This window comes from Coptis chinensis, chromosome 6, assembly GCF_015680905.1.
Source record: "Coptis chinensis isolate HL-2020 chromosome 6, ASM1568090v1, whole genome shotgun sequence".
Classification (NCBI taxonomy): Eukaryota; Viridiplantae; Streptophyta; class Magnoliopsida; order Ranunculales; family Ranunculaceae; genus Coptis; species Coptis chinensis.
This window is the reverse complement of record NC_141461.1, coordinates 73,095,752-73,167,840: the sequence shown is the minus strand read 5'-3', so window position 1 is coordinate 73,167,840 and position 72,089 is coordinate 73,095,752. Positions and strand designations below refer to the sequence as shown.

General features: G+C 36.4%; 3 protein-coding genes and 1 long non-coding RNA gene across 5 annotated transcripts; 1 reads left to right on the top strand and 3 right to left on the bottom strand.

Annotated features, from left to right (window-relative positions):
• The first annotated feature begins 32,914 nt into the window (after positions 1-32,914).
• LOC147494379 (chloroplast envelope quinone oxidoreductase homolog) lies at positions 32,915-48,325 on the top strand. Of its 2 annotated transcripts, none has more exons than XM_086566008.1 (4): positions 32,915-32,990; positions 35,159-35,300; positions 39,288-39,379; positions 47,519-48,325. In XM_086566008.1, exons 1-4 carry the CDS (start codon positions 32,925-32,927, stop codon positions 48,206-48,208), a joined length of 990 nt encoding a protein of 329 aa, XP_086422134.1. In that variant the 5' UTR covers positions 32,915-32,924; the 3' UTR covers positions 48,209-48,325. The 2 variants fall into 2 exon arrangements, with proteins under 2 accessions (XP_086422134.1, XP_086422135.1); XM_086566009.1 differs by lacking the exon at positions 32,915-32,990 and adding an exon at positions 35,010-35,084.
• A 3,064-nt stretch (positions 48,326-51,389) lies between these two features.
• LOC147494376 (uncharacterized) lies at positions 51,390-64,611 on the bottom strand. Its single transcript, XR_015200186.1, has 3 exons — positions 64,399-64,611; positions 64,238-64,300; positions 51,390-51,751 (listed from the first exon to the last, which is right to left on the bottom strand). It is a non-coding gene; the product is annotated as an uncharacterized LOC147494376 (long non-coding RNA).
• LOC147494378 (uncharacterized) lies at positions 53,834-56,529 on the bottom strand. The gene is made up of 5 exons (XM_086565292.1): positions 56,391-56,529; positions 56,119-56,297; positions 54,465-54,569; positions 54,314-54,388; positions 53,834-54,223 (listed from the first exon to the last, which is right to left on the bottom strand). Exons 1-5 carry the CDS (start codon positions 56,527-56,529, stop codon positions 54,068-54,070), a joined length of 654 nt encoding a protein of 217 aa, XP_086421418.1. The 3' UTR covers positions 53,834-54,067.
• On the bottom strand, positions 57,713-59,629 carry LOC147494377 (uncharacterized). Its single transcript, XM_086565291.1, has 3 exons — positions 58,550-59,629; positions 58,237-58,464; positions 57,713-57,748 (listed from the first exon to the last, which is right to left on the bottom strand). Exons 1-3 carry the CDS (start codon positions 59,627-59,629, stop codon positions 57,713-57,715), a joined length of 1,344 nt encoding a protein of 447 aa, XP_086421417.1.
• Positions 64,612-72,089: the final 7,478 nt, after the last annotated feature.

Below are 72,089 nucleotides of genomic sequence, written 5' to 3'. Positions count from 1 at the left end.
ATTCTATACTGCTTAGTGTTGAGTTTGATAGATAGTTAATATTGTTGATTTCATTACCGCTTAGACTATTTATTATGCTCAGACATAGTTCTTGTTGATAGAATTCTTTATCAAGGCACTACCATAATACTTGGTCAGTTTTGTGTACTTTTGTTAGAAGAGAGATTTAACCCCTAGTAAACTGGAAGTAGAATTTTTAGACTTAGCCCGTGAGACTTGAGCTTTATACCCATTCTTTGGAGAGTTCTTATGAAAAATCCGAGTCTTAGTGACTCAACATCTTTCAGTTCTTTATGTCGTTGTAATATAGTCTCATTATTTGTTGATTTGGTTAAATCACGAAGTGACATCAACTGGGGAGATAGCCATTAGGTCTTGTAGTCTATTCAAAATAGAGTATCATACTAATAAGTCAAGTAATGAACATATTCAGTCTTTATCCCACCTAGTAGGACCATCATGTTAAACCCTTTTGAGCCTCACAATAAGCCATTTTCTTTCATAAAACCTTTTACCCTTTACCCAACTCCAGACAAGGAGTATAGCCAAAATCTTTATCAGCCATACCCATATGTTTCTGAGAATACGAGGGGCACAAAGAGGAAGAAATAGTACAAAAGGAAGATTACAAGGAAATACCAGAGAGATACAATGAAGACCATCATTCTGTTCTAAGTGAAAGAAGCTAGTGGAAAACAAGCATATCTAGTACTAATCAAGGATATACCACTAAGCTAAAAAAAAAAAAAAAAAAAAAGGTTAAACAGAATGGATGGAAAAGCTAAGACAAAGGAAGAATTTTTTCTGCAATACAGAATTTGAAGAAATCTTCCAAAGAATGAAGCAAAACCCTTAGTATTTTCAGAAACAACCTTAGAATCCTTTTTACCTTTCCTTCATAAACTAATACCCAAGCCGAGTTACAATCCATGACTTTTCACTATAGTATGATACGAAGTCTAGAATAGGTGAGAGGATGCTAAAGTGAAGGACCCGACACTTAATATGTGATTGACATTCTTTCCATGAGACTAATTTCATCCAGAAGTCCATTTTTCAAGGTCGTATGTTGGATGTTCCTATTCATTATTCTTTTCTCCACATACATGAGGTAAAATAGTAGACCATCTTCTGAGAGATTCTTTTCTGAGAGTATAACCGGTGGGGATTGAAAGTCGAGATTATCTACCTATGGTAAACTAGGGATTCCGTTTCTTGGATAGGAGAGTATAGGAGATTGACTAAGTACACACATAAGCCTTGATTGAGAATTTTGTCAATTTTTACTATCTCCCATCATAACCTATGAGTCTTTGCAGCAATGTAGTTAGCAATGGAGACCGTCTGTTGGAGTAAGCACTGAGTGGGTAAGGAATTTCTCTATCTGAAAAATACTATTATTCTTGAACATGCTATTGATTAATTTTGTGGGTATATCACCTGAAAACCCTCACGAGACTATAACTTGTCCTTTTTGGGGAACTTAAAGGTTTAAAGCCTTATTGCATATCGTAAATGCAATCGCGATGCCTACAAAAATGAGTTGGGATTTTATTTTTGTTATTAGGATGTGATTTTGATCACTTATCTATTTTTTATCTTATTTGCTAAGAGACTAGCAAAAGGCTAGTTGGGAGTTGTGATAAGTGCTCAAAAAGTGCAATTTAACCTTCGATTATGCCTCTTGTTTATCCATCTTAGTGGACTAATAGTATTTGTAAGTTATGTTTTATGATTCTATATGTGAAAGATGGAGTTTTGTAGAATATTAGAGAAAAAGGGGTAAAATGGAGCAATTCGGAGCATTAAGGATCACATGGGAAGCCTGTGGACAATCATGGAGAAGGCTAAGGAATTGAAACTATTAAAGGTGCAACTTGTATCTGATTTAAAGCCTATTTGGAAGCCCAAGGCCAAAGGATTCGTTACTTGGACCAAAGCCCGCAAAAGAGGATAGAAAGATAAAGCAGAAGAGACAAAATAGACTCCCGCGTCTGGGACACATGGATCGCGCATCCAGACGTATTACTCACGTCTGAGATGAAAGGATCGTGCGTCCAGACGCATGAAACAACACTATAGCCAATTCCTTCTCAATTTTGGAGATGAAGTTGGACTCTAAAAGAAGTCTATTTGTATTAGGAAACAAATGGCGGTTTGGAATGCTTCTAGAACTCATTGTAACCCCTATAGATAGAGGACCTAAGTGCCTCATGTAATTGGCCAATTCACTTATACTCTTGTCTCTAGAACTTGAGGTAGAGAGAGATTAATAATAAAAGATTCGGTTTTAACTAGCTGAGTCTTAATAAATTAGTCTTTCTAGTCTTATGTTCTTCTACTCTTCTTCTTCTCATTCTTCGTGTTCTTCCTTCTTCATGGAAGGCTAATCTTCTCCTTCAAGGGAGAAGATGAAGTCGGTGCTTAGGGTTTGTTGATTCTTTTGGTTCATGGTGTTCTTCAATCAGGTTAGTTCTTTATGTTTTTAGTTGTTAGTTCCATTACCTAGACCAGGGGATGGAAGTATAGATTAAGGTTTTTATTTATTGCAATCGAATATCATGCTAGTTTAGGGTTTTATTTATTGCAATTGAATATTTGCTAGTAACATGTTTTTATTTATTGCAATTGAATATAATGCTAGAATAGGGTTTTATTTATTGTAATTGAATATTATACTATTATTCTCTACTTTTCTTCTAGTTGTGTAATGTTTTAGAGTAAGGGAAGTATTCCTTGTGTTTGCCTTAGATGGTGATTCATTGAATAGCTACCCAAACTCACATAAAAGGAAAGAAGATACTAGTAACATAAGCTTAGGAACAACCTTAAGTAGAGTAATTCGTTAACGATGTTTCGTCCAAGAGGGCATCAGCACTCGCTCGATTGCCTAATTGTAGTCTACTTGTAAGAACAACCATGAAGCAGAAGGTCATAGATCAAAAGTATTGGTGGATTCTAATCTCTTGAATTCCCTCTCTTAGATTCTCAATAGTTTAGTTAGTTTTGTTTAACATTAGAATCTACAATATCTATAATAATAGTTTTTAATCCCTCAAACCCCCTTTCCAGTCCTGTCCTTCATATAAACATACACTTAAAACTGGAACGATACCCTACTCATCCTTTACTTATTGAGGGAAAATTAGGTTTTGATACGCTTCTATTTTGTTCAACAACCATCATCTATCTACATCATCCATATCTCATACACACAAAAAGGAGCGAAGTCAGTGAACTGGGTACAGAATTCAGGTAAACAAGCACACATGATGCGGCAAACCAAAACAGGCATAAGAAGATACTTATACCTCATGCTATGGGCTCTCTTAAGACTAGACACTAATACTTGGGGAATGTCATAGCGGCGACGTCCCTCAGCTAAAATAAGGAAAACGTCACCAGCGATACTATTTGCAGAAGTAAACTACCACTCCCCTAAAATATTCATCATAATGAATAACATGGTGGTGCCTACATTCAGGGATAGGCTACCAAGGGCTATGTTATAACGCCCTTGGTCCATTATACGAAACACCCCTCCCCCATAATACTCATGGAAATATATATTTTTTGATTGGACTCATGGAAATATGTATAGTCATAAAGGTATGCATTATCTGTCATATATCCCCATGTGTGAATAGGATCAGGTATTGGTATTCCCGAAACTAATGCTACCAAATACTTATTGAATTCTAGTAACGTGTCATCAACCATGACGGAGAATTCTTGTTCTCCATCCTAGTTACAATAGAAACTAAGATTATTGTAAAAATATTCAGTAAGCTTAGGTGAATACGAGTCGTCTTCACTTACCAGTAGATGCCTCCATCCTAACTACAAGATCCTGTCGCGGAACCAATGTCCATAAGTCTCGCTTCCCAACAAGGGTTCAAAAGACTGCTCTGGTATGACTATAGGTGATGTCATCACAAAACTACTCTCTAGAACAGCTGGAACGATCTTGAAGCAACCCACAAAAAAACGAAAATTTGGACTAATCTAAACTAATCCACCTGACTAAGGCTTGTATGGGCGCGGGTCGCGCTGCGGAGAATTTGGACTCACAGTGTTTTGGGTGCGGGTCACGCTCAGGTTTGGTCTTGTGAGGGTGCGGTCGTGCTGAAGTGAAAACTGGACTTACAGAGTTTTGGGCGCGGGTGGCGCTCCACTGAGGCACAGGCGCGCTACGAGTTGCTGAAGTGCTAAAGTGAAGAAGAAAAAAGGGAAACTTGGGAGTGAAAGGTGAGAGATGAAAGTGGGATGTAGTGTGGGTTGTGTGTGGAGAATGAATGAAGTTTATATAGGTTTTGAGTTTCCAAAACGAATCGGAAAGTTGTCAAAAAGTTTTAAGGCAATTTCCGGAAACAAAAAATTTCCAAAATCGAAAACGGAAACAACCCATATTCTTGATTCTAAAACAAACCTAATATCTTTTAGACTGAATTTAGAATAGTAAGTTCTAAACTCGTTTAGATTTCATCCTACCACCATATTTACTCATAGCCTGCCGATATCGGCAATATTCCCAACAATCACTCCAAAACAACTTCTAAAATTGAGGTTCATATAAAAATCATGCCAGAATAAATAATACCACCCCCAAACAATTCGAGAAGGTGGGATTAACAATAAAAACAACACACAATTTGAAAAGAACCACATTATATTAAAATTGAAATTCAAACAACATTTAACTACCCAATTTAAATTTAACTACGGAATTCAAAATTTAACATAAGAACTAAATAAAAACAACTACAAAACAACATCAACTCATAATATCCCTAAACAACGCGTTGCTAGTAGTGGATGACACATGAGAAGGAGATGACTCCTGGGCTCGCGATGGGCCAGAGCCATCCGTCTTTCGGCGACGACGCTCATGCCTCACAGAGGCCTCCTCAGAAAAAGAACCCCCCTGGGGTGGGAAGCGTTCACGCATATCTTCACGGAACTTTTGCTGACCTTCCATCTCGGCCTTCATCTCCTCCCAACGCTCATCCTCGCGCTGGGCACGAGTCTCATAGTTACGATATATGACAGCTTGTCGAGTCCGGAGATCTCCACAAATAGTGTTGAGAGAACGTATTCCACGATGAAGCACCGACATGCGTTCTGCATCAGACTTACACCTCTCCAAGGCATCGGCATCAAAACATGCCGTGTCCTCCTCATCCTCCTCCTCATTCTCTTCTACTACCCTCTCTTCAGGCAACCTCCACGTCTTTTGGATACACTCCATATAAATAGTAGGATTTTTGTGGTCTTTCAACCAAATCCGATCAGACTTTGGAGTCGCTTTCAACCTCATCATGATCTTTGTTATCAGAACAGGGAGAGGTGTAATACTCTTCCCGACTCCTCTAATCATAGTAATCAAATACTCAAGGATGCAGAATCCATATTCCCTCGTCTGGAGTATCCAAAGCACGTGGAGACAATTCAGGATGATGTCACTGACTTTCTCCTTTCTAATGACATTCCTCCCAATCCACTGAGCTACATCCAGCTGGTTGGTTCGCAGAGATGACTGGCTAACACAATGCGAGCTCGCATTGTAGTTACCCTCCAAAATCGTCTCGTTCATCAAAGGCTCGATCCCAGTATATTGGGATTCCTACATTGTGGCTACTAGAGTGCGTACTTCCTCCATGCCGAAGATACACGCCAACAAATTTCTATCCACTTCTCGCCTTACTTTATTCACCTTAACAAAATTTTTATTCCCAACCAACTCCCTCGTCCTGTAAAATTCTTGGACCAAATCCTCGTGATAAAAATCGTTCATCGTATACCACAAATGCTTCCAATCTCTACGAATCATCTCCTCACTGTCAAATAGCTCAAAGTCGTCAGCACGAAAAGCTTGTTCCAGCAAAATTCGTCGTCTTAGAGCCATTTAATGTTTGAATGGATTTGTGGGTTTGAATAAGGTGGGGAAAAGTTTTAAAAAGAAACTCACTAAAAATAACAATGATGGTGGCGTGGTGGCAGTTCAAATTCTTGGATTTTTTTTTTAATTTTTTCGGTGGTGGAAAAGGTATGAAAATGGTGTGGGAGAGGTTTGGAGAAGATTTGGGTTTGATTTGAACTTTGGGCGTGGGTGTATTTTTTTTTTTTTTTAAGTTAGGGTTTAAAGCTTTGTTAATGGCGGAATGAAGAAATCGCGATTCTGTTTTTGGGTTGAAGATGGAGACGCACGTGTGTGCGAGATTGGGCCCAAGCCCAATTCGATTTTTGAAATTTGTCGATTTTGCGCGCAACTTCAAACTAAAATTGCCGCTTCGTTACCGGCCCGATTTATGCAAATGAGATATAGAAACGATCAGGAGAGAATTTCCAATCCCATGATATATAAAACACTCTATTCCAATCTTGGGTGACATATAAGAAAATGGAAAATGCCTCGAAATACGTGTATGACGTATGTTATGCGAACGAATGAAATCTAAATTAATAAATAATGTCAACTTGAATCGAAATACGATTAAACGGCCTAAGGAACACAAATGGAAAGTTGAATAATCAAGGACGGAAAACGAACACCCCACCCCCAAACAAATTTTTGGCAACGAAGTTTAGAAAACTTATTTTAAAAGCGGGTCTTTTAAAGTCAGATTCCCGAGACTTCCTAAATTACTATTTTTAAGATTTTAGAATTTATTTTTATTTTTTATGAAAAAGATTTAATAGAGAAAAATAATAAAACAATAAATGCATAATTCACACCATATAGGAACATGACTAAAAAATCGAGAAAACATACAAGAGTGGAAAACGTGAATTATGTTAAACGTGGACTTATGATCTGGTACTTATGGCCACACACTCCATAGGGAGGGCCCAGTTACTTGAATGGTGCACTTGCCAATCTATGGAAGTGAAAGGAAGTACACCAAACAACAAAATGAGTCTTTTATAGTCAGATACTCAAGACTATATTTAAAACATATGTATATACTTGACATGCAGTTTACCATATATCAACAACCTAAATAGTTGTGGATCGTTCCATAAATAATTACCATGGAATGCACCCCCAAATAGAATCAAGCACCAAGATTTTCTACGACGCAACTTAGTGAAATTAAAGCGAGGTCTGATAGATCTAGAATGTAACCGAGCATGCACCGTCTTCTTCATCTTTGAACGAGAGGGTGTCCAAGTGAATGATCTTGAGAAAATGGATGTTTGTGGAAGATATGGTGGATATGGATGAATTTTAGACGTAATGAATGGGAGAAATGAGAATGTGGGTTTAGCACAAAACTCATTCATGGTGTAGGTAGGAACTGTCTCAATTCGGAAAATAAAGGTGTCAAGTGCCTTTCCCTTGGGAATTATTTCCGTATTAGGAGTATTTAGAAATTCATTCAGCACAGAAGAAGTATGAGGGTCAAGTGCAAACTCCAAGTTCCTTTGAAAAGGTGGAAGGTGGGGAAAATTGGTGATGGAAGATGAATGAGTGTCAGCTAGAGCTCTTAGGTCTAGATCAGTAGAAGCCTTGAGATATGCCAGACATTCCTCAATAGGTGGGTCAAAAGAATCACTGGGATAGAGGGTGAAAAATTCATCTTCCGTCATAGCGTCAAGAGATAAATGGATGTTGGCAGGGTGGGACTTATGAGGTGGCAATGAAGAGTTGCAAAAGAGTTGAAGAAAATCTTCCTCAATTTCATCTACGTCCAAGGAGTCCTTGTCGAAGTTGGAACTTCCAAAGGAAATGAATTGGTGCAAATGATTTTCAGGAAACGTGTTGTTAAAATACTCTTTAGCTAAGCTTTCTATCATGCTAACCTCTCCATCGATAGTCGTATCAGGTAATTGTTTTATCATTTTAATAACATTGACCTCAACAGAAAGATGGCCAAAGGACAAGGACATCGAACCATCACGGTAGTTTATAAGCGCGTTAGCAGTTGCCAAGAAAGGGCAACCTAAAATGATCGGAATAGAGTCGTTAGCGACTTCTGTATCGAGAATAACAAAATCAGCAGGATAGTAGAAATCCTGAACCTTAACAAACACATTTTCCACTACACCCTTAGGATACTTGATAGACCTATCAGCTAATTGCAACGTCATTGTTGTAGGTTGCATTTCCTGTAGACCTATTTGTTTATATAAATGATAAGGGAGTAAGTTAACACTCTCCCCCAGGTCTAATAAAGCAGTGGTCATGTGAGTATCCCCTAAAGTGCATTGTACAGTAGGACGACCAGGGTCCTTGTACTTAACGATTCCATTATATTTCGTTAAAGTTGGAAACTGTTAAGTTAAAAATGCGTCTTTAGGAATCTTTGTCTTATGCCTAGTAGTGCACAACTCTTTGAGAAACTTAGCGTGGTGAGGTAATTTTTTAATTGCTTCGAGAAATGATAGGTTTATCGTTAGATTTTTGAAAACTTCCCTAATCTCGTCATAGTTTGCATCATTGTTTACCATAGCTAATCTCTGGGGAAATTGTGGTTTCTCTCTATATTTAGCATATGGATCAACAGGATATTTAACCTTGGTGTTCTGTTTCTTAGGTTGTGGTTTAACTGCTGCCTCTATAGGGGTAGGATCTTCAGTTTCTATTTCGGTATCTAGTTCAATATCTAGTGTAGGGACTATTGGTGGGGTAACTATAGGCATATTTACTTTGTTATCAACCACTCTGCCTGAACGGAGAGTGGTGATGGAATTTAGCTCACCTACATTTTCATTGTCCTTACTAGTACTACCGTTTACCTCAAAGGCTGTGTTTGTTGTTTTAGGATTAGGTATCGCTTGTCCTGGAAACACACCTTTTGTTTGTACCTTCTCTTGTGCTATCTGCTGTAAGGAAAGTTGGATACCTTGTAAAATCTATTGTTGGGTTTGCATAAAGGCATCAAAACGATTTGGTTGTGGAGGAGTGTTAGTTATAGGTTGTGTGACAGGAACCATGTCACGTTGATTATTAATGGGTAGATTTTGATTGTTATTATTTACCGAAACGATATCTCTATTAGCATTATAATTAATAATTATTATTATAATTATTATAATTACCCTGACCTTGTGCTTGACCTTGTCCTTGTCGTGGTTGAGCTTGGTTATTATAATTATAATTACCCTGACCTTGTCCTTGCCTCGGTGGAGCTTGGTTGTAATTGTTTGTTTGCCTAATATTTGGGTTAAACAACCTTGGAGGTTGTTGATTATTTTGCCAACCGAAGTTGGGGTTTTGTCGCCAAGCTGCATTAGGTTCGTTATTAATGGAACAAACATTATCTTGTTGTGATTGTTGTTGTTTATAGGCTAGAGGACAATAGGAGTCGGGATGCTCAGGACTCAAGCAGAAATTATATGGATTAGAATTGACATTCATGATGGGGATATGCTTTTGTTGAACAAAAATAGCCTCTACCTTTTTAGTGAGAGATTCAATTAAAGTTTTTAGCTCAGGATCGGGTTTCATCTCAAACATACTGGAGGCCTTAACTGTTGTCGAAGAACTAGCAGAATGGGAGATATCGTCATTACCCCCCCCCCCCAGTTATTGTTATGCTTGGTTTAATATTCTAAAAATTTATAAGCCTCTGAGGCTCCCTTACTGGGGAAACTACCCCCATTCATTATGACAAACACCTCTTTGTGGTGGTGCAACAGTCCCTTGAAAAAGGCACGAACTAACGTGTCTTTCGCAAGGTTATGGTGTGGACACTCTATAAGAAGATCGGTGAAATGATTCCAAGCCTCTAAAAATAATTTGTGAGGATTCTGTCGAAAGAAATGAATCTTGGAAAGCATTTTATCGGTCTTCAATGGTGGGTAAAAATGTTCCATAAATAGTTGAACAAGTTTGGCCCACGAGTCCACAGAATTAGGAGCTTGGGCAGTTAACCAAGACGCCGCCTTGTCGGCTAGGGTGAAAGGAAATACCCTCAGTTTAATTTGTTCAGCACCAACCGTAGGATGGTGGAATGTTGTAAGGACTTGTTCAATCCTACGCATGTGCTGATAAGGTTTTTCATGGTCTAACCCATGAAAAATGGGTAACAAATTAAATATATTTGGGGGGATTTGGAAATCCCCCACTGGGTCTGCTAGAACGATGCAAGATTTTGGGCTATCGTTCAAGGCTTTGTAAAAGTCAAAGAGAGGAGACTCTCTTTCTTCAGCCATTATTTCAGGTGTTGTGTGAGGTATATTAGCTAGAGGTGTAGTGAGTGGTATACTAGAAAGGCATGTTTATTGACGTTGCCGGTTGATTACGTTAGGCATTTTTCTTCGGCCTGACCTTAATCTTATGCAAGGCTAAGACCAATCTTAACTAAACACGACAACACTCCAAACAATCCTGATATGCTAGTATGAACCTCTAACAGGAGATGCGAGGTGTGGAAGGAAGAAGTACCTAAAAGCATCCTTGCTTCGCTTATGAATAACATCTTGTTTATGCGAGCTCAGTGTATATAACAAGTTAGAAACACTAAATAACTTGAAGAAATGGAAGTTTGAACTAACCTGCATAAATCGGGCATTTTCAGCAGAGGGCGCAGGTCGCGCTCAAAATTGTCCTAGGTAGGCGCGGGTCGCGCGCTCACTTGAAACTCGAGTTACAGTGATTTGGGCGCGGGTGGCGCTCCACTGAGGCGCATGTACGCTCTGATAAAGGGAACTGATGTCCAGTGATTTAGGCATGGGTGGCGCTCCACTGAGGCGCAGGTGCGCTTTGGTAAAGGGACTGATGTCCAGTGATTTGGGCGCGGGTGGCGCTCAAATTTAGCCTATCAAGGGCGCGGGCGCTCCGTGTAATCCTGCGAGAAAAATTTCAGTTCTAAAATGGACAACCACAGTTAGAATCAAACAATGGTAGGTGGGTTTAATGGGACTTTGGAAAGACTAATTATACTAACGAAACAATTCTAAAGGGAACTAAGACGGCAGCAGCGCCATTTGATACGTGATAAAATGTAGTTTTACTCACAAATAAGCGATGAGACTCAAACGCAAGTAAAACTAAAACTAAATTTGAGTGTGTTATTTATCAAAGATTTCTACTCTCGAATCTATCGAAATAGAGTTGGAATAGAAGATTCGGTCCACTCCTAGTTCTTTAGAATTCGCGTTTTCTAAGATTATCAATCCTACCAAATGAGAGATTTACGAATTTATACTACGATGCAAATTATACTCAAATACATAACTATGATAATTCAACTACGGCAATACTAAATTGATACTATGATAAGGAATTAGGGGGGATTGATTCCACCTTAACTCGACTTAATTTACTAACGAAAAATCATCGTAATCCGAATTGAACTGCTTTCACATAACAATTGGTTCTTCCTAATCCCTAGTTGTTCATGGTAATCTCTACCAACTAACATCTAGCATGTGAAACAATCAAACCCATTCTCATGGTAAACTAATTGTTTTCTAGAATGGAATGGAAATTACGACTACTCTACGCTAATCAAAATCAAGCTTCATCAAGGCTTCTTCAACCCCTTCTAATGGAGGTTTAGCCTAGAATCATTATGCTATCATTTCCCAATGAAATTAAACAAGACATGTTATAAAGATTCTAACTTTGCTTATTTGAATTCAAATGTAAGTCTAAAATTGTTAGATTTAATTGAAACTAACAATGATAAATACTAAATCTAGGAATTGAAACCACAATGATTAATAAAATGAAACTATATTATGAAGAACTAAATTACTTTATTAATCTAATGAATAAATAACAATTGATTAAAATACTAAATTAAAGAAAGATAATAAAAACTAATTAATAAACTAATTAATTGATTCTCAAAACTAGATCTAGATCTCAAAACTCTCCTCTAATGGCTACCTTCTACCCTAATCTTTTTTTTTTTTTTTCTAAGAGTTAAGTCTTGTGTCTTCAAATGGAGGAGACCAGATCAACATTTTCGTGAATGGGCTGAGGAGCCATGTTTTGGGCCGGAAAATCGAGCCCAAAACCCAATTTCTTCAGTCCACATAGGCCTTTTCAGCTGGATTTGACTTCCATAGATTTTTTGTCCACTTCTGCTCATTTGATTGGGTCAAGGCTTAGACCATTGGAAAGATGATTCCAAGCCAGTCATTTTGACATAAGGTAGGTCCAATTCCGAGGTCTGAGCCCAAAGATACGGTATTCGGAAATTCTGCTGACTTTTTGTGTGCTGTTTCAGCCCGCGTTGACTTTGACTTTTCAGCTTTGATCGGGCTTTACAGAGGCTTTTTCTTCTTGAATCTTGGCCTTTAATCACAGACTTCTTAGCAACCAACCCTTGCTCCTTTATCTCGCCAAAGTGACACATTTCTGCACATAATTGACTTCAATGCCTGAAATACATAAAAGCACGTAATCAGCATTAACTCTTATTTATTACTCGCATAATTTGTCTAAAAGTATTATTGTTAAGGGGTTAAAACTACGGTTTTGGGCTCTTATCAATATATATCTTTATTCCTATCCAGATCTTGCTTTCAAACATTTTCTCCCCAAGCCTCTGGAATGTGGATCCAACATTCTTCAATCTAAATCTGAACGTCATTCTCGTGTAGCAATATATGTCTTCCTTTACTACGAATATTGTCTTCTCCTAGTCTGGCATGTACATCACATTCTGATTGTATCCCATGGAGGCGTCCATCAATGAGAACACCTTGAATCTAGCTGTCCTACCCTCTAGTTCATCCACCCTAGCTTGGCATCAGGTACCTATCCTTTAGGCATTCCTTATTCACATCCATGAAGTCCACGCACATCCGAACTTTACTATTTTTCTTTGGTATCACTACCACATTAACCATCCACTCTATGAACTTAGCCACATGGATTATCTCCATTGCCAACAACTTTTTTACCTTCTCTCTAATTCCTTCTGCATACTGCGGCCTCATGCCTATCATCTTTTGTCTAATTGGCTTGGCTTCGATGTTTATATGTAGGTGATGATGCAAATTCCTGATCTATGCCGAGGTTATCTTCCACTATCTAGGCAAACACATCTCGGTTATCTATTAAGAATTATATGCAAGCCTTTGTTTCCACTCATCGGGCAATCCAGACCCTATCGATGTAAGTTTCACCTCACTCCCTTCATATATATTGATCATCTCCACCTCATCGATCGTCTTGTGCTCTGCCTGTCGTATATCTTCCCCCACCGCAGGTCCGTTCTATAATTACTGCAGACTAGTTTTTGACGGTCACTTACTTGATGACTATTCTGCGCTGACCTAATCACCCCTGATTTCATAGAGGCCATCTGGGGGTCCGAAATGGATTACTTGGTAATATGTTGACGACACGGCCTTCATTTCATGAATCCAGCTCCTTCCAAGGATGGCATTGTACTAAGAATTGGAACCCACAACCATAAATCTAGTGAACACTATCAATTGGCAAGCCATCACTAGCATTATATTACTAGTTCCCCCACTGACTGTGTCATGCTTCCATTAAACCCAAACAAGTTAGTTCTCAGAGGCAACATCATTTGTTGCCTACCTTCATCTTTTCCATGGCCCACTTTAGTAACAAATCCACAGAGCTCCCACAGTCTACTAACACTCGTTTTACCATGTAGTTCCTCATCGCTACAATGATTACTAGTGCGTTGTCATGTGGGGACACTACTGCCTCCAAATCCTCTGCGGGGAACCTTATCTGATTCTGCCCTCCAGCGGCTTGTGCAATTGGTCTGGCCACAGAAGATTATTTCTTACTTACTTCATTCACCTGCTTTAAATTGCCTGTCATCCTTAATTTTTCTCTGTGTGCATTGCGGTATAATGTTTCTCCGCTGAATATGACATTCAACATTCACGTACTGTTCTGAGGATTTGCATTGGGACATCTTCTTGGTCTGCTTGGCAGATGACTAGTGATCAACTCCTAAATGTGCGTTTTATTACCTTTACATTACTGCATTCCAGCCCTTCTTACGCATAATAAACATACAACTCATAGCTTTTACTGTCGTTTACAGGTTACAGGCCAATTCAGAGCACTTATCGTAAAAGCTGCATTTTAGCGTCCGAAGGAGTCTTATTAACGTTTATTATGAAGACTCAAGCTGCTATAAAAAAGTCAAAGTCAAAGTCAAAGTCAAAGGTCGAAGACTCAAAACCAAAAGACTGAAAGTCATATCCTTAACTCAGAAGACTGGAGATGGATGACCTTGCTACAAAAGCAGACTTGCTCAAAACCTAGCTTACTCAAGAAGATAGAGAAAAAGCAAAAACAAAAGCATAAAACAAAAAGAAAAAACAACATAGTGAGGTGTCTTCATCTTAGAGGGAAATGGCAAATCAGTCATTAGAAAAATGTGTAATATAAAAGCCAAAAGGAAGGATGAGAGATGACACCTAGACTTAATCTATGGTCATATAGGAGTAGAGTAGATTTTAATTTCAAGTCTTTTACATTTTCAAGTTTTTATTGCTTTATTTACTTTTGTTATTCAATACAACTTTTCAATTCAAGTTTGTTCTCCAAGTTTCAATCCAAGTTGTTCTTCAATTCAAGTTTTTAGTCAAGTTTCAATACAAGTTTTCATTCTTTCAAAAACAAGTCATGAACTTTAAAAACCACTACCTTCTCACCTTCATAAACTCCCATAAATCCATCTCTAAAAATTTATAGTGAACCTTAACACAAACTCCCACTATACTACTACTTCAATTCGCTGGATTTAGTTTAGATGTGTAATGAGAATGGGAATGATGGAATGAGGATATGGATGATAATGGATGTTGTAATTGGTCTAAACTAAACAAGAATCAAAACCTAAGTATCCCTTAACGAGTAAAGGATGAATAGGATATCGTTCCACTTCTAAGTTGTAGTAGGTCGTGAAGGACGAGATTGGAAAAGGGGTTTGAGGGATTAAAAATGATGGTTGTAGCGATTGTGAATTTAACTAATATTGCTAATCTAAACTATTAAGAATATGAGAGGGAATTCAAGAGAATCAAATCCACCAATACTTTTTAATTCGTGACCTTTTGCTTCATAATTGTTCTCACAAGTAGACTACAATTAGGCAATCAAGCAAGTGTTGATGCCTTCTTGGATGAAATATTGTTAACAATTATTTCTACTTAAGGTTATTTCTATATTTATGCTACTAATATATTCTTTTCTTTTATGTGAGCCCGAGTAGCCATTCAATATATTATCGCGCGAGAGCAACATCAAGGAGTACTTTCCAATTAGATAGTCATTCAATGAATCACCATTTAAGGCAAACACAAAGAACACTTCCCCTATGTAGCCACTCCCTGAGCTACCCCTTCTAGGGCAACACAAAGAATATTTCCCTAACTATAAAGAACTATACTACTAGAAGAAAAGTAAAGAACACTAGCATGATATTAAATTGCAAAACATAAACCATATTCTATACTTCCATCCCCTGGTGTTGGCAATGAGAGTAATAACTAAAAACATAAAGAACTAACCTAATTAGAGAACACCATGAACCAAAAGAATCACCGACCCCGGCAGCCATTCAATAAATCACCATTTAAAGCAAACATAAAGAATACTTCCCCTGGGTAGCCACTCCCTGAGCTACCCCTTCTAGAGTAACACAAAGAATATTTTCGTAACTATAAAGAACTATATTACTAGAACAAAAGTAAAAAACACTAACATGATATTAAATTGCAAAACATAAACCCTATTCTATACTTCCATCCTCTGGTGTGGGTAATGAGACTAATAACTAAAAACATAAAGAACTAATCTGATTAGAGAACACCATGAACCAATAGAATCACCGAACCCTAAACACCGGCTTCATCTCCTCCCTTGAAGGAGAAGATTAGCATTCCATGAAGAAGGAAGAAGAACAAGAAGAACATAAGACTAGGGAGATTAATTTATTAAAACTTACTTAGTGAAAATTGAATCTTTTATTATCAACCTCTGTTTGTCTCAAGTTCTGGAGACAAGAATAATGAATGTGAATTGGAAATTACAACTTGCACTGAGGTGTTCCTTATATAGGGGTTACAATGAGCTCTAGAAACATCTTAAACATGGGCTTTTGGACCTAATTTCCTATTACATATTGACATCCTTCCAATTCCAAGTTCCGTTTCTAAAAACATTAAAGAGGTGAGGCTGTAGGTTGGTTCCATATGTCTGGACACACGGGATAGTGTATTTCCATGCGTCCCAGACGCATGGGTCAGTTTTCCCTTTTTGCTTCATCTTTTGCTCTTTCTTTTGCGGGCTTTGGTCCAAGTAACGGTTCTTTTTTTCCTTAGGCTTCCAAATAAGCTTTAAAACAGGTCCAAGTCATATATTTTCATAGCTTTAAAAGCTTGGGTCTTCTCCATAATTATCCATGAGCTCCAATATGATCCTTAATGCTCCAAATTGTTTTTTTTACTCTAATATTTTGTAAAACTCTCTTTTTCACCTATAAAGTCATAAAACATAACTTACAAGCATGATTAGTCCACTAAGGGGGCTAAACAAAAGGTATAATTGAGGGTTAAAATACACTTTTTGAGCACTTATCAGCAGACTACAACTACAAATTCCCACAACATGCCTTTCATTACCATTATATGTACCAACCACTTTAGTTCATAGCATTATTCATTTGTCCCATGATTTCTAGTTTGATGACAAGCACAGAACAGTTTAGCTGGCAACTCCACATGCTTCACGGACCCTTATAATAAGGTGCACAAGTTCTTTATCAGCGGTAGAATATTTTCCAAGGGCCCATTTAGCGGAGTCTGCTCCACCTGACAGTATGGTTTCTTCTCCCAGTTAGTCTTTTTGGTTTGATCCTTGCTCCTCTCAGTCTGCGTGGCCTTGCCTCGGTAGTGCCCCTTCTCCTTTTCTATGGTATTCCTATTCTCACCAACCTCTTCTTTCTCCATGGCATGTACAGTCCTCCTCAGCTTCTTATGCTCTTTCTCCATCATATCCTCATACTTTATATATTTCTCTACACTCGGGTACAAGTCGTGTAGGTAAGCCATCTAGCTTGACTTAATATGGTAGTTTTTTTTTTTTTTTTTTTTTTAAGTTAATGTGAAAAAAGTGGGTACCATTTTTGCCATTGTGGTCAACGTTTATTGTCCTGGACGGCTAGACCCTAATTACCCTTACTTGTCCCGTTCCCAATGGGTTGCGGTATTGACACCCCACTTTACGGAAATGGCACCCTTTTGACCAATTCAAAGGTACTGGTACCCCTCCATTAATTACATAAAAAAACACTCATGACAAGAAGTTGCCGCGAGATCGCACAATCCACAGTATCAGGTTGCTGCGAGATCCTATATCCCATAGAAGGTGGTTGCCGTGGGTCCTTTTTTCTTTTAAATTTTTTTAATAGCCACCGTAAAAAAGTTAGTTGCCGCAAGATGGTTGTGTTCACTAAAATAGAGTCTTTGCTTGTGTTAATTATCAAAAATCTTCTTCATTAATTTTATCACAAGTTTTTCTTATAACATATGAAAATATTTGCCGCGAGATAGCAACATTATGCCTCGATTGAACATTTTTTTTTGTCATGGTTTTGGTGTTGTTCTTAGAGTGTATAAAGAAGTTTTAAATAAGAAAATGAGGTATCCATATGTTGTGTGTGTTCAATACATAAAATTTGAAGTGAAAAAAACAAAAAACAAAAAAAAAAAAAAAAATGTTCCGCGGCAACTCCCTGCCGTGGGATATGGGATATCGTGGCAACCTGATGCCGTGGATTGTGCAATCTCGTGACAACTGCCTGCCATGGGATATGAGATCTCGCGGTAAACTGATGTCATAGAACTATCGGGCATGTGGGGTGTAAAAGGACATATAAGAAAAAACCACGATTGTTTTATTTTTTGCCAAAGGGGTGCCAACCCCATAAAGTAGGGTGCTAATACCACGCCCCGTTCCCAATTATCTTCTATGATCCTATTCTCTTGATATATATATCATTCTTGTCCAATCTATTTTACCATGTCTTGCACATCACTATCTAGCTAGTGATTGCACATCACTAGTTACTGTTATAAAAACCTTACTTAGTTGTATATAAGTATGAAAACAAGTTTTGGGCTTTTTTCTTACTATACAGTAGAAATAGTCAAACACTCAAACCATGTTTTCTTCTCCATGATCTCCTCTTTCACTCTATGTGAGAAATGGATCTAGAGTTTTTATCGGATAATCTTCTTTTATAAGATCAGTCGAACAACACAAGAAACTTTATCTTTTTGAACTCCGTCCTTGTACTTCTGTCTGTTTTACATAAACTATGGTTTTGCTTACAATAGAGTGCATCTGAGAGTTCTTAGAATCTGCTTGAGTGCTGTCTTGTGGATCCTTAGTCGTTGTATCCTAGGAGGTGTGTGCCAGAGGCCACCAGCTTTCATACCGGCGGCAATTTCACCTTGAGAGCATTGTGTTGTCACAAGCCTCGACTGCATTGCAACTGCTTTATTATATTGGTTCTTATTGATTATTGCTACTGGACTGCAGGTAACACAGTATTAGTTTTCCAACAATCTGAAGGTGAAATTCATTTGTTGTACTCTTTTACTTCGTTACTAATAAATGGAAAAGCATGGTAAGTTGTTTGTCAAGCCTAAAACTTTCGATGGAAATTTTTTTAAGCGTTGGCAGATGAAAATGAAGTTTTATCTGATGACCTTGAAACTTGTTGAATGGACTACTGAAAGTAGACCAATTCTTGTTGAAAATGAACATGAGCCTGCACGCTCTGATAGACTTGAAAAATGGGATAAGAAAGACTACTTAAGTCGTAATTATATGCTTGATTGTTTAACTCCGGAGTTGTATGATGTTTATGCTGTATGTGTTTCTGCTAAATTATTGTGGGATGATTTAGATAAGAAATATGCAACTGAGGATGCTAGCTCTAAGAAATTTTTAGTAGCTAAGTTCTTGGAGTTTAAGATGGAATATAACAAACCTGTGGTTTCCCAAGTCGAGGAATTGCAGATTATCATTCATGAAATTATGCAAGAGGGTTACAATATCTGTAAGGGGTTTCAGGTTGCAGCTATTATTGAAAAACTCCCTTCTTCATGGAAGGAATATAAGAACAGTCTGAAACACAAGAAAAAAGAGATGACCATGGAAGACCTCATTGTGAATCTTCGCATTGAGGAAGATAACCGTATTTATGAAACAAAAGAAGAGACTTCTAAATTGAAGTCTAAGGCTAACCTTGTTACTGGAAAGCCTGGTAGTGCTAGTTCTTCTAAGAACAAAGCCCCGTATACCCAGATCAATAAGGAGAAACCCTTTTGGAACAAGAACAAGCAGCCCCAGCCTCAATTCAAGAAAAAGCCATATAATCCTAATATTTACTGTTATGCGTGTGGTACTCGTGGTCATATTGCGGGTGACTGTAAGCACAAGAAACTTCCAAATGATGGAAATAAAAATAAGGATAAGGCACATGCCAATGTAGTTCAGGATGGCAACTTCTATGTTGTTGTTACTGAGGTGAACCTGGTTAGCAATATGATAGACTGGTGGGTAGACACTGGAGCTACCAAACATAGTTGTGCCACTAAAAGTGCTTTTTCCACCTATACTGTTAGTGGAGACGATGAGAGTCTGTTCATGGGGAATTCCTCTGCTTCCAGAGTTGCTACGAAAGGGACTTTTGTTCTGAAGTTCACTTTTGGGAATATTCTTACACTGAAATATGTGTTGCATGCTCCTAATATCAGGAAAAACTTAGTGTATGGTTCCATGTTGAGTAGGAAGGGTTTTAAACTTGTATTTGAGTCGGACAAGTTTGTCCTGACAAAGGGGGGATCATTTGTGGGAAAGGGTTATCTTGATGATGGTATGTTTAAGCTGAATGTAATTGATTCTGAGTTTAATAAAGCTTCTATTTTTGCTTATATCGTTGACTCTTTTGATTTGTGGCATGATAGACTTGGGCATGTTAATAATGCATCTATTAAAAAGTTAATGCATATTGGTAGTATACCTAAGTCTATTGCTTTAGATAACAAGAAATGTGAAGTATGTGTAGAATCTAAATATGCTAGAAAATCTTTTAAAAAGGTAGAAATAACTTCTAAAGTGTTAGCATTGATTCATAATGATTTGCGTGACCTTTATGGCAATGTTACACGTGGTGGCAATAAATATTTTGTTACTTTTATTGATGATGCTTCATGTTTTTGCTATGTTTATCTTGTGAAAAGTAAGGATGAAAGTCTATCTAAATTTATATCTTTCAAAACTGAGGTTGAGAACCAGTTAGAAAAGAAAATTAAGATACTAAGATCTGATAGGGGAGGTGAATATTCTTGACCTTTTACTAAATTTTGTGAAGATAATGGTATTATATATGAGACTATTGCCCCTTATGCTCCCCAGTTTAATGGGATAGCATAAAGGAAAAATAGGACTCTCAAAGAAATGGTCAATTCAATGATCAATGTCTCAGGAGGACCTAAGAACCTGTGGGGGGAGGCATTACTCTCAGCATCTTATATCCTTAATAAGATACCTTTTAAAAACACAGACAAAACTCCATATGAGATGTGGAAAAAGAAGACACCTTCTTATAAACACTTGAAAGTGTGGGGGTGCTTGTCTAAGGTGTCTATTCCAGCACCCAAAAGGACCAAACTTGGCCCTAAAACAGTTGACTGTGTTTTTATTGGTTATGCTCAGCCCAGCAATGCTTACAGGTTTTTAGTTTTTAAATCTAAAAATCAGTTTATTGATGATAATACCATTATTGAATCTAGGGATGCAGTCTTTTTCGAAGACAAATTCCCTTTTCTTGAGAGGTCTAAAAGAGCTTCATGCTCTACTAGACCTGTTCCTAAAGTTAGAGAGGATTCTTCGTCAGGAGATGAATTTGAACTCATAAGGAGTAAAAGACCTAGAACTGGAACCTCCTTTGGACCTTATTTCCTTACTTATTTAGTAGATGATGACCCTCAGACTGTTTCTGAGGCTAGGTCCTCACCTGATGCTATTTTTTGGAGAAAGGCCATTCATAGTGAGTATGATTCCATTATGACTAATCACACTTGGGAGTTAGTGACCTTACCTCCTGGTTGTAAAACTATTGGTAATAAATGGTTGTTCAAAAAGAAACTAAAGGTTGATGGATCCATAGATAATTTTAAAGCAAGACTTGTAGCTAAAGGCTATTATTTCAACCAAATATGATCAAAACACTAAGTGGTGATGAAGAGATGAATAACGTAGAAAAGTAGTGAAAAAGCGATGGTGATCGAGTGAATGATGAGAATGTACCTTTCGGTTGCCTACGTACCGAAATTATCGATGGGATCAAGTCTCAAGAACGTAGTTCTTTATGAAAAAATAGTTTGGTATTTATATGTGTAAAACAGAGATTTATTGTAGCTCAAGTAATTGTAATTGATCATGACTCTTAATTGATGATTATCTCTTTGATACGAAACGAATCTAGACATAAATTAATTTACGTAAGCGGCAAGTCATGTGGCTAGGGTTCAGCTCTAGACATATGAGTTAATGGGTTTGTACATCAATCCATGGTATTACAAATTAGGCCTTAGCCTTGTCGATTAAATGAATAAAGTGGAGACCCCTACTAATAGACATTTGCCACGTAGGTGGGGGTCGCAACACCGCCCCCTCTTTGGTATGCAAACAAAGTTCATATGGCAAAGAAGAGAAGAAAAATCAAGGAAAAAATGGAATAAGAAAAGAGTAGGCGGAATGTATAACAAAGTGTCGTGTGAATGTAAATTATAGGAAAATGGACCATCGGGAAAAAGTCGTAAATTATTGTGAACAAAATAATATCAAACTAACTTATATGGGATGCAATGGAGTTAAATGAAAGATGGCGGAAGTGAAAATTGAAATGGGTGGCACAGAAAAAATTGCAAAAGAAAATGATGGCAAAAACTGTACCGAAATAATTACGTAATAATAATAAAATTGATTTTGACTACTCATGTCAGTGGAATATTTATATTATGATTAGATAGTTAAAATTAAATGTAGGGGAAGTTTAGTAATAATAGGAAGAAAAGGAAGTTAACTACGAATTGGATTTGAAAGTGAAGACTTTAGGGACTAAAACTGGATATGCCAACTTTGGATTAGACAAGAATTCGAATTAGATAAGAACTCTGATTAGATAAGAATCCAACTAGCAATGTAAAACTAGATCTAAGAAATATTATATAAGTGTTGGCGGGTAAGAAATATAATACAGAGGAAGCTTCCGCATCCATGTACAAAAAGAACTCCCTTCCTTGAAAATATTACCTTCCAAGATAGTTTACAAGGGTTTTGATGAAGTTAATGAAATTGAAGTTGTTTGGAGTCAAGTTAAGATCAATGAAGTTTTGTGTTCGCCAAAAGATTTAGAGAGGCTTCATAATGAGGTACGTCTCTTGAAGTCATTGAAACACAATAATATAATAAAGTTTTACAATTCTTGGGTAGATGACAAGAACAAGACTAAAAATATATATCATCACGGAGTTGTTTACATCTCGTAGTTTGAGACAAGTATGGAAAGAAACACAAAAGGGTTAATCTGAAAGGCGTGAAGTCATGGGCAATACAGATTTTTATTGGGGTTGAACTATATTCATAGTCATAGCCCACCAATTATACAGAGGGATATCAAGTGTGATAATATCTTTATTAATGGTAATCATGGAGAAATAAAAAATCAGCGATCTAGGATTGGCGGTTGTTATGGAACATGCCAATGATTATAAAAATACTTTTGTCGGAACTCCTGCATATATCGCGCCCGAAGTGTAAGAAGGTTATAACAGGAGTTATGCCTAAGTCACTCGGAAAGGTGGAGGATCCGGAAGTGAAATCTTTTATAGAGAAGTCTTTACCCCCTACAAATCAGATATTGCAAGCAAAGTAGCTGCTAAAGGAAAAGTTTTTCGCTGACAACGGCGGTGTGAAGAGCAAAAGATATGGACGAAAAGTTTGCGAAAAAAATTCCAAATGGAAAGATCTCCCTTATAAAAAAAATTGACGTAATGTGAATTTTCTCCGCGTACGGAGAAACGGCGGTACTACGGACAAAATATATTTACAAAGAGTCGATGGAGAAAAGTTTCGCGCAGAAAGGTGTCAATTAATGTCATAGAAGAATTAAAGAAGCTTATAGAAATTTCGTTGAGAAAGATTGGCTCAATGCCTTAGAAAAAATAATGAAACTGTCGAAATTTTTTGTTCGGAAAATTTCTCGTAGAAAGATAGGCACAGTGCCTTAGAAAAACTAATAAAGCTGTCAAAAAAATTCGCCTAGAAAATTTCTCGTAGAAAGATCGGCACAATGCCTTAGAAAAAAATAATGAAGTTATCAGAAAATATTTAACCGAAAGCGCTAAGCTAAGCGAAGGGAATGCAGATTTCGAAGAAGAAAATGAAGATTTAATCGAGCGGCCATAAGACAATTGACAGAGAAAATTAATTAGGTAATTGTGGGAATGTAATACCATAGAGCTAAAAATTCTGTTGATAAAAAATAAAAATAAAGTATAGGTTTGCTATTGAATATTGTTGTTGTGTCAAATAACATAGCTGCGGAAAACTGACAATGTTGTTGATTTATGTAGTTGAAATGAAATAGAACGAGACGCCCTCCATATAGAGAAAAATGCCCCCAATGCTCTTAACTTTGCAAAATTAGACTAAGCGAGCATAAAAACGTTCAAACTTAGACTGACGAAGCTAAACGTGGTAACTTCGCCGATTTTTGTAAAAGCGATAGTAACGCATTGCTAAAGCATAAAAGCGTTCAAACTTAGACCGACGGCTAAACGCGTGGTAACTTCGCCGATTTTGTAAATAACGATAGTAACGAACTAAGCGGCGAAAACGCGTTCAAACTTAGACCGACGGCTAAACGTGGTAACTTCGTCAGATTTTGTTGTAACGATAGTAACGAATTAAGCGAGCGTAAAAACGTTCAAACTTAGACTGACGAAGCTAAACGTGGTAACTTCATCAGATTTTGCTGTAGCGATAGTAACAAACTAAGTGAGCGTAAAAACGTTCAAACTTAGACTGACGAAGCTGAACGTAGTAACTTCGTCAAATTTTGTCGTAGCAATAGTAACGAACTAAGCGAGCGTAAAAGCGTTCAAACTTAAACTGACGAATCTAAACGTGGTAATTTCGTCAAATTTTGTCGTAACAATAGTAATGAACTAAGCGAGAGTAAAAACGTTCAAACTTAGACTGACCAAGCTAAATGTGGTAACTTCGTCAGATTTGTTCATAGCGATAGTAGCGTACTAAGCGAGCATAAAAACATTCAAACTTAGACTGACGAAGCTAAACGTGGTAACTTCGTCAGATTTTGTCATAGCGATAGTAACATACTGAGCTAGCGTAAAAGCGTTCAAACTTAGACTGACGAAGCTAAACGTGGTAACTTCATCAGATTTTGTCATAACGATAGTAACGAACTAAGCGAGCGTAAAAGCGTTCAAACTTAGACTGACGAAGCTAAACGTGGTAACTTCGTCAGATTTTGTCGTAACGATAGTAACGAACTAAGTGAGCATAAAAGCGTTCAAACTTAGGATCGACGGCTAAACGTGGTAACCGCCGATTTTGTAAATAACGATAGTAACGAACTAAGCGAGCGTAAAAGTGTTCAAACTTAGACTGACGAAGCTAAACGTGGTAACTTTGTCAAATTTTGTCGTTGCGATAGTAACGAACTAAGCGAGTGTAAAAGCGTTCAGACTTAGACTGACGAAGTTAAACGTAATAACTTCGTTAGATTTTGTCGTAGTAATAGTAACAAACTAAAAGCGAGCATAAAAGTGTTCAAACTTAGACTGACAAAGCTAAACATAGTAACTTCGTCAAATTTTGTTGTAGCGATAGTAACGAACTAAGCGAGTGTAAAAGCGTTCAAACTTAAACTAATGAAGCTAAACGTGGTAACTTTGTCAGATTTTGCTGTAGCGATATATAATAATGTTGCAATGGAAACAAAATTATACCATTAGAACTGAAATGAAAGAAATATTTCTTTACTGATAACCAAATCTTGAAAAGTATAAAGATAATAACGGAAAACAAACTATTAAACTGGAAATAGACTAACAAGTTTTTGTCTAATTTTTCATTCAACTTGTCTATTTTGTCCGCTCACTTAGTAAAATAATTTGTTACGATGAGCAAAAAACGAACACTGCCGGGGCTGTTGGAAATAAACCAATAATGTCAAGGCATCATTTCGCAAATGACTAATAGTTATGGATTGGATGATGCTTTATCGCGGGAAGTTTGACCTATATCATCATGTTTTTGACAAGGCACACACTTCTCGGACAGACGCTTAATATCCTGTTGCATATATGGCCACCAATACTATTGGGTCATTGCTCTGTGAGCGAGGCTTCGCCCCCAGGAGTGGTGCTCACATAGTTTTGAATGAATATCTTTGAGGCTTAGTAAATCGATCGTTTTTCTCAAATAACGAAGGAGATGATTAAGATTTGTGCCTTTGTGATAGAGTTTTTGGTCATCAGGAATTCCAGAGCATTGTCAGCTGCATGATCGTCGTTGGTAGTTATGGTAGATACTGAGACATTATCAGTGCCAAGCTCGTTGGGATCATCTGACAGGATAAGTTGTTGCCCATGACAGCGACGACTTGATTTTCCATTGATAAGTATACGATAGAATCAGGATGCCTGACATCATAACGCGAAAACAATACAAAACTGATAGATGCAAAATTTCATACAATTCATTGAATTAAGTCAAGATAAACGACCATTCTATCATCGCGAGCCGTATTTTATCAATCAAAGTGGCTAGCGACTAACTTAGAATAATTAATTATAATTTAGTCGCCCCCAACGGAAGAGTTGTGCGCATACCGCAAATGACAGTGTCGTACCCAGCTATATTATTTGAAGCGTTAAAACCCAAACGTAGAGACCTCTCAATTATGTCTTCATTTAGCTTCAAGATGACAAAACCAATACTGGAGCCAGACTTATTATGCAAACTATCGGTGTAAATCTAGCAATCAGCTGATATATCCGATAAGTATTTCAAGTCATAGCCCCCGGGAGGTAATGACAATTAGGGATCGGCATGTTCCTCATCGAGTAATGTGTTCGACATAGGAATATCATAAATAAGAAAATCAGCCATTAGTGAAACCAAAGTTTGTCTCTTTTTAACTGTATGAGTGTTAGAGACAATATTGTAAGCGCTAAGGTAACTTTTCCATTCTGCGACTCGATCCGTAGACATTGTGAAAATATTTGCACAACAGATATTCAATCAGTATAAACTTCGACTATTCCTTCATTGAAATAAGCTTAAGACATCTGACAACATGAAACAAGGCCAATGCAATATCCTCAATGCAAGAATGCCTCAATTCAGCTAATATAAGAGTCTTACTAACAAATAATATGAGACAACCATCATCACTATCAAACGACAATAGACAAATATGAATTAGATATGCTTTGCTAAGAATCATGAAAAGTAACCATTACGAAGTCCGTATTTATTGTCGTGAACTCGTGGGTAACTATTGTGAACAACAAGAATCTAATCATCACCACTTAAACGATCCCACACGCAACTATATTGTTGGCGTGTGTTACGTTGTAGTGTAACAGATACAACACCATTTTCGAGAACTCGTGGATGATGTATGTTGCGAACAATGGGAATCTCATCCTCACCACGTAAACGATCCCACATGCTACGATGTCATTGGCGTGTGTTATGTTGTTGTGCGATAGCTAGATTTCACACCCTTTTCGAGCGGAATGGTTCTTTTCAGATGACACTTGTAGTAATTGTTTTGTTTCCGTACACACTTGAACTTGTTAAGAAGTGCATGGCGAGACATTTGACTGACATTATCCGCATCAGATGATGGAGAATCGTCAAAGGGATTAACTTTGCACTGAATAATTTGGTGCATCGGTGGAATGACAGTAGTGTCGCGTGCAACCTGTTGTTGAAAATGAGTAGGAGGGATTAGTTCGTTATTGCCAAGTTGACCTTGAACATCATCTTCGCGATGATCGTCAGTAATTGCATCGGGACCTTGAGCTCTTCTAGTATTCATCATAACTTTTGCAGAACGTGATTGAGGGTGTTGAATAAGAATCGCAGACGGTGCCAATTATGTTTCGACCAAATATGATCAAAACACTAAGTGGTGACGAAAGATATGAAGAACGTAGAAAATAGTGAAAAAGCGATGGTGAACGAGTGAATGATGAGAATGTACCTTTCAGTTGCCTACGTACCCAAATTATCGATGGGATTAAGTCTCAAGAACGTAATTCTTTATAAAAAAAAATAGTTTGGTATTTATATGTGTAGAGTAGAGATTTGTTGTAGCTCAAGTAATTGTAATTGATCATGACTCTTAATTGATGATTATCTCTTTGATACGAAACAAATCTAGACATAAATTAATTTACGTAAGTGGCAAGCCATCTGGCTAGGGTTCAACCCTAGACACATGAGTTAATGAGCTTGTACATCAATCCATGGTATTGCAAATTGGGCCTTAGCCTTGTCGATTAAATGAATAAAGTGGAGACCCCTACTAATGGGCGTTTTCCACGTAGGTGGGGGGTCGAAACAACTATAAACAAAGAGTAGAGTTGATGTTTTTGACACCTACTCTCCTGTGTCGAGAATAACTTCTATTAGAATATTAATTGCCTTTGCTTCTTTATATAATATTGTAATTCACCAAATAGATGTTAAAACGGCATTCTTAAATGGTTACTTAGAAGAGTAGATTTATATGGATCAGCCTGAAAACTTTGTGATCAAAGGCCTAGAGCAAAAAGTTTGTAGACTAAAGAAATTTCTTTATGGTCTAAAACAAGCTCCAAAATAGTGGCACGAGAAATTTGATTATGTAATGACTTCTAATGGTTATATTATTAATGAGGCAAATAAATGCATATATTGCAAGTTTGAGAAACAAACTGGTGTTATTATTTGTCTATATGTGGATGATATGTTAATCATCGGTACCAACTTAGAAGTAGTCAATAAGACTAAGCTTTCCTTGGAAAAGCACTTTGACATGAAAGATTTGGGTGTTGCTGATGTTATTCTTGGTATAAAAATCATTAATAGGTCAGATGGTATTACTTTGACCCAATCTCATTATGTGGAGAATGTGCTTAGAAAGTTTAATCAAGTTAACTGTATACCTGCCAAAACACCATATGATTATAGTAAACACTTGGGCTCTGTTTGGCATCGTGAAATTCTGTAGTACCTAACCATGTTTAGGCTATGTATAATTTGTGGTGGATACCCAAAAAGTAATTAGTCTGGAGACTATTTGGTCCCTCAGATTTGTCTGGTACTGTTCTTCATTTTATTTTTATTTTTATTTTTTTATTTATAAATTCTCCAAATTGAATGAAAATAACATCAAATTTTCCAGAAAAAATAACCACAAATCAACCGAAAAATAACCTGGATTAGTAATTTCAAAATGACAACCAAACTTCAATTCAACATAATTTCAACATAATCTCCCTATTACTTAAAGTCCAACAAAAAAAAAATTGATAATTCAAAAGCACTCCACTAGATTGTGAAGATAGAGAGAAGATTGAAAGTATAAAAAGGAGAAAATTGTGAATATGGTTCTTCTTTGAATACCCAAATTCTATTTGTGGGTAATGATTTGGTTTGTTGTTTTTTCAAATACACAGAAGAGAAGATGGTGGGAGTTAGAACTTAAAACGAAGGAAATGACAAATATATGCGATGGTTAGTCGAGATCGGAATAGAGACGGTGGAGAAGAAGAAGTCATAGAGTGGGTGAAGAATAAGGCTTTCTTCTGCAAGTTCTCATTTTTTTTTCCTAACGTGATTAAGTTGAATGAATATCATTATCTTACCTTTCCCAAGAGATAACGTAATTCTTGTTATCGGGCCATTTCTGTTCTCTTTATTCATAAGTTGTGGCCCATATTCTAAAAATGGACTGGACCAAACAACTAAACACCTTATAAGGGGTCTTATACATTATACATGCTACCCAAACCATGCTGCCAAACAGGCCCTTGAGAAAGAATACTGGACCTGGTGTATTTCCTTTAGAATATTCTAGAGTAATAGACAGTCTCATGTATCTTATGGACTGTACTAGACAAGATATTGCTTACGCTGTAGGCAAACTAAGCAGATATACACTATTAATCCCAGCTTTGAGCATTAGGAAGCTCTTATTAGAGTTTTGAGGTATCTAAAATGTAATTTATATTTTGGTGTTCATTACAGCAGATATCCAGCTGTACTAGAGGGGTATAGCGATGCTAACTGGATTGCTGATTCTACAGAATCAAAGTCCACAAGTGGGTATGTATTTACCTTAGCAGGAGGTGCAGTGTCTTGGAAATCTACCAAGCAAACCTACATTGCTCGTTCCACTATGGAATCTGAGTTTATAGCTTTAGATAAAGCTTGTGAAGAGGCAGAGTGGCTTAGGAACTTGTTGTTGGATATCCCTATTTGGCCTAAGCTTGTTCCACTTGTTTCTATTCACTGTGATAGCCAAGCAGCTATTATGAGGGCCCAAAATAATTCCTATAATGGAAAGTCTCGACATATACGTCGTAGACATAACACTGTGCGATAGATGTTACGAGATGGGATCATAGCTATTGACTTTGTGAGGTCAAAAGATAACATAGCTGATCCACTATCTAAAGGCCTAGCTAGAGAGCTTGTCTTTAGTATATCGAGGGGGATGGGGTTAAAGTCTATTAAAGACTGAAGCCTATTTGTTAAATCACCGATAACTGTAACCCAACCTTAGTGAATGGAGATCCCATAAACAAGGTTCAATGGGAAAACAAGTTATTTGAGCGATTTGTGGGGGTACTACAACCTAGAGTGAAAACTCTGTACCCATCCCAATGATGTAGTAGTATCTTCTGTATCTTCTTAAGGATGAGTTTTAACTCTTAATGCTTTCTATAGCTGGGATCCAGTGGGGTGTAATGATATAGTACACTCTTGATAGAAGCACCTATATAAGTGAGGAAGTGGAACCGCTTCCTATGGGAACTGGATAGGCTAGTCCCTAGTAGCACTTATGAAACCTGGGAAGCTCATGGCCGTTACGAGCACAACCGAGGAACTCTATGATGATTTTTGAAGTTATGTGAGTTAAATGTTGACTCGGTTTACACAAAAGTTGGACAGTTCAAGACTCAGTTCACTGGTCAACAAGTAAACCCGACAGACTAACTCTAAGCGAAGGTTTAAGTCTTATGACACCTTCAGCCCATTCATAACTTCTAATACAGTCCAGCTTATATTATTTTCTGATTTCATACATGTGGGGGATTGTTATAAAAACCTTACTTAGTTTTATATATGTATGCATGAAAACAGGTTTTGGGCTTTTTTCTTACTGTACATTAGAAATAGTCAAATACTCAAACCACGTTTTCTTCTCCACGATCTCCTCTTTCACTCTACGTGAGAAGTGGATCTAGAGTTTTTATCAAATAATCTTCTTCTATAAGATCAGTCGAACAACACAAGAAACTTTATCTTTTTGAACTTCGTCCTTGTACTTCTGTCTGTTTTACATAAACTATGGTTTTGCTTACATTGGAGTGCATCTGAGAGTTCTTAGAATCTGCTTGAGTGTTGTCTTGCGGATCCTTAATCGTTGTATCCTAGGAGGTGTGTGCCAGAGGCCGTCAGCTTTCATACCGGCGACAATTTCACCTTTAGGACATTGTGTTGTCACAAGCCTCGACTGCATTGCAACTGCTTTATTATATTAGTTCTTATTGATTACTACTGCTGGACTTCAGGTAACACAGTATTAGTTTTCCAACAGTTACTACACATTGCACCACAAAGTTAGGTTGTAATTACAAAGCAGAAAGGCTTTTTAAGGGTCGGATAGTAAGCATGAATAATTTTATCATTTGAGTATGCAAAAAGCCTTCAAAGAGATTCCATGAATCTCAACATTATTAATTAGGAAGCTAATCATAAATTCCACAAATTGTTATAAGATAAGTAAACTGCTAAACATAGTTGTTGATCAGAAAAGGAAAAACAAATTATTCAAAACAAAATGAGGGTTAATACACTCGAGCGAATAGGCCAAATATGGATTTTTTTTACAAAGAAAAAGACTGCCAAATATGCAAGCAAAAAATAAAATTTAATGGTTTGATCATTTGGCAAACAAGAAAAAGAAAGATAACACCTCACACCAAGCAAATTTTATTTATTTATTTATTTTATTTTTTTCCCGCTCGGTACGTTAAAATTTTCATTAAAAAAATGCAAGGTAGGTTACAGGAAAGTAGCAATGCACGCAGGAATGCATCATATCGCAGTTTAGAAAATAAAGATGATTAATGTGAGAATTAAACCCAAAGCAAGAATCATACCATCATACCAAATCCCCAACTGTTTGACAACAAGATCATAAATTATGTCATTTATTCTTATGACATGTTCCTTTTTCGTGCATCAATCCTCATTTTTCTCTGAGTATGTACTTTACATGTATATTGTACACCAAAACAATATCCATCAAAAATTTAAAACGACAATGACCCATCATTCTACCTGATCTAGAGAAGAAAATGATGGTTTTCTTATCCAGACCTTCTAATATTTTTTGAAAAATGTTTTAATTGTGAGGGGAGATTTGAGAGAGAAAGGGAGAAGAATGTACGTGAGAATGATGGTTTCCTGCAATAAAAAGTTGACATTAATAGTAATAAAGTTTGTATTAATGGTAAGCGTACAATATAATTGAAATGGTGAGTGTATTTGATATTCGACTTGAATTTACACAAACTTCAATTAAGGGTATTTTTTTGTTGGTAGGTATTATCTTTAAGGGTATTATATCATCTTAAGTTTATGACTATTTAGTATCACGTACTTTTATTTTTTTTCTTAAATAGTACCCGTATTTTTTTTCTCACCTATTAGCCTATTAGTACCTCTGAACTCTCAATTTGTTTCAATTTTGTACCTCAGTCTATTTTCCGTCTCAATCCGTTTAATTTCGCTAACGGCGAGCTCACGTGTTTCTCTAATTAGCTAACGGTGAGCTTGGTTTCTCTAATTAACGAGGCTAAATAACCCAATTAGGTACATTGACACAAATTACAAACACGTGGAAAGGCAAGAGACTCAATTAATTTGTGTCTATGTAACTAATTGGGATATTTAGCATCTCTAATTAGAGAAACCAAGCACACGCCGTTAGCGAAATTAGACGAATTGAGACGGAAAAGAGACTGAAGTACTAAAATGAAACAAATTGAGAGTTCGTGGTACTAATATGCGAGAAAAAAAGTACAGATACTATTTAGGAAAAAAAATGAAAGTACGTGGTATTAAATAGTCATAAACTCTATCATCTTAAGAGTATAAACGGTAGTAACATTTGTAATGACGAAATAGTCATTTTTAAAGGCATTCAATAATTTGTTTAAATATTTTATCAAAAGTATTTAGTGGTAGAAAAAAAACTGGTCCAATTTAAATGTCCAGATTAATTAAAATGTACTCTACTAATAGAGATATTGTACACCAAAACAATATCTATAAAAAAATATAAAACGACAATGACCCAACTTATTTGTTGGTGCTAGGTGCAGAAAAAGGTCACTTTTTTGCTTATTTCCTTTATTTGCTACCATCTTAATTTTTGTTGAAACGAATTAAAATTGTTTGATATTACCGGTATCAACTACCAACCCAATAAAGCCTTCTGAAGCAAGAACAATGCATGCACACTTGTGCCGCAGAGAGATCAGTACGTAAGCAAAAACTGTTCATTTTATACTCTATATATATAATAAGCAGTTCCATAAATACTTATTAGTCTACTTTTAATAGGGCCTTTCTTGACATGGCTGGTAAGCTTATGCATGCTGTTCGTTTCGATGGTTATGGTGGTGGTGCTGCAGCCTTGAAGGTAAATTATTATTCCGTTGTTATCTCATTTATCTCTGCTTGTTTTAGTTGATGTAATCTTAACATTGTTTTTTGTTAAAATTCTTTGAGTTTCAGATTATTACTCTTATTCTATTAGCAACTCTACTGGGCTCTGTTTGGTAGCACGTTTAGCCCAATCTATTCATGGGTTAGGGTGCACTATCCTATTTTTTTTATATTTGGTTAATATATTTTGGGCCCAATTCTGTAGACCGTATGCCATTAGTTGGTTGGCCCAACCACAAAAGTCTGTATAACGGTATCCATTAGGAGTAAAACCAAAAAGACATCAATTAAAACATGAAAAAAGTAAGAGAAAATAGGGGACGCGCTTCTTCAGTTCCTCTTCTTCTCCATTAAGCTTTCTACTAGTAATTTAAACTCTTAAAAATCTTTTCTCACAATCTCTCTCCACCCATCACCTCTCTCTCTCTTCTCACAACGTATTTTGGTTAAGAAGTTTTGAAGATGAGCTATGTATAACTTGGGGTTTCTTTAATCCATGTTAGATCATAATTTGTTTGGCCGATTTGGATGATGGGTATTCATTTTGAAGTTATTACTTGTATAAACATACTCTTTCAGTAGTAAATATTGATTTTCTTTTTTTAGGTTGGTATTCAATTTCAATAATTGTTTTTATTTATTTATTTATTTATTTTTTGAGAAAAATGATTATCTTGTGGATTGCCAGGAAGAACAAAAATGATACCAAACATCTTCCACAGTAGTCTTGACTTGTTTACATATCTACTGTATATGGACTATCTAATGCCAGGTAAATAGTTGCTGCCAAACAGAGCCTAATGATTACTAGCTTCGAGTACTCATAGAGTCATAGCGTATGACTTAGATAAGAAACTGTATTTCTTTTCCACCCCTCATTCCTGGTTAAGCCAGTGCACTACCCACAAGGTTATTAAAGCATTTGTGACAATTCAGGATACGACGGTGACAAAAAGTTTTTTAAAACAGTTACAAAAATTAAACCGCTTTTCTGTGCTAATGGAAGTACAAGTTTTCTCTTAAACAAACATGTTATATAGTGTTTTGAGCAGTTTATTTAGTGTCTTGCACAATTTATATATATAGTGTCGTCAGTTAAACAAGTTAATAATCGAAAACTAATCAATTAAAATCACTATATGAGTTGTACATTCAAGACACTATATAAGTTTCCCACAAACATATCTGTTAACAGATATGTCCGTTTAAGAGAAAGCACTCTCAAGCTGTAAGTCCAAATCACTATATCTATAAAGTTCATTAGTTCAACGGTTTTACCTATACGTAGCCAATTATCAGGCTGCCTTTAATGCATGGTAATCTATAAGCTCTCTTTGCTGCAGCATCTACAGAAATATTAGAGTTTCATGACACTTATTCTCAATACTTAATCGTTGCTTATTTTAGCCTACTAAAGGATATGTGTTAACTGTTAAGATGGAACGCAGAATGCACCGTATCCCCAAACATTTGAAAACTCTATCACTGCACTTGTAACTAGCTATAAGGATTTTGCAAGAAAAGAAAGAGGACATGACGAGGATGCTTTCCAATTGGCTAAGAACGCTAATCCATAAACCCATCTCTCAACATTTTTTGGTAGCTACGGCTACGTCCTTTTCGTTTCTTTTCTCCAAATATCTCACGTATTATTGCACCCCAATTCTAAGGCTCCTGGTTCCGCCCCTTTGTGACCTCTTCCAAACGCCTTTACTCTGTCTATACTCCATAAAGGGAGTCAACCTTTAGCAATTGCCATTTTTTTTTACTAAGTCAGCAATTGCCATTTAAGCACTTTTAATAAATTTAAGTCTTGCATAACAAGCTAGTACTGGTAAACAACGGTACAAACAACCACCCTTATCTCGGTGTCTACTTTTTTCTTCCTTTTTTACCCTATAAATTAAAGGTAAATTTATAAAAATATTGGAATTGTGCATTAAGCCAGAGATAAATTAGACTTTTAGTATGATGAAATTAAAACAAATTGCAAAATTGAATTACCGATCTACTGTATTTCTCCTTCCCCACGTGATTGCACTTTCTTTGCAAACCGCTAGTTCTCTTGGTAACTTCTTTCTTTCTTTCTTTCTCTTGATGGCGGCGAATGAGAACTAACCTGAATTTTGTGCCTGGTGGCAGCATGTAGAGGTTCTGGTTCCTCGTCCTCAAAAAGATGAAGTTCTGCTTAAAATAGATGCCACAAGTCTAAATGCAATTGATTGGTCAATTCAGAAAGGAATGTTGCGACTCATCTTGCCACGCAGGTTCCCTTACATACCTGGTACATTATGACAATCTTTAAGTTACTATACATTCATCATTCTCCATTATGGGCGTTTGGCTTATTATTTATAACTATGATAGTACATTTGTTATTCATTCTAAATTTACTCAAGTATGGACATGTACACCATAAGCTAAAAATAATTCGTGCCGATACATGTCGATGTATCCATGTCTGAGGGATGTACATGAATTTTTGGTATTTTGCCATGTCTTCATATCCTATATCCGTGTCGAATAGTAGTTTTTACCATAAATAAATAAACATATCCGTGTCGGAAACGGAAGTGTAACTTAGAAATTTAACTTAATGTTTTTTTTTGTTTTTTTTAAGTCATCTATAGAGTTAGATAAGTTAGCTAAGTAATCTGCACTCTGGTTTACTTCCCTATAAACATGAGAGAAAAGGACCTCGTGTAGCTTGGAAACATGAAATCTAATAGCATCAACTAAATTACAACAGTACCATGGAGCAATTTTTGTGCCTTTAAGAATTTGGACTGCTCTAAGAGAGTCCGTACAAACTAAAACCTTAGAAAAATTATCATGTTGATGGCAGAGAAGAAGATCGATCTCGATTGCTTTAACTTCTTGAAATAAAACTGATTTTTGAGATCCTCCTCTAGGTAAATATAACATTACCAAGATGATCAATGCCAAAACCTCCATAGCCGACACTGTTCATTTTCACAGAGCCATCCGTGTTCAGTTTTGTATATCCTGGGGGAGGAAACTTCCATTTACACTGAATAGGAGTCTTGGACTTGAACTTAACTTGAATGTCAAGTCTAGTGAGCAAGCTTCTTGTTTCTGGACTGTCCAAAATAGTATCTATTCTTATTCCCAAATAAACTTTCATTTATTTGAGGATAGAATCTGCAACATGCCTCCAAGTGTTTGAGCAATTCTTGAATCTCCTAGCATTTCTCTCCTTCCAAATGTGTCCTATAGCGGCACAAACATACACTTTATAAATTTCAGCTTGCGTATTTTGTTTCCTGCAAGTATTGATAACATCACACCACTCTCCGTTAGCATCTTTCACTGTTCTTCCCAGACATAGAGTATTCTTCACTATATATATTGACCAGATATTTTTTGAAAAATGGCAATCAAAGAAAAGATGCTTTGAATTTTCCTTTGAAGAGTCACAGAAACAACATGAAGAAGTTGTAAGAACTTTTTTTGTGAATAAGTCTATCTTGAGTAGGCAGACTCCCTGAAAAAAGTTGCCAACCATTGAAGGAATATTTTGGCTGAACCAACTTTCCCTAGACCTTTGTGCACCAATTTTGCTTGCTGCGTTTTCCCCTAAGGGCATGATATGCAGCTTTAGATGAAAATACACTTGGCGGGGAGTTCAACCATACTACTTTGTCTTCATTTAGATATGAATTAATGTCAGTTGTTAAAATAGCATCCTTAAGATCTGCATCTGGGAGATGTAGTACAAAATGATTCCAATGGCCATTAGTAATAAGTGAACTAACCTTTGCATCTATAGGAAATTTCCAACAATCTTTTGTAGCTTGTAGGTTGATCAAAGAGTCATTCTTGCAACATGGATCATGCCATAAAAGAGCTTGTTCACCTGTTGCAATGCTATATATATCTAAGGAGATTCATTGCATTTTTTCTGTTGTTGAGTATACTTCTCCAAGTCCAGGAACAGTCCCTAGGCACTTCCATAGTCCAGAAAAATTTCTCTTTAATATGTTCTGCCCATGTCCAAGAGATCCATAAGCCATGTTGTTTACAAGCAAGTTTGTAGATAAGACCACAGTAAGCTGCTCGATTCCAGATAATGGGATCTTGAATAACCAATCCTCCTTCCATATGAAGATATTGAATATTTTCCCTGCTGGATTGATGCATCTTTTTCCCCAATTGGGATCCATTCCATAAGAACTTGGCACAAATCTTCGCTACCATGATCAGGACACATTGCGGTAGTATAAAAGTTTTTGCCCAATAAATGTGGAAAGATGCTAAAATTGAAATGATTAGTTGTAACCTTCCTGCATGGCTCAGAAATCTATCTTTCCAATTCTCAACCTTCATGGTAGTTTTTTCAATCAAAGACAAGCAATCCTTGATTCTAATTATTGCTGAAACCAGAGGAAGGCCAAGATATTTGACTGGAGGAGAGATCAACTGCGCGCCCATAATGTGAGCAAGATGAGTGCCTTCTGCTTGAGAGAGTCTACCTGTGAGTATGGTGGATTTATGAAAATTCAGATGCAGTCTAGTTGCCCTTGAGAAATCCTCCAGAATAAGTTTCAAAGCTCCTATAGAACCCTCATGTCCTTTGATAAAGATTAAGACATCATCTGCAAAGTATAAGTGGGTGATTTTTGTTCTTTTGCAACATGGATGAGGCTTTATATCTCTTCTATGTTGTCCTATTTGAAGGAGTGAGTTAAGAGTTTCCATGATCAGCACGAAAAGGTAGGGTGACATTGGATCACCCTGTCTTAAGCCTTTCTTCCCTTGAAAGAACCCCAAAGGTTCTCCATCGAAGATAATAGAGTAAAATGGAGTGGTAAAGCATATTTTGATCCATGTCTTTAGCTTGTCAGGGAAGTTCAGCTTGTTGAGAATGAGAAGTATAGAATCCTAGTGAACTCAATCAAAAGCCTTTTGGAGATCCACCTTTAGAGTGCATCTTGGGGTGCCATGCTGCCTCGAGTAACTTCTGAGCATCTCATGAGCAAGAAGAAGATTGTCATGTATGCTCCTACTTGGAATGAATGCAGATTGGATAGGAGCCACTAAGTCATATATAACATGCTTAAGTATGTTAGTAATGACTTTAGTAAAGTATTTATAAATGACATTAGTACAAGATATAGGTCTATAGTCAGCTACTTTCGAAGGATTTTTCACTTTAGGGATTAAGTTGATGAACATATAGTTAATGCATTTAGGAATATGAGAGTGAGAGAATATGTACTCGACTGCTAAGATGAAGTATACTCCCACAATGCTCCAATATTTTTTGAAAAAAAATACATTGTAATCATCTGGACCAGGATCACTGTTGTCTTCAATATCAAAGAGTGCTTCCAAGATTTCAGTTTCTGAGACATCTAGTTCAAGGTCATCCTTCTGTTGCTGCTTAAAAGTGCCTGAAACTTGAAGGTCCTGAAAGAATCGATCATTTATTTATTTCAGCTTCATCTTGGTGACCTAGTAACTCTTTGTAAGAGTTTAGAAACTCCTTTGCTACTTGCTTCGTATTATTGATTCTCACTCCATGAGAATTCTCAATAGACCCAAATACAATTTTTAGCTTTTCTTTATTTTATAGCATTGAAGAAGTAGGCATTGCATCGATCACCAAATACCATCCAATCACAATCAGTTTTCTGCTGAAAATCTACTTGCTCCATCATAGATAAATGTATATAAATACCCCGAGCCTCTTTCTCTTTCTGCGCAATAGTAATGTTAGCTGGATCATCATGAAGTAGTTTATGAAGTTTAAACATATCTTTTCTCGCTTCAGTTATTCTGTCATGAAATTTAGAGAAATTGCTTTTGGACCACCTCTTAAGTATTTTCTTCAAGCTCGAGAGTTTGGAATACATAATAAAAACTGGTGTGCCGTAGTATTGTTTTTCCCTACTCTCAGTTCTTACTCCTGCTAAATACAGTAGAACAATCCTTCCATCTGACAGAATTTCGTAACCTATTGAAAATTTAACTTAGAAATGACAATTTTAGAATGGTGAAATTTTAATGTTTCTTTGATTCGACTTTTCATAGTGTTAAATTTAATTTATTGTGAGGTTTATCTTAGCGACATGGACAACCTATTCTACGGTTGGATTGATGAATATGATTTGTGTGGGGTTCCAAGAAGTAGTAGTAAGAGCAGGGGTAAACGATATGTGCATGTATAGAGGGATTATATCTATTACTTTGTGTATTTGTAGTATGTATTTTTGATTTTGTGTTCTAACACATCTTGTGCATGTGATAGCTACTGATGTAGCAGGAGACGTGGTAGAAGTTGGTCTTGGTGTCACAACTTTAAGTGTTGGTGACAAAGTTGTAGCGATGCTTCGCCATTCTGTGAGTGCTTACTTGAAATAATGTTATATTTTGAAAAGATTATTCATATCATTGTTATCATCATTATTATTTTAAAATTACATTACACCACACCATAACAGCCGATTTGTAACGGCTATAAATCTGTTACAAAAAATATTAGTAATGGTTATCTTGTATTGACACAAAAGCGTGACAAATCAACAGTAACGGATATTGGTCACATTTATTATCCATTACTCAATTTGGTCACGGATCTTATATGTTACTTAAATTAATTTCAGTAACACATAAATTTTTTTACAATTCATTATCAACGTTTGTTAATTTTGCACATCATTTGTTTGCAACTGATAAAGTGTTAAAGTGTTAATAATATTCTCTTTCTAACATTTGAAAACCGTTACTAATTTTTTATTGCTAAAGGTTATGTATCAATTACTAATGAATTTTTATTGTATAAAAAAAATGGCTTTTCTTACCTTTTTATATGTAGGGCCACCTGTACTGCTGCATATACCTATACCTGAACCTTTTTTACTCCACAATGTATCACCTGAGTTCTTCCATTCATCCATAACTCTAGTAAACTCTAGAAATTAAATTCTTCCATTCATCCACACAACGAAAAGTAATGAAAAACAACAAAGTGTTCTAAATGCCCACACCAACTAAGTAAAATAGTAAACTTTAGTAATCAAATTATTCCACTCATCCATAGTAAAACGTAATAAAAAACAACAAAATGCTCTAGGCTCATATACCAACCATGTGCAACTTATATTTTCACAAGATCTTGACACCCACAAACTTGGGTTCCAAAAATTCTAATCATTAAAGAAACCAGTGTATATATTCATATCGTTTTGAGTGGTACCTAGTGAAGAAAAACAATTAATTAGCAGGATCCTCTTTAGCCCTTCTCTTGTTGTTCTTGATATCCAATATAGTTTCTAGCATGAATTCAATCTGCATGAAGTCAAGGACTGCCAAATAAGTCACAACCAAAAGGCATGCTAAACGGGTATCTAGGATTTATAAGAAGAAATGTGCATACTCTTTTATTGTCGATCTTTGGTTGGTCATCTGGCATACTTGGAGAATATATAGTACTTCAGATCGACTTCAGATCATTTACTTTGTTATGAACACTAAATATAAAGAATATAAAATCTTTCACAGCTGATAGGTCATCACTTTTAATTTCATCGCACAACCTATTCAAGTAAAAGCAGTACATGTATACATAAGTAGATTATTAGACAAAATGAGCTCAGTTCTTTAACAAGAATGAATTGACCAAAAAAGAAAAGAGAAAATAAGAAAATGTTGTTATTAGGTTTTCGGCCTACCATCAGTACCTTGTTATGTCGACATGTCGTTTCTATTAATTTGTTTTAATTGTAGGCAAGAAAGAAATAGAGACGTGTTACATATAGTCTTGTACTGCATCAAATAGATATGAAGTTGCATCAAACCGATCGAACTCCAGAAACCTATAAAGAACCCAGCCATTTGGAGAGAAAAAAAAATGATCTCCAGTTAGTATTCTCCAACACTCCCCCTCAAGCTGGAGCGAAGATATCCGTCAAGCCCAGCTTGACAATGGAACGCTTGAGCAATGAGGGTCCAACTAGCTTTGTGACCATATCTGTTGTCTGGTCTACCGATCGAACAAACATTGGAACAATAACACTAGCTTTGACCTTCTCTCGTATAAAATGTATATCTACTTCAATATGTTTCGTTCGCTCATGAAGCACAGAATCAGAAGAAAGCATTATGACTGAGTTGTTATCGCATAACAACTTGGAAGAAGGTCCTACAGGAAAACCTAACTCATCATAGAGTGAACGTAGCCAAATAAGCTCACAAGTCCCCTAAGCCATCGCACGATATTTGACCTCTGCAGAAGATCTAGAAGTAACATTATGTTTCTTACTCTTCCAAGATATCAAGTGTGACCCAAAGAAAGTACATAAACCAGATGTTGATCGTCTATTTGTCTTGGAACCAACATAGTTTGCATTAGTATAACAAGACAACCCCGATTGTCTACCTGACGCATAAAACAGACCAAGTCCTGGACATGACTTGAGATATCTCAAGATATGATAAACAACATCCAAGTGAGATGTACGAGGAACATGCATAAATTGACTAACAACGCTAACCACAAATGCTATATCAGGCCTGGTGTTAGTCAAGTAAATCAATCTCCCAACCAAACGTTAATACTGAAATGGATCAGAAAGCAATTCTCCAGACTCAGATGAGAGCTTTGTATTAGGATCCATAGGTGACAATGTTGGTCTACAACCTAGCATGCATGTGTCCTTCAACAAGTCTAGAATATACTTCCTCTTAAAGAGAGATATCCCATGTCGAGAATGTGCTACCTCAATACCTAAAAAGTAGCTAAGGGGGACCAAATCTTTCACATCAAATGCCTTGTTCAAATCAAATTTCACCTTAGCAATACCAAGAATGTCGTCGCCTGTAACAATAATATCATCAACATACACAAGAAATAGGACACGATGTCAAAACTTGTTCTTTCGAACAAAACAAGTATGATCAGATTGGCACCGTCTGAACCCAAAAGACAATACCACTTGGCTGAAATGGGAAAACCAAGCACGAGGTGACTGTTTCAACCCATATAGAGATTTTCGAAGACAACACACTTTCCCAGCATACTCCCCCTCACCGCGAAAACCGGATGAAGGATCCATATAATAGTCTCAGTAAGATTACCATGGAGAAAAAAATTCTTGACGTCCAACTGATATAGAGGCCAAGAATGAGAAGATGCCAAAGAGATCAAGAGCCACACAGAGGAAAGTTTAGCCACCAGAGCAAATGTATCACCAAAATCCTTACCAGGAATCTAAGTAAACCCCTTTGCAACTAACTGTGCCTTGAAACGATCCACAGTACCATCTGCAAAATACTTAATAGAAAACACCCATTTACATTGAACTATTTTCTCACCAAGTGGTAGAGAAACCATATCCCATGTGTGATTTTGTTCCAGTGCTTCCATTTCACATTGCATTGCAGCAATCTAGTGTGGATCATGAAAAGCTTCAGAAACAGATCTAGGGATGGAGATAGAAGATGTTGCAGCCAAGATAGCTTGATAAGAATCAGAAAGTCCCTAATAAGACACAAACTTGCTAATAGAATGGTGAGTACAACATGTAGTAATGAAACAGTCAGGTGGATGTCTGTCTCGTGGAGACTGAAGAGGTGGTGGAGGTGGTGGTGGTGGTATCAGTGATGTAATTGGTGAATCATATCTAGAAGTCAGCTCAACAACAATATCAGAAGTACGCAAAGGAGATATATAGACCCAAATTAGAGGACTTAGGCATAAGTGGCGGTGGTGTAGCCGAGGGTAAACCTGTACATGATCTTCAAATGGATGAGAGTCATTATCAATCACCGGTAAAGATTGAACAAGGACAAAGTTGTCATTTGCAGGTAAAGAAGAACTTGATACAAACGGTCCCTGTAAAGGTGGATTACTTAAAAAGAAAGGTGTATCCTCTAGAAATGTAACATCCATAGTATAATACAACTTTCATGCTAAAAGATCATAACACCGATATCCTTTTGAGAAATGAGTGTACCCTAGAAAGATACATTTAATAGCTTTATCATCTAACTTTGTATGAGTAGGGCTCTGATTTTGCATGAAACACACACAGCCAAATACTTTGGGAACAATAGAGAATAAAACTCTATCAGGATGAAGAACATGGAAAGGGGATTTACCATGTAAAACACGACTTGGAGTGCGGTTGAAAAGATGCACAGTAGTGAGAACAACCATACGCCAATAAGATTTTGGGACATTCATGTTAGACAAAAGACAACGAACAACAACCATGAGACTCCGATTTTTTTGTTCAGCAACACCATTCTGCTCAGGCGTGTAGGTATTAGAAAGTTGTTGAATAATGCCCAACTGATTCAATTGAGACACAAAAGCATCTGATAAATATTCCTTAGCATTGTCAGAACGAAAGCCCCTAACCATAACAATATATTGAGTCTTAATCATTTGAAGAAATTTGGTAAAAGAGGTAAGCACCTCAGATTTTTTCTTTAGTAGATAGACCCAAGTACATCTACTATGATCATCAATAAAAGTAACATAATATCGACCCCCTGACCAAGAGTTCACTGGAGACGATCCCCACACATCTGAGTGGATAAGATCTAATGTACATGGTGAACGATGCATCAGAGAAATAGAAGTAGAATGAGTATGCTTAGACAATTCACATATATGACAATGAAACTTCTAAGATTTGCAAGCTCTCATCAGATCAGGAAACATCAAGCAGAGATACTGGAAGTTAACATGTCTTAAACGAGCATGCCACAAACTCACGGACTGTAAAGAGAAATCATGGGAACCTTGTTCTGGCAACACAGATGCTTGCAATACAGTGATAGGTGTAGATGGTGTAGGGGGTGGATCCCTAAAATAGTACAGTTCATCAAGCTCAAACCCCCTGCCAAGAATTACCCCCGTACCACAGACTTTTATAAGACAACGATCAGAAAGAAAATTTACTGCACAGTTCAAATTTTTTGCTAATCTACTAACCGATAACAAATTCAGAGCAAGTTCAAGTACATGTAGGACAGACTGCAACATAATAGATGATGAAAGGGGAATCTCACCTTTACTAATAATAGGGGTGGATGACCCATCAGCTAGACATACATATCGATTATCAGTATTGGATGCAGTTGATATAAATAAATTTGACTCACCCATTATATGATCACTAGCCCCTGAATCAAGGACACAAGTAGGTGGAGCAGTATATGTACGTGAGGCAGACATAGCAACAGGCTTACCAGAATTCCGCAAGTAAGAACTTTGAACCAAAGAGATAAGCTGATCAAGCTTAGAATTCATTTGATGAAAATTTATTGAAGCAGATAGATTATTAGTCATCTCGTACTAATCAATAGCAAATCTCGCGAACCACTGTAGAGAATTCATTGAAATGAAGCAACCAAACAAACATCAGAAAGAAACAGTTGTAGTCAGGCTTTAAAGAAGATACGAAAAATTTCACTGGCAAGAAGAATTTGCTGAAAAACCCACGGCCACTAATACTGCTATCGGATTACCGCAGATAGTAAAAAAAGATGCAACTCCAAGAAAAAAAATAGTTGAATCTTCAAAAAAGACACGACCAATAATGCTTACCGATATCGATCACTACAGTAGGCAAGAAAGAAATAGAGACGTACAGTCTGCTTGTACTGTGTCAAATAGATATGAAGTTCCAACAAACCGATCGAACTCCGGAACCCCATAAAGAACCCAGCCATTTGGAGAGGGAAAAAAAATGATTTCTAGTTAGTATTCTCCATCCAACATAGAAGCACCGACCAACATGTGACCTTGAGTGCAAAAAACTTATCAGTAAATTAAACATTGATATATTTTGTCTTCTAGTTGTTAAAAATAGGGTGCTCTTTAACTTTGAAGATAGCAAATCAGTAAACTTTAGCACGTGGAAGAACACTCTTCTCTGCTAAAAACAAAGTACCACAACTCCAAATCTTTTCTGCCCGAAAAAAAAATATGACTATGAGTCTATGACATTACTGAGTCGTCTAAATCAATGATTGATTGCTTCTATTGAAAAAATTTCGCCTTCTAACAAAAAAATCAAAAAGAAATGTAGATTTGATTGGATCGAGACATTGCTCCGATACCAAATTGTAATGTAATTGTAAAGGCTTGTCCAGAACAAAGACAGAGGCCAATATTTAGGTCTGGGTCATAATAATAGTTTGTTTATCAGGGTTTGGTCCAAAGCTTGAATATTAGGGTTTGGTCCTACTTCGGGTTCTTGACTATAAGTCAACTCAATTGACTGTGGTTAATCTGCTTGTATTTTTGAAATGCCAATAATACCCCTCGCGTGCAATATCACGTGAATATATAAGTTAGACTTTAATACAAGAAATAAAGTAATCTTCTAGGACTTGGTGCCTACTGTTGTTTGACAAATTAGAGTTTAGTCCTACTTGTCAACTATTAGATTGTCAACTATTAGAATTTCCTTTCTAAGTGAGATTTGCATACCTCTCCAGAACGCTTGGTTGAAAAGCGAACTATCTTAGTCATCTTTGTCAATGCGGTAGAAAGAAAAGCAACATAAACAATCTCATTGAATTCTAATTTCTTCCCTCGATGCGTCGATATCCCTGCAACAGTACTCCTTCCAACTAATAACCAATCGGGCTCATCCAGATCGAAACTCTCCATCATCAAGATTATTCACAACTGGTTTCTTTTCTTCCTTCACAGAAGCAGGACTAGTATTCTGACTAGGACGATAAGATGAAAAGTAGTTAGTCTTCAAACTTGTTACATCGTCATGCTCATTTTTGGGTCTTTTAGGCTGGTACTGATCAACATCAAAAGGCTCTTCCTTAACCAAACCCTTCTTTTCAATATTCTCCAGTTTCACCTTTGAACCATCACATGAGTCAGGCTCCTTTTTTAGTTCACATCGATCGGATTCCTTTACTTCTTCCTTCACCAAACCCTTCTTTTAAGTATCCATACAAAGTAGCTTCCACTTTTATTCCATCACTTACGTCTGACTCCATTCGGTCTACCTCCATCTTATCTTCCTTCTTACCAAGATTCAAATCGGGTTTCACCTCCAAACCATCAAATGATTCAGACACCTTTCTCGATACCATCGGCTTGCTTTCATCCACATCCATCACGTTTTCCTTCACAAACACCTTTTCAAGACCCAATTCACCATCAAATGAGTCACACACCAACTCCCATATCAATGCTCCTGGTACTGTTGCCATCTGAGAGGATTTGGAGGGTTTTGATTTTGGGAGATTGGGCTTTTTAATGGTTGACAAATAGGACTAAACTCTAATTTGTCAAATAACAGTAGGGACCAAGTCCGAGAAGATTACCTTACTTCTTGTATCAAAGTCTAATTTATATATTCACGTGATGTTGCACACGAGGGGTATTATTGACATTTTAAAAATACAAGCACATTGACCACAGTCAACTGAGTTGACTTATAGTCAAGAACCCGAAATAGGACTAAACCCTAATATTCAAGCTTTTCTGGACCAAACCCTAATAAACAAACTATTATTAGCACCCAAACCTAAAAACCCCAATTTTATAGTGTAAAGATTACAAAGTTTCCTAAATACTAGAATATCCTATATTACAAATATGGAAAGAACAACCAATGAAATCAAAGAGAATATCTAATCTATTCTCCAACAGTTTTTGCTAGCTAGATGTCATGACATCCCTTATTAGCTGCAACCTCAATACCCTCACTTATGACCAAACATTCCGCCCAGTAGCTTGTAGTTACGTACTCCCATTGATCCTAGACGAGAAGAGAGACTCCTTTGTGGTCTTTGAATGTGACTCCAATGCCTTCAGGTCCAGGATTCGCCCTTACTGCTCCATCGTCAGTGTTAACTTTGATGGTTGGATTATTAGGTGGATTCCATTGTAAAACCAGCCTTGTCATTTTTGTAAAGAAGTACATTTTTTTCTTCCATGCACAGTGGAGGTAACCATGTGAGAACGTAAGAAACATAGTTCTTTAGTCACGTGGAGGAAGTCGATTTGCATAAAACGGCCTAGCAAATCTGTCTATTAACGAAGGTCTTGATTAATGATATGATGATGACTTCTTGTTGATGTTTTAGCTCGAGTACTAGAGCGTTCCCGCGATATTGACAGTCGACGTCCCTAGCTGCATATTGAGAGTGTGTTTTTGTTGGGTCAGAATTATGTTCTCTGGTAAACTACAAATCGTGTTTAGGGTATGGTCTCTTTGAGTGTGCGTGTGTGTTTCTGCAGTGTGCAGAGTTCGATCCCTTCTCTTGTATTAGCAAATTTTATGCTGTTATTCAATTTTGTTGAATCTCTTTCTTTAAGGATTTCTTTATTTGTTTTTGTAGTTTCTGTTCATGCTCTGAATGGAAACATTCAATTTCAATAATCAAGCATGACTAGCTGTATTTCCTATAATTGAAGATGATTCATGAGATGTATCAAGAAAGGTTTGTTGTTATGTTCCAGTCCTCTTCCACTTACCTTGTCCATTTGAATGACAGATTGGAGGTGGGTTAGCTGAGTTTGCTGTAGCCCCTCAGCATTTGACAATTAAGAGGCCTCCAGAAGTATCAGCAGTTGATGCTGCTGGATTACCTGTTGCTGGCCTAACAGCATTCCTTGCTGTCACGAGGTCTGCTGGTATCAAGCTCGATGGGAGTAACAAACCTCTTAACGTCCTAATCACAGCTGCCTCCGGTGGAGTGGGTCATTATGCTGTCCAATTGGCAAAACTTGGAAACGCGCACGTTACAGCTACTTGTGGGGCAAGGAATATTGATTTTGTCAAGAGTTTAGGGGCAGATGAGGTTCTTGACTATAAGACTCCTGAGGGAGCAGCTCTCAAAAGTCCCTCTGGTAGGAAATATGATGTAGCAATACAGTGTGTGTTGGGTATTCCTTGGTCAACGTTTGAGCCAAATTTGACCGAGTATGGGACGGTGATTGATGTCACTGCTCGGCCTATTGCTTTTATGAAGTTCCTGCTGTGGAAACTAACCTTCCCTAAGAAGCAGGTGGTGCCATTTGTTTTGTTTCCCAAGGCTGAAGACCTTGAATATCTTGTTGAGTTGGTAAAGGAAAGGAAACTTAAGACAATGGTGCAGTCAAAATACCCACTGAGCATGGCCGAAGACGCTTGGTCAAAGGGCTTCGATGGCCACGCTACAGGAAAGGTAGTAGTAGAAATGTAAGAAATCTGTACATATGTATGTGTTGTGTAGTAGGTGGTGACACCTTCTCTCACCTATTTATTAATACACCCATATAAGTGATCGATAATCCTCTACTGTTCAATTCCTCCCCCATACTAGGCATTATTTACTAAGATAAAATTCCATAGTTTCTACTTTAGAACCTCGTTGCAGAAAGCAAAGGTAAAAGAACTCAATTAAGAATTCGTTTAGAACAAGTTAGACCAACTTCAAGAAAAACTAGAAAATAGAATATTTTGGTTGTTGTTGTTGTTGTTTTTTTTTTTTTATTGGCAAGCATGTTTTAAGTGAGATCAGTATCATCAATGCAACCTCTGGTATCATCACCCAAAGGTTTTACCCAATTTCACATAGTGGGCAACATATATTTTTTTTAAAAAACACTTTGGGCATCCAAGTTTTCAATTTTAACAATGTGGGGATTCCGTCAGTTTTCCATCCAAATACACTTAACAGTTGCATTTTTTTTAAAAAAAACATCATAAAAAATTAATCTATATGGAATTTCTGGTCAGGATGATACATACAATATAATATCGTGTATGTCAAGATGCATGATACATATAATATATCATCAACCCGTGAGTCAGTTTTGTAACCCACTATCATCATGTTGGGCACCATTATGTCTTGGTTCGCACCATTGTTACTGGAATTTTTAGTCAGGAAGAGACATACAATATAATATCATGTATGTCAGGATGATACATATAATATATCATCGACCTGTAAGTTGACTGGAGCTTATGACCGTTGTTTATTTTCTTTTTCTATCTGTGTTGAAAACCTTGTTTCCACGTATGTAAGTTAGTGTCCACATAAGCAACTGTTAAGTGTATTTTGATGGAAAATTGACGGACTCTCCACATTGTTAAAATTGAAAACTTGGATGCCCAATTAAATATATGTGTGTGTTGCCCACTATGTGAAATTGGTCATAGTTGGATGCCGAAAAATTCATTTTTTCCTTCATTCTAATGATTGCTCTCTTGTATATGCATTCAATTAATCAAGTGTTTTGCATTCATTCTAAAACAAACTCACTTGTAGATATATTCAATCATTCAAGTGTTTTGCATTCATTCTAAAACAAGCTCACTTGTAGATGCATTCAATCATTCAAGTGTTTTGCATTCATTCTAGTGCAAACTCATTTGTAGATGCAGTGATTCAATCGGTCGAGTGTTTTGCATTCATTATAATACACGCTCACTTGTAGATGCATGCATTCATTCTATAGCAAGCTCAATTGTTGATGCATTCAATCAATCAAGTATTTTGTATTCATTCTAATGCAATCTCACTTATAGACGCATTCAATCAATCAAGTATTTTGCATTCATTCTAATACAAGCTCACTTGTAGATGTATTTATTCAATCAATCAAGTATTTTGCATTCATTCTATTGCAAACTCAATTGTAGATGCATTCAATCAATCAAGTGTTTTGCATTTATTCTATTGCAAGATTACATGTAAATGCATTTAATCAATCAAGTGTTTTACATTCATTCTAATGCAAGCTCACTTGTAAATACATTCAGTCAATTAAGTAGTTTGCATTCATTCTATTGATCTGGAAAGAAAAAGAGACAAGTGGTTATGCGTTAGAGCTTCATCACATGAAACTATTGAAATGAGGAATATATATCATAGAACAAGAGTTTCCTAAAGGCTTAGTCTTTCGGTCCTTTTTTACTATATTTAGTTCAAAAACCCTTTCTTGGAGGGATATAGCATTCTAGGAAACTTTGACCAGTGACATCCGGTGACTGTGTCGTTGACTCTCAAACGGCCGCACTATGGATGGTGGGGAGGCCACAGGTCCACTTGATACTGTCACTTCTGGTGTGATTTCAACAGATCTCGTGGCCTCAACTTCAACCCCCCCTTTAAATGGATATGGTATTCCTTCACCTATTACAGGTGGCACTACACCAAAGCATGCATTTACTAACGGCTATATCCGTTACTTATATTTTTACTAACGCTTATATCTGTTACTGCTGGGGCGTCACTCTCACTTAGGCCAAATTTAGTAACAGATTAGATTTTGGACCCGGGCATACTCCCGGGATCTATTAAATATTTTGTGTGCTGAAAAGGCTTTACAAAATGTCTCACACAAATTTTCGAATCAAAATATATTTTTATTGAAAATAAACCGAAATACGTTAATAAGCAAATTGAGATAGCCTTTTCACTTTGTGGTTTAGGATATTAATTCGTAATTTTCAAATAAAATTATGTTAAACACGATCTAGCTTGTATAATAGTTTTCTTAGATTTATGGTGATTTAGCGGCAAATTTTCGAATTAGAATATATTTTTATTAAAAATAAACCGAAATACGTTAATGAATAGCGATTATGGTGCATAAGTACTTGGAAACTAAGGGATCAGATTGAGATAGCCTCTTCACTTTCTGGTTTAGGATATTAATCCGTAATTTTTAAATAGAATTATCTTAAACTCGATCTAGCTTGTATAATAGTTTTCTAAGATTTATGGTGGTTTAGCGGCAAATTTTCGAATCAGAATATATTTTTATTGAAAATAAACCTAAATACGTTAATGAGCAGCGATTATGGTGCATAAGTACTTGGAAACTAAGTGATCAAATTGAGATAACCTCTTCACTTTGTGGTTTAGGATATTAATCCGTAATTTTCAAATGAAATTATCTTAAACTCGATCTAGCTTGTATAATAGTTTTATTAGATTTATGGTCATTCACTACAAAAAAACAGTCAAGAAACAACGGCCCATAGCTGTCGTTTATGATAAAAACATGTGCTATATTCTGTCGTTAGGGCCGTAATAAAAACCGCTGTAGTTTTTGAAAAACGACAGACCGGGGCACTTGTAATATTTAAAAAATAACGACGGCCTTTAACACTTGTAAATTAACGACGGCCGTCAGCACATATTCCTTTTAAAATTAGGCCCACGTATGTTTAGAATTGAACCACAAACTTGAGCCGTCATTTATAGGAGATTTTTTCGTGGTTCTCACTTTGTCATTTATTAATTTAGTATCTTTTTTTTTTTTTTTTTTTTTTTTTTTTGTTGTACCTGATAGAAAAACATGTATTCCTATAACTATAAAGCTATAACTAAACAACATTAACAAAATATAAAACAAGAACTCGAATCAAAGCAAAATATTTCCATTAAATACTTGAAACTTCAACTAAACAAATCTCATCCAACAATTTTGTACACAACCAAGTCTTTAAGATAACTTAAGAAAGTAATTTAGATTACATTAGTAAAAACTTTAGGCCATCTAATAGTAGATCCCACGTCAATGTCACCAAAAGTCTGTCCTCTAGCACCAAACAACTCGGCGTTAAATTCCAAGATCTCGTCCACTATGATCCGATATGCATTCTCATGTGCATCCTCTCGATCACCAAGCATTCTTCCAATGGCAACCACTCTACCCCTCATGCTTTGCAGCTCACATGTTTGTCCAGAATGTGATACCATTGCTCGCCTAGACAATGAATGACCTGTTGTCTGTGATGAACAAAATATGAAGTAATAAGAAAATCTCAATACGACAAACATGCTAACTAGCAGATTCATGTGTAAAATCAAGAGTTGTATAACAAATATATAGCAATATTTTATATTTATAGTTGATAACTTCTTGCAGACTCAACAAAGAACAAGTAAACTTGGCAGCTTTATTTATATATAAGCAAGAGGGAATTAAAGCAAAAAAATCAAGTCATTTACAGCATCCCAAACACTAAAAGAAAAAGAAAAAAATCCAATGTACTAGGCATATAATCTACCCCTCACTAGCTACTTACCTCTCCTTTCTTAAAATCCTAAGATCAAGCTTACACTAGTACAAGAAAAAGACTCACAGACAAGAAAGTGAAACTTTCAAAGCATAAAGGTTTGAATGTGACTTGATGCAACATGGAGATAGCATATATGTACAAGCCATCGTACTTGCAAATCAGAACAAGGAAAAGAATTAATCTTTTGCAGTAGAGATCATGATTAGAAATGAGCGTAGGAATTTAATTATTTAAGTTACTCAAAGTCGCAACATTGGCATGCTTGTGTTCCTTAGTAAAATTTGGATATAATGTAGTTCTTCAGAATAAACATTGTTAACAACTTAAGAATAAACACTATCTCTTATAAATAAAGCACAACCCGCATGAAAAAGGATCTAATTTTGCGAAAGAAGACTTGACATTTGCGTCTCCACAACAAATTTACAAGGAACTAATATCCAAGTTGAACAACTAATCTGAAAATGAAAGTAAAAACCTTCCTAGAACTGCATTAACACCCACACACACGGTCGATCGTCTCTTCACAGTACATTGTCCAGATGTTGGAGACAGAACAAACTATCAGTTGATGGTGCCTCTTGCCTTTTTGTAAGTGTATGTTTTAGAGATGAAGAGGTACCCTATAAAGTTAACAACGCTTAGCACAACCAGCACCCAGTAGAAGTAATCAATGTGGCCTCTGTTCAAATTATCCGGCATCCATCATAGCTGACCGTTCTTAGTGCTGATATTTGTGACGATTGTGACAAGTAAAGCGCTGAGATATGACTCACAGACCGAGTTTACCTTATTTATTGGTAAATAAGGGAGGCACATTTTGGATAACAAATTTTTATAGTCATAGCTTATTCTAGGTCCCAACCCAAAGAGGCGAGAGAAGCTATACGACATATACAAGGGAAGCGTTAGCTTGGGTTTCACCCCTGGGCGTTTCAAAACCAATAGCGGGGACAAGTGTTGGATCTGGGGGACAATTTCTCTCTTAACTGCGTAGGACTATGAACAAAACACGTGCATCCAAACACTCGCACCTATAGGATGGTGCTGCCCCAATAAGAAGTCTGTGAGGTAGGTAAGGGCTTGGGTATTTATGTCGACCCTACTCAACCCAATCTTCAACACACGAGGGCCAGACCTTTTAATACCCCTAGATGCATCTGACTACAAACAAGCATTTCCCTCCCTTGCATTTGCCGCTTCACACACACACAAAAATGGCAAAAGAAAAGAAAGAAATAAACATACTTGCTCTAATTGGAACATCAGCCATAATAGCAGCCATAAACAAACAAAAATAATTACAAGTTCACTAATAAAGGTAATTAAACCTAATTATTATCAATATTTGTCTAACAGATATTCCACGATCAAATGCCCATGTCAATTTATTGGCATCCGAGATACTGAAATTATCTGATCAAATTATCGCGAAATCTAAAGCAGTTCATCATACAATAGCTTCAGTTCCACTAGATGAGGTGGGTTTATTTTTATTTTTTGTTATGCTAGTTTATTTTGTTTATTTATTTGTGTTTACTGTTTTATGTGATGTGTTGTGTAGGTTATGTATGCGAATTGTATATCACTCTCATAACATGTGTTTACTCTAATCAACTGTTTTATGTGCTGTGTTGTGTAGGTTACGTATGCGAACTTTCAGTCCTGCACCAAGTATCTTTAAGTTTCTTTTGTGATTTATAGCTGTACCAGGAGGAAATAACAGCTACCTTTCAGAGTTGCACGAAGGTAAAGAGGTTCAGATAGTGGGCAATGGTGAAGCTCGGAAAGAATTGATTATAGTATGTGTTCTTAAGTATTTCAGAGTGGGATTATGCAAAGCTAACATCTTTACAATTAGCAATTTACAAGTTAAAATAGTACACTAATTTTAACCAAATACCTGATCAGATGGAGAGTTCGTAGAGATTCGCATTTGTGCTCCCAGATTAATTCCTTGCATTGTGAGCAATGCATTCACTTGTGACTGCATCTCCATTTGTGTCTTCTTCCCATCAATCACCTACTGTTTCAAATCATCTATTTGGCTTTGGAGTTCCAACTTTGATCTCTCCGCTTCTTCAGCTTTCTTCTTATAAGGAGCTGCAGCCATAAGAGTGGTCTTGGAGACACCACTACCCAAGCCTAGTACCCGACCCCTTCCATCCTTTCCAAAGACCTACAAACTCATTTTTACCCACATTGGGATTAATTTTAGAAGAATTGTAAAATTAATATATAAAAAGTATATATTAAACAAGAAACAAACCTCTGCAATAGGGTCATGGTCCAAATCCTTGTATTTGCTACTCGGGTCACGAGCAACAATTTCATTGATCTCTATCTGTAAAGCGAGAACAAAAGTAAAATAAGTTAAACTTTTCCCTTGACTATAAGAATAGTAAATATATATTTCATACCATTTTTTGTCTAACTTCCTCTGAAACAAATGTTCCATTCTTTCTAGTATGAGTCACCACGAATATATCAGTTCGGGAGGGGGGATTAGCAGGATCATTAGCAACCTATGAATAAGAATATATCATCCCTTTAGTCACATGAATAAGAGCTATCAGTTCTATAGCTCACACAAAAATGCATCCTTTTGCAAACATAAATTCAGTAAGATAAAATAAATCAAAAGGAAATGAAGATGAATGTAACTCTGGACAACCCACCATTTGACAGTATCGATCTAATTTCGATTCTTGAAACTGTCCCATATAAGGACCTTTTGTCATATTTACCTCTCACAGCAAACTAGAATAAAATGATAGAGAATACACTTTTCATTCAGAGAATGCATACAATAGCTTAAGCCAAAATGAGATATGAGAAATAGTATGAATATACTGGGAGCAAAAACGTTCTCATGCATATATTTTCCTTCTCCTTGCAAAAACAGCACACAAACACAACCAAAAGTTACCTAAGCAAAAGCTAATATAAGCCAGAGTCATATGTTACCCAGCAGACCAACAACTCGAATATCCGCCTTGGATGCTCAAGAAAGTACTATCATGATTGTTTCTCCAGCAATATACTGGTAAAACCTGGAAGGTTGAGCCCAAGGTCTTGGGATCAAATATTTAACTCCCACCTTCAGTGAGATGGGAATGAAGTTGTAACTATCAAAAGGGGTAAAAAAATCCAGCTCTATATACACAGTGAAAAAGGTAATAGAAAATGTTCTTCCAAATAATCTACAAGCAGGTCAAAACCATACATTGAGAATATATATTGAACTTGAAGCAAACAAATCCAACCTATACTACTGGTTGGGAAAAATGCCAATCCTCACCTTTACATAATCTAAATGATCCAACCATAACTTGCACCTAATCCCAAATTTTTCAATAGCGTTAAAGTATACTAAGTGCATCTATCGACTAGAGAATGAAAGAGAACATCTAGAGGCACATGTCCTAATATCCACAACTGTGACCTATATGTTTAACACATCTTTAATTGTTAAAACTTGAATCGTACTCAACTAAAAGAAGGACAAAAGGATGGTAGGGAAGGGTTATAACAAGCAAACCAAGCAATGTGCTTATTTATGACCAAGAAATAACAAAAGAAAAAAGAATGGGCTAAAGCATTTTTAGATATGCGATTGATCTTACGATTAATCTGAGCTAATGCAATAACATATTAACATTTAAGGATTCATAGTAGTATTTGACTATAACTTACCATTTCTTCTCTTGTCTGGCTGATCCTCGCCTACATTGGTCATGCGTGTGTGGATTATTCATCATTTTTCTATTTTCTTTCCCCCTTTCACGACGAAGGTATGCGTGCTCAGTTGACTCCATGTCAACAAATAGATCCCACTCTTCTTTCTTCACACCACTTTTATGATTTCGCTTTCTCTCTAGGACTGTATCATATTTGTCACAATGCTTCCGAAGAGTAGTCTTCCAATTCCTCCACAAGTTATTTGCTTTGTGTAGTTGTTGGCTTCGATATTCTACTGGGACATCAAACCAGCTCAACCAAAATAGATTCAGAAGTCAGCCATATATATATATGAAAATTTATATGAAAATTTTGAATGAAAGACATACTCACCAGGATACCTTTCCACAAAAAATCTATTGCTTCTTCAGGAACAAGGGTCCATTCAGAGTATTGTGGAGGACAATGTTGCCTTGTAAGCTTCCCTAGTCGTGAAGCATATTTCGCTGCATTTGGTCCAATCGCCTTCCCATCACCATTGAATTGAACTTCTATTCTCACAAGAGGTGGGGCTAAATAACAACATAGTAGATTGTTAATTATATACATATATAAGAAAAAAAATAAACTAGAGTGACAATACTTCCAAATATTAAAAATCTCACCTTCATGCTGAGGCTCATGCTCATGCTCATGCTCATGCTCATGCTCATGCTCATGCTCATGCTCATACTCATGCTCATGCTCAGACTCGTTATATTGCTCCTCCGACATAACCGTTCGATCAAATGTTGGATGCGACATGTATACCTAATATCATGCTCAAAACAAAACATCCATTTACTATTACTAATTATAACAATCAATTCCTCTTCACAAAACACAAAACATCCATTTACTAATTCTGACAATCAATTCCTCCAAAAGAAACTTGAAAAAAAAAATCTAAACCCAAGAACCATCTGTGGTATCTACTTCTTCCACAATGTCATTTACTAATTCTGACATCATTTCCTCTTCACTCATTCTTGCCTCAAAAACCAAAGGATCCTCAAATGCGTCCACACCTTGATTCAACCTTTTTGGAGCATCCAAGACAACATACCAATTGTCCCTTGTTAGATCCTTGCAGTAGAAAACTTGAGAAGCTTCAGATGCACGAATAAATGGCTCATCATTTTCCTTATATCTTCCTTGGAACCTCCCAAGGTTAACAAATACTAAATTTGTTTCTGGATCAACCACACATCCATTTACTTTATCTCCAATCAGCACCCAATCACAATAGAACACCACTTCTTTGAAATCAGAGTAATCCACTTCAAGTATTTGCCTAATGATGCCGTAATAAGTAGCTTGTTTCTCCACGAGGTTTCGATCCTTCGTGACTTGCTCTAAAATTAGTAAAAGCATTCATTGAAACCCCACTATTTTGGGTTGACTTGGCTGTTTCGGACCCTGCTGTACAAAACATGTATCCATTGTGCTCATATTTGTCATATGACTTGGCTTCAAAGCTCGGACCCATAGCAAGCCTTTTCAAGGTTGTCATCTTCTGATTTTTTAGTTGTTGTCTTAACCAAGGAACGTATTCTAATGGCTTTTCAGTTGCTACATTCCTTTTTCGACGTCGACCCCTAGAAGGATGAGATGTATAGGGTTCAAGGTATAACTGGTACTTCCTATAATTTAAATAACATCTTTAGATTTGAATACATTTACATGTCAAATATCTAAAAGTAATGAAGAAAAAAAATTAGATTTTACTTACGCTTCCCATTCAGCATTTTGAGGACAATGTTGCAAAAGCCATTTGCGCACTTGTTCGTATTGCAAATTGGACAAAATGTATCTTCTCCCCTTTTTATTAGTAGTGAACTTTCCTCTTTTATGGCTTCCTTTTCTCGCTTTAGGCATGTATTCCATGCAATACCTTACTGATTCTTCCATAATGTACCGTTCCGCGATACACCCTTCTACATGTGTCTTATTCATCACGTTCCCTTTGTATATTCTCATCATCCTATTACATAAAATAAATCAGAGGCATGAATAATTTTACATATATGAATAGCGTAAAATGAGATAAATATATATCACGTACCGCTCAAAATGGTACATCCATCGAAATGGAAAAGGTCCATTAGTTAGTGCCTCCTCCGCCAAGTGCACAACAAGGTGTATCATGGGAACACAAAATGAAGGAGGGAAGTACTTTTCAAACACACATAAAGTTTCCACAACATGTTTTTTCATGATCTCGAGCGTCTCACGGTGAATAACTTTTGAGCATAAAACATTGAAGAATAGCGACAATTGCAAGATAGTAGCACGCAAAGGCTTATGCTTTTTGTATGCATGCATAAGTAAAACTAGGAGCAATTGTTGCATGAGGATGTGATAATCATGTGAATTCATGCTCTTGAGTTGAAGCTCCTCCATATTCACATGATGTTTCCAGTTTGAACTATACCCTTTGGGAACTTTCAGATCAACTAGAGTTTGACATACCAACTGTTTTTCTGTTTTTGACAAAGCAAATGGAGCTTTAGGCAAGAAAATCTTACCATCCTTTTCGATAGGCCACAAGTTCTTCCTTATCTTCATTTCTTTAAGGTCTAGGCGAGCTGCAAGACCATCCTTATTCTTCTCTTTTGTTCCCATGATTGTCCCAAGGAGATGTTCAGCAACATTTTTTTCCGTATGCATCACGTCCACATTGTGTGGAATAAATAACTCCTACATTTACACAAAACTGGAAATGTTAAAATACCTAACATATTAGAATATATAACACTTGTGATGCAAAAAATTTTAAACTTACCTCCCAATACGGCAAGTCAAATAATTTTGATTTCTTAGACCATGCATATGAACCATTTTCATCGTCATGTGCGGATCTTTTCCTTTTCTTGCTTAATTTTCCGTACACTGTGGGAAATGTTTCCACCCTTTCCAATACCTCAGAACCAGTCAAGCGATTGGGCTTTTTTCTATGCTCTTCTTTTCCATTAAACTGCATTTTTTGGCTCCTAAACACATGATCATCTGGTAGGAATCTTCTGGTTGCCATGTAAGCTTCCTTTTTCCCATGTAATAGTCTGATTGAGTCGGTATGTACACTACAAACTGGACAAGCATATTTTCCACCTGTTCTACTACCTGAGAGATGACCCAACGCCGGAAAATCATGTATCGCCCATAGCAAAATAGCTTTCATAGTAAATGTTTTCTTGGTGTAGGCATCGTATGCTAGACTTCCAACTCTCCATAATTTAGTCAACTCTTGAATCAATGGTTGCAAATACACATCAATGTCATCTCCTGGGCTAGTTTTTCCGGGGATTAACAATGTTAACATTGTAAATTCTCGGGTCATGCAATAGGAGGGAGGAAGATTATAGGGAACCATCATGACGGGCCAGCAACTATAAGAATTGCTATTCATTCCAAAAGGATTAAATCCGTCTATAGCTAGTCCTAGTCGGACATTGCGTGGCTCACTTGAAAATTCAGGCCACTTACGATTAACTGATTTCCAAGCAGAAGAATCAGCAGGATGGCGCATGTAATCTTCATCTCCAACAGAATTTGCATGCCACCTCATTTTCTCTGCAATCCACGGTATTGTGTACAATCTCTTCAGCCTTGGTGTTAATGGGAAGTACCTTAGCACCTTCCACGGAATTTTGTTCCCTTTATTCCTAAGTACAATTGACCTCCATCTGCTTGCCTTACACACTGGACAAAACTCCCTAGTTGCATGCTCTTTCCAGTATAGAATGCAATCATTACGACACGCGTGGATCACCTCATAGTCCATACCCAAAGATTTGATCAGTGTTTTCGCATTATAGGTGTCAATGGGTATAGTGCTCTCCTTTGGCAAAATAGCTTTTAACATTTGGAGCAACTCCGTGAAACTATTGTCCGACCATCTATTTCTAGCTTTCATACTCATCAACTCAATATCGTCACGAAAGTTTTCGTTAATCCATCTTCACACGAAGGGTATAAAGGTTGTACTGCATCTTCCTTCAATTTTTTGTAGTAATCATCGCCATGTATATCTTCTTCATTTTGTGTGTCACGTTCACCTCGAAGTTCATTCATACAATCATCTAATGACTCGGGATCTATATGGGCATCGTTAACCAAATCAACCATCCTAGGGGCTGCACTTGAAGAAGTGCTAGGAATCCCCTTTTTAAGACCACTAGTGGGCAATGGTTCACCATGAAAAGTCCATGTTGTGTATGTCTCATCAATACCAAGACGGATTAGATGGTCACTGACTTCCCGAATAGTCTTTTTCCCATTAACATTACGACATGCTACACATGGACAGCAGTACCATCCATCGTTTCCTGGTTTGTTTTGGGCAAATGTGAGGAACGATATGACACCATCAAGATATTCCGTAGAAGTGTGAGGTGCTTTCATCCATGCCCTGTTTAGGGGTACTGAAGACATTCCTATTATACAAAAGAATGAGAACTAAATATAATATTAGCAATAAGCACAAGTTCAAGCTAGCAACTACTAAATTCCAAGACAAAATTTAATGGTATATTAATAATAATTCAAAATACTATCTATATCAATCACTAGAACGCTATATGATCAAAAGACCTCAATATATGGGGATAAATAAGATTTTCAAGTCGTAAAAAACAGTTCAAATCAGTAAATAGACACCAAGACATCAACTAGAATTATGTATACAAGAGCAAGGATTAAGACCATTAATCAAAGAATTAAGACCAAAATAAATCAAAAGTACCTGTTATTTGGATGACCAAGTAAAACGTATAAATGCACCAAAACCCCCAAAATCGAAACTGCAGAACTAATAAGAAAACAAATAGAAGAATTGAAAACCGAAGATTTGATACTAAAAACCAAAAATAATTGAAAGTGAGTTCAACGTTTAGGACAAATGATAACATGACTAGTCTGGTTCAATAGATTAATTGATTAATAACATGCACAATGGCGGTGCAACAAAACACCTATGCACTACTTTATATAAATTAAAACTAATTATCCTACTTTTAATTCAATTGAAAACAGCTTGCAAGATTTATGTATTAAATGTCTAAATGCTTACCTGAGCATGCTTCAATCCTTTAGAATAACACCTTTACACCTTTACCTTCATGTCTAGTAGCAACTAGATCGGTGTTTGACAAAACCCCAAACTAGTAGCAAGGCTCAACTAATGAACTTATCGACACATCAAAAAGAGAAGGCAATGACTATATACCCCATACTCCAATTCCCAATTCAATTGTGTTGTTGTCCTCTTTGAGAAACACCCACCTAAACTTCTATATTATATCTCTCATAACTAAAGGTTAATACCCATATTCAATCCTACCAAAGATATTGATGTTCACATGGCAAATATATTATAAAAGAAAAAAGATGTTGAAAAGTAAGAATTTCTGCCAAGATAACCAATTTCATCGAGATTCCATAACTTAAATATCGAACCAAAGGCGATAACTAAATCATCAAACAAGAAAATATGGAACCATCACCAACAAGATGAACAACAAACAATTAGACTAATAAGTTGAGTCAATCTAAAGCCCTTCATAGTTAACAGAGGTAATACACATAAAAAAATGAAGGCACACCATATACATGTGAGATCCATATAATACAACATATTTATGATCAATGAGGTTAAGTAAAAATTTAGTTTGAACATACCATCTTGCAAGATGCATAACTCTTGCTACAATTATTCAAATGCAATGAAACTTAGTTCATTTGAAAACACAGATAGAGTGCTAACTGTTCTGCCTAGGTTATTATTGCTTAAATTTGACTCTAACTATGCTAAAACGCAGCTGGAAATCAGTCCAAGATTACACTAAAACTTAGGTTGGAACAGTCCACCTTAGAATCCCCCGTAACTTCCAGCTCAGTAATCCAAACACCATAACATTGGAACCGTTAGAAAGTAGATACATAGTACTAACTTTACTGCCTAGTTCACTAAAACCCAAATTAAACTCTAACTACTACAAAATCGAAGCTTGAAGTCAGTCCAGTAGCAGCTTTCGGCAGGCTAGAATACCATCTTTGAACATCGTAACTCATGACTCGGATATTCAAATACTATGACACTGGAACTCTTAGAAAATAGATTCAGAGGACTAACTTTTCATCCTAGGTCACTATATCCCAAAACCCACTCTAACTAAGACAAATTCTAGTGCAAAGTCTGACCAAATGAGTGCGGTCCGGGATAGACAAGCAGGACAAAGCGTTCTCTAAATTATCAATTTCAAGCAAGTGAACTACCAATATGAAACATTAGAGTGAATACATACAATTTTACATGTCCCTTGGCGACTGATTCCCATAGAGTAACAAAACAATGGAATCAACCAAGCTTTCTAATGAACATAAACAAACAAGACAAAAATCCAAATTTATTGACAACGATACCAGCGTGTTACATTTCAGGGCTCCAAAGATGAAACTCACACAAGGAACCTTTTTAGTTGACTATATCTAGTTTAACGACGTTGACAATAACCGACATAACTGACTCGTTAAAAATAATTACAGCCCGGAAAACAAGCTCCTCAACAATCACCAAAACCATTTTGTCATATCAAAACATTGTCGAGTGTTTCTACTAGTGTCGTTAAATTCCTTGGTGTTCTATAGGTTACCGGTACACCCGAAGGAGAAGAAAAATTGAACCTAAGGTAGAATCCATACAAATCTACTAAACAAAGTAGAAAACATACCATACAAGCAATAATTAAATAATGACTAATATGTTATTTGAAAGTAGGAAAACAATAGCTTCTTCTTCTTTTTATAGGTGTTTCCCCTTCCCCCTAATTCATAATGTATTAGAAATAAAAAGAATAAATAATCAACACCCATTTCTAAAATAGAACTAACAAGATCCGGAACCTATATCCTAAACCTTCATTTTCGATTTTTCTCCCTCTAGCTAAAATATCTATCTTTAATTATAGGATGAGCATAACTTTCCAAAGTAAATAATCATAGGATGAGCATACCTTTCCAAAGCAAATAGTACCTGAAATTTATTCTTGTGTCACATTCTACCAAAACGACCCAATAAATTTGTTCTTGTGGTCACTTATGGAAAAAGCGACACATCAACCCTTTTATTTTACAAAAGCGTCTGGAGAACTCTTAGCGTGTCACTTTTGGATATAACCGACACAAACCAAGCGGCACATCAGACCCTTTTTTTTTATAGTGAACTCATCCTTCATAAATTTCATATAGAGCACCCCCATCAATTTTCTTCTCATGTAAAGCAGGATCACTCGCATGACTAAAGTCCTAAGTAGTTCCTCTATATAGGAATGTTGTCTAAGAAAAAAAAATACTATTTGAGATCACAATCACTACTACAATTGTGAATGCTTAACTTAGTGCTCAACAATACTAGCATCTGGTGTGCGTCAAACTTGAAAGAATTGGGGTACACATAAAAATTGTGGGTGGGTTACATTGTTAATATGTTTGTAACCTTTAAAAATTGTGCTTACAAATAAATGTTTGTTGCCTTCTCTTTTTGGAAAACCCATCTTCAAAGCTGCTATTTCTTAAAAGCAAACAGTTTGTTTTCCATAAACAATATCCCAACAAAAAAGACCTACTATGGAAACAAATATTTCCAGCAAGCAAAAGTGAGCAAGCTAAAAGGACTGTGATTTAATTTTCCCATCAATAACAAAGTTGGTAAACACAAAGTATCATAAGCATAGCATTCCATCTCAACGAGTAAAAGAAATAATCACAAGAAACGCCCAAAACTAAAAAAAGGGTGTTTAACTGTTTCTTTGAAATTTTATTTCTCGAAAAAACCAAGTTTTATATCAATCATCACTTTCAAGAGAATGGGTTTCCTAACGATATTATCATATCATATCAACCCCACCAAGCTACTAAACATGCATAAAACCGAAAAACTAGTTTTGACAAAACCCAATCCTACAAATATGAAAACAAACACTTTAAAACCATACAAATCAAGCACACAATTAAAACCAAATTGGCTAAACCCGCATTATACCTAAAGCCCTTAATCATTAGTAGCTTTCGGTAATCAACATTCTATCCTTAACAATATGTTTATCAACAAGGATTCATATAGTACTCTAACAAACCATATATGCTACAAGACTCACTAGAAACATCTTTCTACCCAAGTCTCGCTCTAAACAGCTTAAGTCTCTACATCTAAGTATCTAACTCCCTAAAAATTAACTTAAGAGGACGTTGGAAAGGAATCCTAGTTGTACGCGTTACACTACCGCCGAAAATTTTGTTTGAGCAACCCAACTGCTTTTTTACAATGAATTAAACATTAAATTTGTAATCTTTGAGGAAAAGTTCAACCTTTTAAAAAAAATTGCAATTGGCTTAATATAATAACAGCAACAAATTTAATTTTTCGACTATTAATAGATATTAATCAAAGAATTAATATCAAAATACGTAGTACCTGCTAATGGGATGATCGAGCAAAACGCATTCCACCAAAACCCCCAAAATTGAAACTCAAAAACTGATGGGAAAACAAATAGAATAATTGAAATCTCAAGAATTTGTACCAAAAAACAAAAAATAAAGTGTTAATGGTCGCAAATAAGAGTACATGATTACCTGAACTAAGCTATTGATGGCGACATAAAGAGATGAAAACAACAATCGAGATTTCAGAATGAGCCTCACTATCTATTTTTTTCTCACACTCTGTTTAACTCTGTTTAAGAATGAGTCGGAAGAGGAGTAGTCATTATTTGTTTTGTTTTGATGAAGGCGTATTCTCTCTCTACTATATTTTAGTTTCTCAAAAGAATGTTTTTGTTATTTGCCATTTTGCCCAACTGAAATTTAGCGCCAAGTCTAATTTTTCGCGAAATAATACAGCGGGAATGAGCCTGTGAAGCTCCAAATTCTAATAGAAGAGTATGACGGCTATTGAGTTAAACAATGACGGATATTGGCTCCTGTTTTATTACATGGGCTTTTAACCGTCGTTTATGCCCGATTACAGCTGTTGTTTTTTGGCCAATTTGGTGTAGTGATTTAGCGGTAAATCATCACCGCTCAGCTTACGTACTAATGTGTACAAATCACTAAAACAGATTGATTGTTTCCATATCCTCAAAGAATACATTACTCCCACTTGAAATTTTTTATCACATGAACGTGTCCTACGAATGGGTGCCGTTATATTAAATTATTCTAAAAAGTATTAGGAACTATGCATAGCTATGAGATATAAAAATTATATTAATTACTCATTTAAATTTCTTGCACCACTTTCTATAAAAAGAAAGCATCAAACCTTGATAAAACTCATCGACTTCTTTTTATTGTTAGGCTTAACAATAGAAGTTTGATTGAAGTTTTGTGAGAACGCCCAATGTGGCGAAGATAATATTGAAGCTACTTGAATAGCAAGACATTCCCAATCACAATAAAAGAATTATGATAAACATTACTTAAAATACAAAACTATATTTGTCAAGACATTTATTGCCCCTACATATAATACAAATACGTTTTAGGGTTATTAGTTCAATGCATTTGCATCAAATTTCTGATTTCCCGTTAATTATTATTTGAGATTAGTTAAGTGCAATTGCATCCACTTTATGATTTCTCGTTAGTTATTCATTAAGGTTAATTCAGTACAGTTGCATCCAATTTTCGATGTTTCGTTAATTAGTATTTGAGATTAGTTCATTGCATTTGCGTCCAGGTTCCAATCTCCCATTAATTACTCTTTGAGGTTAGTTCAATACATCTAGATCTAGTTTCTGATTTTTCGTTAATTATTTTTCTAGGTTAGTTTGATAGTTCACAATTTCTATACAGTTTGCATACATGTAAGAGTCTGTTTTTATAAACTCACTTTCATTTTGGGTTCCTAATTACTCGTAATTACTCATGTGAGAAAGCTAAAAAAGTGGACATTTATGCTTTGAGGTCAGTGCGATGCAGTTACATCCGACTTCCGATTTCCAGTTAACTATTTTTTGAGGTTATTTCAATGCATTTGCATCCAATTTCTGATTTCCCGTTAGTTAATCTATGATTTTAGTTTAATGCAGTTGCATCTAGTTTTTCGTTTTCCGTTAATTATTCTTTGAGGTTAGTTAAATGCAGTTGCATCCAATTTCCAATTTTATGTTCATTGTTCTTGAGGTTAGTTTAATGCATTTGCATTAAGTTTTCGATTTCCCGTTAATTATTTTTTGAGGTTAGTTCAATGCAGTTACATCAAATTTATAATTTCCCGTTAATTATTCATTTAGGCTAGTTCAGTGTAGTTTCATCCATTTGTCAATGTTTCGTTAATTAGTCTTTGAGATTAGTTTATTGCATTAGGATCCAGTTTTCGATTTCCCGTTAATAACTCTTCAAGGTTAGTTCAATACATCTGCATCTAGTTTCTGATTATTTATGCTTTAAGGTTAGTTCGATGCAATTATATCCGATTTCTGATTTCCTGTCAATTATTCTATGAGATTATTTCAATGCATTTGCATTTAGTTTCTGATTTCCCACCAATTATTCTATGAGGTTAGTTCAATGCAGTTGCATTCGGTTTTTGATTTTCTATTAGTTATTTTTTGAGTTTAGTTCAATGTATTTGCATCCAGTTTCCAGTTTCTCATTAATTATCATTTGAGGTTTGTTTGATGTATTTGCATACCGTTTCTGATTTTTCGTTAAATATTTTTCAAGGATTTGCATCCAATTTCTAATTTCCCGTTAGTTATTATCTGACGTTAGTTTAATGCAATTGCACCCAATTTCCGATTTCTAGTTAATTACGTTTTGAGTTATTAGTTTATTGCATTTGCATAAAGTTTCCGATTTCCCGTTAATTACTCTTTGAGCTCAGTTATGTATTTGAATCCAGTTTCCGATTTCCATTTAATTATCCAATGTGGTGTGTAATACCAACTTCTACTGATCCATCTGTAGTGTCCTTGCAAACATGACATAAAAAGTAAATTATGCTTGATTTACTATGTGGGATCATCGAAGATTATCCAGTTCCCGATTTACCATTAATTATTCTTTAAATTATGCATGACTCACTATATGGAATCTTCAAAGATTATCTACGAACGGGTGTTGTTATATTAATTATTCTGAAAAATATTTGCAAATATGCAGAACTATTATATATTAATATTATATTAATCACTCAACCAAATTTCTTATAACGTGAAAACCTCACTCTCCATTAAAAAAAATAAGAACTCACTTTTGATTAAACCCTTCAACTTTATTTTGTTGTTTAATAATAGAAGTTTGATTGAAGTTTTGTGAGATTGCTTAATAAGGTGAAGTTCATATATATTGAAGCTACTTGAATAGCAAAGAGTTCCCAATTATACGGAAAGAGATAAGATAAACACCATTTTAAATGCAAACCTATACTTATCGAGACATTCCCACAACATATAACCCAACTATGTTTTGAGGTTAGTTAAATGCATTTGCATCCAGTTTCTGATTTTCCGTTATTTATATTTTGAGGTTAGTTCAATGTAGTTGCATCCAATTTCTAATTCCTATTATTTATTTTTTGAGATCAGTTCAATGCAGTTGCATTTAGTTTCTGATTTCTCGTTAATTATTCTTTTCGATTAGTTAAACACATTTGCATCCAATTTTCAATTTCTTGTTATTTGTTTTTTGAGGTCAGTTCAATGCATTTGCATCCAGTTTCTGATTTTCCGTTAATTATTCTGTGAGATTAGTTTAATGCATTTGCATCCAGTTTTCGATTTCTCGTTTATTATTTGTTAAAGTTGTATTTGCATCTAGTTTCCGATTTCCCGTTAATTATTGTTTGAGGTTAGTTCAATGAATTTGCATCGAGTTTCCGATTTTCGGTTAATTATTTCTTGAGGTTAGTTCAATACATTTGCATCCAGTTTATTTTTGGAGATTAGTTCAGTGCAGTTGCATTCGGTTTCCAATTTCCCATTAATTATTTTTTAAGGTTAGTTCCACGCATTTGCATCATGTTTATAATTTATAATTAATTTTTCTTTGATGTTAGTTCAATGCAATTGCATCCAGTTTCCAATTTCCCGTTAATTTAATCTTTGAGGGTTAGCTCAATGCATTTGCATCCAGTTTCCGATTTTCCGACAATTATTTTTTTATGTTAGTTTGATGTATTTGCATCCAAGTTTTGATTTTCCATTAATTATTTTTTGAAGTTAGTTTAATGCAGTTGTATCCATATTCCAATTTTATATTAATTACTTTTTAAGATTAGTTTAATTCTTTCATTTGCATCAAGTTTTCGATTTCCAATTAAATATTTTTTGAGGTTAGTTAGATGCATTTGCATCCAGTTTTCGGTTCCCCATTAATTGTTTTTTGACGTTAGTTTCATTCAGTATTATATATTTTTTAAAATATTTGTCATTATTGCTTTGCCGTTATTTTTTTTTTTTCATTTTCTATTATATATTTTGTGATGTTATTTTTTGTATAATTGTTTTTAACTATGTTTTGAGGCGGTGTTAATGATATATTCGAAATAAGTCGGTGCTTTATTATAGACACTAAAATTGTATGATTTGTAATAGAGAATTAGTTTATACAAATCACCTATTTTTTAGCAATTTCTTTTATTTGATTAAATATATAAGAATTGGAACACTAAAAGTGTTTGATTCGTAATATGAAATTACCTTTTACAAATCACCTATTTTTTAGCAATTTTTTTTATTTGATCAAATATATAAGAATTGAAAATACACTCAAACTCTCAAAATATAAGAATTGGAAATACAAGAATTGGAAATACACTCAAACTCTGCAAATATAAGAATTAGAAATACACTCAAACTCTCCAAAGAGATTCCATGTGCGTGGGATTGTAGGCTATTAGAAAAGATTATTTGTGTGAGCCAGATTCATAGCCACAGACATCACAGGTAAGAGAACCGATAGAGAGACAAGTGGGCCTCGGATGGTATTAGGCCCAAAAGATGAGCCCAAAGAGACAAGTGGGCCTCGTATGGTATTAGGCAAGAGGGATGGGCCCAAAGAAAAGGCCTAAGGGTTTTGACCTAAAGAAGGGGGAGGAGAGATAAGGAGAGGAGAAAAAGAAGGAGGCGGCAGTGAAGAGGGAGAGGAGAACTACGGACAGCTTGATTTCCCGGTAAGGGGGTACATAGGCAACCCAATGGGTGCAGCTGATCAGGAAAAATGGAGAACATCTCCTATCATTGAGACGAAAACGAGGGAGTAGAGACATCTAAGATTAGAGGGTATGAATTGGGTTCATACAATGGCGCCGTCTGTGGGGATCGGAATAAAAAGTTATTGTTCTCTATTGCATCGTAGGGTTCTCTAACGCACTAGTGGAAGAATTACCTACTTGGTGAAACACAAACAGGTGAAATAGGTCCGTTATCCTACCACCATTTATCCACACTAAAGAAAGCAAACAACTTTCTAGCAACAAGTTGCGTTGACAGAGGCACAAAACCACCGTTGAAGGAGTGCTATTTCCCTGCTTCAGACTTAGGCTGGAATCATTTTTTGGGGAATTTCTGAATTCTTTCTTATCAAACTTCTGTAGTCTCTGCCATACTTCTATGTGGTGTTTCTGACAATCATTCTTTTTGACTGAGCCAAGAGGGATGACAATCGTTGTATATCTAAGTATGGGAAACACTGGAAGCTATACTTTGACTGGGTACCTTACAGGGTGGTTCCCGGTATCTATTGATCAATCTTTAATTCAAGATGTTTGCTAGTTCGTATGCTACTACCTTTATGAAATCCCTCCGAAGTACAGAATCCAGTCTTTTTCTCAATCTAAAACTTCTTGTGGCTGGTACCATGTTGTTGGTGGTGGACTTTCAGATGGCCCCCATCTTCTTCTCCTTACAGTACGAGGGACCCTGGGCATCTAGTGTAGAATGAACTTTGACTAACGAGTGAAGCCACTGTGTAGTGTGTACTGTGAAATTTGGGGTTACAAGTGTTCGATCTTCAAAGTGTCGTAGTAGGTGTTTGATAAATTGCTTGAACGAGATTCGAACCTAATAATTATTAGTTTGCAAGAATTGGGGGGAAGAATACACCAAGGAAATACGTCTGTCATGTTTAAAGTGAGATTCAACTATTCAAGGAAGTGTTATATCTATATGGTTTGGTCATTAATAACAATCTAGATGACTATCTCATGATTTACTTGCTTGAACGAGAGAAACACTCTGGAAATGCAACAAAAAACTATGGCACTTCTAGTTTGAAATGTTAGAGCGGTGGATCCATCCGTAATAACAGAGGAAAAGGTAAGGCGGCAGCAGTTGGTGCTCCATTGCTGCAGCTTAGTACTTTGTAATCCTTACAACCATGGAGGCAGAAATCATAGTTCGACAACTGATTCATATATACGGTACTTGCTATTTTCATTTATCGCAGTGGTATCTACCTTCGCACTCGACGGTCAGGTTTGGAAGCTCTTTTTATTAATATGCTGTATTTTTCCATGTTATTGTCATGTATACAGCACCTCTACCAATCATGGTAAGGTTACTTAGCCACACAATCGCCTTTATTGCTTTTTTGGCGCGAATAGCGCGTCATAGGACAATTGGGATATTTCAGTTTAGGGTACTTGAAATCGTTTTTAGTATTTCTATGAATTAGTAAGCTTGCAATTATTTCAAGGTCTGTTGGTAAAATCTCATATGCTAAGTCAAAAAGTAAAAGTGCAACTAGCTTGATGATAGTATGTATTGCACTATGGACGTGTTCGGTGGTCAAGTACTTGGGTCATGCTCATTAGCTTAATGATAGTGCTTCTTTTGCCTTTGTAGAAATACTATTGTTACTTGTCTTCGCCTTTCTTGGTCAGATTGGAGCCCGCCTCCAGAGTCATATTTAGATTGGCAGTAGTTTGTAGATATTTGTTTCTAAATAATTCAATACTTGTTGCATTGATGAGTTTTCACATACGTCTTCGTTGGTTTGAGGTTTCTCATTGTGGTAGATGTGGTGAAAATGGGAAAAGGAAGGTAACTAGGATGTCAGAAAAAGGAATGGTCGTGGTTCGGTGTTGCGATTGAACAACCTTTCAGTCAATGAGCTAAGTTTTCCTTCCTCTGCCTACTTGTATTATTGTATTGCCAATATATCTTACCATAAAAATGTGTGGTTACTTGTGAATCACCAATGGCTTCAAGGTTGAAATTGTAGTGCAGCTGATTCTAGTTTACTTATCGATTTGTTAGATGGCAATTATACTCCAAAAAATGAAAAGGGCATGAATGGGTGTCCTAATTAACACTTGGGGATATGGCCGAGTTGTCTTCGGATACGCTTCGTGCTATCTGATATCGACGGCTATATAGTTTCAAGGCAAAGGAACAAGGAGATCCAGAGTTTGAGATTGAGATATGTGGATTGGAGCGTCCGAATACAGATGGTAAGATGATTACAAAAAAGGTGGAGAGACATACACCGCGGCAAGTAACTCGTTTCTTTTACCGCCATGTACATAATAGACAGACGAGTGGTGACTCAGTCGTCAACTAGTGTTGCACTAGGGGCAGACAAGTCTTGTCCCCATCCTTGGTAGAGATATATGTGGGAATAGAGTTGGGTTATCCCCAAACCTCGTGACATTCCGCAGACCTGCTAGCGCTAACCTATCTAGGTGTCCGCGGACCCGGATGGGTAACATGGCCATACACCTCAGGGTAAGATGGATTATACATAGTATTGAGCATATGATCACTATTATTTCTTGTATACATGCACTTCTGTTGAATGTTCTTCATTAAAACTCACATGTTATGTGTGCGAAACCCGAATATGAAAGTTTTAGGTTACATAAAAAGAGAAACATCTCTATATTCAACTTGGGGGCAACCCGGGTCGCCCCCAACACCTCCATATTCAACTTGGGGGTAACCCGAGTCGCCCCCAACATCTCCATATTCAACTTGGGGGAAACCCGGGTCGCCCCTAACATCTCCATGGCAGCGGAGGGGAGTGAACCCTCCGCGGACGACGAGGCCTGAGCTCAACTTGGGGGCTAAACTGATCTGCCCCCAACATCTCCATATTCAACTTGGGGGCAAACTAAGCTGCCCCCAACATCTCCATGGCAGTGGGATAGGATCCGCAGACCCTCGTGTCCGAAGCCTCAAGCGGGATAGGATCCGTGGACCCTCGTGTCCAAACATCGCGTGTGGGGCAGGCAGAGTTGTCCCGGACCCTCGTGTCCGAAGCCTCAAGCGGGATAGGATCCGCAGACCCTCGTGTCCAAACAGTGCGTGTGGGGCAGGCAG

What these genes read in the sequence shown, in the direction of transcription:
- LOC147494379 (XM_086566008.1), top strand. Translation starts at nt 32,925, where the DNA reads ATGGCTGGTAAGCTTATGCATGCTGTTCGTTTCGATGGTTATGGTGGT. An exon ending in GTGGTGCTGCAGCCTTGAAG is followed by an intron (nt 32,991 to 35,158) that starts GTAAATTATTAT and finishes GCCTGGTGGCAG; the next exon opens with CATGTAGAGGTTCTGGTTCC. An exon ending in CAGGTTCCCTTACATACCTG is followed by an intron (nt 35,301 to 39,287) that starts GTACATTATGAC and finishes TGCATGTGATAG; the next exon opens with CTACTGATGTAGCAGGAGAC.
- LOC147494377 (XM_086565291.1), bottom strand. Translation starts at nt 59,629, where the DNA reads ATGTTAAAAGCTATTTTGCCAAAGGAGAGCACTATACCCATTGACACC. An exon ending in TTGACTTGCCGTATTGGGAG is followed by an intron (nt 58,465 to 58,549) that starts GTAAGTTTAAAA and finishes GTGTAAATGTAG; the next exon opens with GAGTTATTTATTCCACACAA. An exon ending in CAAAAACAGAAAAACAGTTG is followed by an intron (nt 57,749 to 58,236) that starts GTATGTCAAACT and finishes TTTATGTAATAG; the next exon opens with GATGATGAGAATATACAAAG.
- LOC147494378 (XM_086565292.1), bottom strand. Translation starts at nt 56,529, where the DNA reads ATGTCGCATCCAACATTTGATCGAACGGTTATGTCGGAGGAGCAATAT. An exon ending in TTTTGTGGAAAGGTATCCTG is followed by an intron (nt 54,570 to 56,118) that starts GTGAGTATGTCT and finishes TCTTATTCATAG; the next exon opens with GTTGCTAATGATCCTGCTAA. An exon ending in ACCATGACCCTATTGCAGAG is followed by an intron (nt 54,224 to 54,313) that starts GTTTGTTTCTTG and finishes ATGAGTTTGTAG; the next exon opens with GTCTTTGGAAAGGATGGAAG.